Source organism: Dromaius novaehollandiae, chromosome 1, assembly GCF_036370855.1.
Source record: "Dromaius novaehollandiae isolate bDroNov1 chromosome 1, bDroNov1.hap1, whole genome shotgun sequence".
Taxonomy (NCBI): domain Eukaryota; kingdom Metazoa; phylum Chordata; class Aves; order Casuariiformes; family Dromaiidae; genus Dromaius; species Dromaius novaehollandiae.
Window position 1 is genome coordinate 29,170,936 of NC_088098.1, and position 66,453 is coordinate 29,237,388.

The 66,453-nt window shown below is 37.6% G+C and overlaps 1 protein-coding gene across 2 annotated transcripts; it reads right to left on the reverse strand.

Moving 5' to 3' along the window:
* Positions 1-29,992: 29,992 nt before the first annotated feature.
* On the reverse strand, positions 29,993-59,531 carry GXYLT1 (glucoside xylosyltransferase 1). Of its 2 annotated transcripts, XM_064507921.1 has the most exons (8): positions 59,180-59,531; positions 50,214-50,306; positions 41,984-42,158; positions 40,982-41,107; positions 39,846-40,097; positions 33,849-33,972; positions 33,349-33,521; positions 29,993-31,880 (listed from the first exon to the last, which is right to left on the reverse strand). In XM_064507921.1, exons 1-8 carry the CDS (start codon positions 59,392-59,394, stop codon positions 31,719-31,721), a joined length of 1,320 nt encoding a protein of 439 aa, XP_064363991.1. In that variant the 5' UTR covers positions 59,395-59,531; the 3' UTR covers positions 29,993-31,718. The 2 variants fall into 2 exon arrangements, with proteins under 2 accessions (XP_064363991.1, XP_064363984.1); XM_064507914.1 differs by lacking the exon at positions 50,214-50,306 and having other exon boundaries at positions 59,180-59,518.
* Between the last annotated feature and the right edge of the window lie 6,922 nt (positions 59,532-66,453).

Genomic DNA, 66,453 nt, shown 5'->3' on the forward strand with positions numbered 1-66,453 from the left:
CATGTGTGTATCTACATACAAACTAGGTGCCCAAGCTTCGAGGGTGTCACTGGAGTTTTAGTTAATACACTCCACAGAGCACGGGAAATGATTCAGCCCAGTCTAATGCGGAGGCCTTAGGGCTCAGTTCTGTTGCCTAAATGCAGGCACTCGGTGCTATTCAAGAAGCCTTGGGGTATCCCACCTGATTTTCAGCTATTGATGCTGGAAGGTGAGAGTCTCTCTGGGGTTTAGTACCATAACTGGGTAGCCCCATGTCTATGCCTGGGGCATTTCAAGAGGCACAAGAAGCCTGCATTTAGGCGAATGAATTAACTGCAAGAAGTCAAAACACTGAAATATTGTATCATAGGAAGTTCAGGAGTATATGCCATATAATATCCGTATTAACTGAATTGATTATATGACTATGAAGTCCAAACAATATCTCATCTGTAAGACATGGCACAAATTCAGAATTTGCCAAAATTAAATATGAAGGTTAAAACAGTGCAGTTAAATGTTTACAGTTGAAAATGTTGCCTGAATGTTTCCTTTTCCTATAAAGTGTTAGAGAATTTGATGTATCTGCATCTTCTGGCAGAAAATTGTTCTACCGACAAATTTTTAGGCAGCTCCTGTAGCAGGTATACTTCAGACCGGGGTGACTGATAATATTTCAGTATTTTGCAGCAGATGCTTTTTGGTTTTCTTTTATCCAAAATAATCTGGTGAATTCTTTGGGATTTACTTGAAGACTGAAAACATTTATTGGAAATTCATTTCCTAAAGTACATTTTTTTCAACTTTGAGAAAATTTGAGGTTCCTTTATGTAAATAGTGAAAAATTGCAGCAAGGCATTGCGTGGGTCATTTCTAGATCCTTTTCTAATCAACAAGAGTTTTATAACTGACTTCAATAGAAGCAAACTTAAATCTTATGAGTCAACATCTTAATTTTCCCTAGACTAAATACAAATGCAACCTTATTAAAACTGCAAAAGGAATTTAGTGAATTCTGTCAACTCACTAAGTTAAACAATAAGAAAAGTAATCAGAATAGATATATCTTTAAAAAGTAGTATTTAAGCCTACAAACCTATTTTGGGGCCTGTTTCATATAAACAAAGATTTATCAAAATTCATCAATAATATATTCACCTATGATGACTCTGAATAATGTGATGTTTAATATTCTCTAAATTTTTTAGATAACCCTTACTAGAAAGTCATTAATTATAATATTTATCTGTTACTTGAAAAAGAACACATTATAAAATGACAACTCAATTTTCCTCTTTGACATTTCAAATACAGCTAGGTCACATTAATCAATCAATAACAGGCTTATCATATACAGTGGTCAATTATACCTCAACTATCAGTGACAGTTTCCTGGCTTGCAATCTGGACACATATACTCTCATGACAACTACATTCTTTTTAGCCCTTTTGTATTTTACAACTATTGCTTAAGGCATATCATAAATGAGCAAAAAGGGCATCAGATAATCCCAATTCCATTTCTGTGCTATTAATGTATTTCCAAAGAATAAACTTTTAACAGTCCACTGAAATTCAAGAAAAGTAGGAAAAACTCTCTCTCTTTGAAGAGAAAGTTACATATAAAATGAAATCGGCAATACTGCAAACAGAACATTTGCATTTGCTGATTGCAAGGTTACAATTATAATCACAATTGTAATGAAGTCAAAATAGTTGAGCTTAGTTCTTTGGTTTTTTGCACCACAAGAACTTTTTGTTGGGTTTGTAACTATATAAACTGTATTTATTAATGATGTCTCTGTGAAACACAGCATTAATACTGTTTGCCGGGACATTATTTTAGTTGTATTCTGGGCTATCTGGAAAGACGAGAGTGAGTATCTCCCAAATGAACTTTGACAAGGTTTTAAATATCAGTACTTCTCACATTCAGACAAATCATATAAATCTTAACTTTCACATTTTTATTAGAATTGTTCTGAATGAATAATGCTGACAATCATAAATCTTATGTTAAAACATTTCTCCATAGGAAAATGCTGGTTTGTCAATGGTGAAGTTGCTTATTTCAACAAAACATCACTCTGATTTCCCTTGAACAGTATTTTCTGATAAGGAATAGTGGAACATATCAGATTTTTTCAAAGTGGAATATTTCAATTTTCTCTTTAAAAGCAATTTCCCCCTTTAGAATTTTACCATGAATTTTTAACACAATATAAAATCTGAAGAGAAATTGCGGGAGAAACAAATCCAAAATAGTTTCTAGAATTTTGTTTTTAATTTCATTCTACATTCATTTTTCACTTTACAATGTATTTGCTCAGAATGAGATTTTTTTTTTAATTGCAGAGTTTTTCATGAAACAGAACAGCTGATATTGACAAGGCCACAGGCTCAGTCTGGTGACGAAACTTCTCCCGCCCACTGAGCTGATGATCATCCTCTACAACTTCCTGATAATGTGGGATGACAGAAAGGCGTCCTCCTGACTTTCCTTATGTAGTATTTTGTCTTTTTGGGCAAAGTTCTTTTTGCTCCACCTGGCTCATAGATGGAGCATGTGAAGCACAGGCGCAAGCCCTCAGCCCCTCCAAGGACGTGCTGAGACATATTTCACATCTTCCTTCGTTAGTGCCAGCAGCGGAATATGGAAACAAGATGAGAGTAAATGTGAGTATCAAAAGTCATTCTCCAGCTTACCCACTCTTAAAACCTGTTGCATCGCCTTCCCAACACTAATTAGCTACCTTGTTTCAATTCAGAAGCAGTGGGATCTCAGAGGTGGTTGAATGACCCTGTCAGCTGCTGTTTGTTTATTCAGGATAAAAAGAAGGAAAAAAGAAGAAAAAAATGTTATATGCCTCTAACAGTTCAGTAATTGCTGTTTGCATGATTTTCAGTGTTTCTACATCATATTTTGGTTGCTGTTATACTCATCAGGACATTTAGAGGGTAATGTAGTAATAATTTATGAAATAAAGTTTGATATGCTACAGTATTCCTAGTAGTGCATTTCGTATCATATTGGCAATACAAAAATCGTAAAAAGCTGATGGTGGCAGTGGATTCCCACTGAGACATACCCTATTACAGTGGTATCCATGTCAGCTTTTTGCTTTTTAATCACAGCTTTGACATTCAGTGACTACAGTGTTTTTCTCCTAAAAAATCACATAGGTCTTCACTCAGGAGCCCAAGTCATTAAGATGACATTCATTTACGTTAGAGCCAATTCATGAAAGGAGTATATTAAGTGCATCTAAGTTCCACTTATGAAGCCTGATGTATCAACATTATTTCTGTGTGCAATCTACAAGGAAAAAGTCCTTTCTTAATTCAGAGCTTGAGCCCCAGTTGATGCTGGAATAGGACGTAAGTGTAGAATAGCAAGCAATCTAAGAACAATTTGGAGGTACATTTCCTTTGCTCTCACAAACGTTACATTATATTCCCAGTTCACAAATATACATGAAAATTACTAACAAATAAATAAATGACCTTTTAGTGTTTACTTCATTTAGTATACCTGAACCAAAGATAGGTAACATTCAGAATTTTTGAGCTATTGTTACTAAGCTAAGGGGAAAATATTGATGGGAGGGCCATGCTCATACATTGGTCAGCTGAAATAATTGGACTTGGTGAAAAATGGTCTTCCAATCCCAGGAAAATTCTCAAGAGCTCAATATTTTTTCCATCAGTTGTAAAACACTCTTGTTTAAGACACTGAGAATTTTGCCATTGCCTGAAGTGTGGTCCAAACATCAGCCACAGATCTTGCTCTCAGAGAGGAAGAAAGCTTCCAGCATAAAGCCCGATTTTGATTTTAGAAGAGCTCTGCAAGAAAGCCATCCTTGCCCTATATGCAACAAACTGCAGTACTGGGGCTTTGATAGGTAGGCAGTGCAAAATGGTACTATTGTAATAGCAGATCCATTGGCTCTGCCTTTTATCCCCCAAAATATTTTTAAAATCTAATTTTCCTGGATCTACAAAATTACTTACTGTACTGTTGAATCTTCAGTATCATTCTTACCCCATTCACAGATTTTTATTGCATTATTACTTTCCAGAGAGATCATCTTTGTTAGAGTAAACTGAAAAATCACAGGTTATGACAAAAAAAGAATTCCCATTAACAAGTCATCATCTAATCATATTAGGATCTTTGTATCCTATTATCAGCTTTCTTATGAAATATCATTTCTTAATGACAGGGATTTCACTAATACTGTGCAAACTCTGCTAACATAATTTGAAAGTTACTATCAAGTGTGTATTTATAGAATAAGGTGTCATCTTTTTCATCCTTGCACATAATTCTAGCCTGTGATTTGAGAAGATGTGAATGTTGAAAGTTAATTTCCATCAAATCAACCAAGTAAGCAGGTATAGAGCTATTGGCTTTTTGCACTGGATTAAAACATATCCCCACTGAATTCAGTGGGACTTCTCCCTCAAAGGGAGTCAGATTTCTGTTCTCTGTATCCCCAAATTTCTTTTGTGGGTGACAGAGGCAATCCACCCACTTAGCTTTTTCATCCTTTGAGGGCTATTGCATAGCTTGCATATACAGCAGGTCGTATATATTGTATTTGAGTCAGAGGTGGAGCCCCAGAGCGCCACGTGCCGCAGCGTGAGGCGTATGCAGACCCCAGGCAGGCGTGCTCTCCCTGGTGGCCTGTGCCGTGGACATGGGTGAAGCAGAAGAGCGAAGCAGAGGGGCTTGGCTTATGGCCGATGCCTGCTTCATTTCTGCCATCTCCCTCCTCCTGAGACATGCCATTTCTTTCCCTGTGCTCCCTCTGGCACCAGTCCAGGCAGATCTTACCTTAAGTTGAGTTGCCGAAGTTAGCTGTCCAGGTTCTCCAGACCACAGAAGTTATAAGCAGATGTAATACTTCACTTCATCAGCGTAAGTCTACACATCAAATCATGTGTAAAACGAGTAAGAAATGTATTACTGCCTTTTTCTTGCTTCGTGTCGATAGCTCCTTGTATCTCTAATTCTGGGACAAAATGCATGGCACAATCTGGGAATCTGTCATTTTCAAATCTGAAGATACATTTTGTAGATACAAGCTTGGTCAAAAAGTTTTCCAAGCCAGCAAAACAAAATGATTTATTTATGGTAGTCTTGGAAAGAAAAAAAAATAGATTTCAATTACTCTTTCAATGATGATCTTCATGCCACCCTTCACCCCAGCCTTAAAAAGAAAAATAAAAACATCCATGTATTTAAAAAAAACTCTTCTATTGGAATTTTTTGTGTTTGTGAATATTCACTTTGGATATATTTAAAGAAACAGTCATATACTGAACAGTAAAAGTCAAGTCACAGAAATAGACTTTGCTTTACTTTTTCTTTGGTAGACTGACTCCATGATCCTGAATGAAGGACACTATTCATTATTTTAACAGGGTATTTTTAATAAGAATTACAAATGTGGAGATACCTAGCTGAAATATCATGGACTCACACCACTTCAGAGCAAAAATTTAATATCGATGAACTATTCATAAGACAGTCTCATATTGGCAAGATGCTGAGCATAAAGGTCAGGAACTGTCCTTTCGGTTTGTGCTTGTACAGCACCTACCACATGAGCTCCATCAGAGCCTGATGTTCTTAGATCGACTGTCACATAAACAGCAATATGTTTTTATCAAGCACAATGCCACATACTGAAATAGGAAGTATGGTAAATGACAGCAAATAGATGGAAATTGTCAAAACAAGCACCTATTGTGCTTCAGTATCCTTGAAATCTTTGTTATGGAAATTCATGAAAGGGGATAAAGCAAGCACAGCAACGTCAATGGAACTCTTTACTTTGATTTCCATGAGCTCTGCATCATAGTTTTACTTGCCAATTTGCAACATCCGATAAGCCACAATACAGCCAACAGTGTTATTAGTCTGCATTAGTGAAGTTCTACTACCTGATAGGTTCTAAGCCAATTTATATAGGCTTGTCTGTTTAAGCTGTTAATACTGTTGAAGATTACTATGGTATTACTGCAGTCTGCAATATTTCAAAGCTTACAGCAGTGTTTCTCACGAAATCCTTGAGATGGATTTGACTTTTTCTACGCCACTTCTAGTCATCTGAGAGCTTTCACTTGTGAAACAAGCCAGTGAAAGCCTGGGCTAACTGTGCTAAGTGTCGGAAAATAGCATTTAGCCTGCCAAAAGAGCTAAAGCAGGAATTCAATTGTTCAACATAAAGTCAAAGAATACTTTTTTTTATTTTATACGACTTCAGGTAGTTTCTTCTACATTTTGGTTAATTAAGCTGTGAAATTATTTTCTTGGTTTAGAGGTTCTGATAGTTTCACTGAGTTCATTACTTAAATTCAGTCTGTACTTCCTTTCATGATTCACTCATTTTAGTAAAGAATTACCCATTTGAAATAAATACTGTTTCTGCATACACAGAAAGAATCCCTTAATAAATGTTAAGTCGGTCTTCTCCTTCGACTGCACAGGGAAGATAGATTACTGTTGTAAATTAACCCACAAACAGACTTTATGCTTTCATGCTCCTTAAAACAAAATCAGTGCATGGCTAAGTAAACCATCACTGAAAATATGTAACTCCAATTGCTCAGCCAGTGCAGAAAATTTTAATAATAATCCACAATATTGAAAAGTTTAGCTGACAATACCATTGTCTGTGTGTGAAGAAAGGGAAACAGAGCACCATCTGCTGTACAGCTGTGCAAATGTTTCAGAATACACAGCAGGAACAGAAAGTGCAGAAAAATACTGGTTTAAGCTATCCAGATAGGATGTATGTGAGGCCATTGTCATACGGCATCGCACGCCTGTGAGCCGGAGATGGAAGCAGACTAAAACTGGGGTGGGGGGGAGAAACACTTCAGAGGTAGCCAACAAAAGCAACAGCGAGGAAATAAAGTGAGGAGAGCTGTTTCTTTTGGAGGCTAGGCACAGCTGTGGTTTTTAAATGAACAGAGTTTGACGGTCTCAATCTTACAGGCAAAATCAAACGCCAGAGGTGATACTGCTGTTATTTTGCTGCTACTCAAAGAGCCTGTAAATCTCTCTCCAAACCAGGGCAACAGTACCAGAAGTTACAGGGCAGAAAGCGTGTTCTTGCCATCTTGCCCTCCAGCAAAGCTCTGTATGTTATTCCACTCTACTATCACTTAAAAGTGGTTCAGATTTTGTTTGGTCTGTCCATGACACTGCAGAGACTGTGGGAATTAGGAAAAAGAAATGCTAGTGACACCACAAATGCCCAGCAAGCCTGAAAGTTATCTGCCACCCAACACATCCAATGTGGGCCGCTGGTGAGTGCAAAAGTGATGGAAAGTGATTGATTTCTGTCCAAATAGCAAATAAAATTCACTTTTCAGACTACCAGCTTGCCCAAATCAAGATCAAGACCATCAACCCCAGCAGCAGATTAGGAAGAGCTACTTCTTCTAAAGGCTGAAGAGTTCAAAGCAATCAACTCAAAATGCAAATTTCATTTTTCCATCCTGAGAAGGATGAGGGACTACCAAAAACCTGATATCACAGAACATGTATCATCTCCTGAGAGCTTTAATTTATGGCCACAGAAAAGCCACTGAGGCTCATCCAGGCCACTAAACATTGGCCTATCCAAATGAGCACTAATGAACCCCCACAACAGCTCTGAGACCAAGCACTGATAGCAAAGCTGAGTCATGAGCTTAGCCAGTGCTCTTGCAGCCCTCGCATTTGCTTGAAAAGGCCCTAATGGGAATCAGAGGATGCTGGGGTTTAAAGCATGGTTGCGTACACAGTATTGCCAAAGTGGCTTTGGCTTCTTCGTTCTTAGAGAAGAATACTGCTACAAAGATGAGGCATCTATGAACAAAGGCTTGCTCGGTAAACAAATTGTAGTGAGGAACACTTTATATTAGGATTATCAGGGATTGCTGCAAAGATACACACACACACACACACACACACACAAAAAAAAAAAAACCAGCCTGCCAAAGAAAAAGGGAAGAACTATTCATTATAGCATCACAGGAGGGGCAAGAATGAAGACAACAAGACAATGCGGTGAGCCTCTCAGATGGCCAGATATTAATGAATCAGGTAAGTAATGTAAATGGAAACTGGGGAAGCAGGACTACCACACATCCTGATTTCCCCACATGTTCTGCTTTCTGCTCTGGAAACTCTCTCCAGATAGCAAAAGGAGACTTAGACTTTTTCTCCACAGTTCTTGATGTTAGGCAGCCTGGAAAAACAGAAAAGATGAACTTTGAGAAAGCATAGAAAAAAGCTTGGTAACTGATCAGTAAGGTCCCTTGGGAAAGAAATTCCAGAAGATGGTCAGGATATTATATACAAGTAGAAACTATCCTAATACAAAGACATAAAGCATAATAAGAGTCAGCTTGGTCAAATCAAGCTTCCTTCAATGATCTTAAATACAAAGAAGTGTACAGGCAGTGGAAACAGATCAAATTACTAAGGACAAAAGAATGAAAAAGAAAATCCAAAAATGCAACAACTAAATCAGAAAAATTTAAAAAAAAAATCAGAAAATAAGAAGAGTTATAAACACAGGAAAGTAGTCTATAGAAATACCACAGCCAGAAGAGAAGAAAAGCTACTGACTAGCAGTGCAGAGAAAGATAAAATGCCTAATGCTTTTTTTGTTTCAGTCTTCGTTTAGGTGGTTACCCAGGTAACACAACTAACACTAGTGCCAAAGAGCTAGTAGCTCAGGCAATATGGCAAGAACATTTAAAAAATACAAAAAAGTATTCTAGTAAAGGGTATTAAATATATGAGATGTTTTCATATGGACAGACCTGATACAATTCATCCTGTTCAACCACTTCACAGCAATCCTTCTGGATACCTACTATGTTAGCAGTGCAGGGATGTGTGCCTGAGCAGGGGCATTTGCAGCCCCTGCCCTGTGCAGGGCTGTATCCCACTTGGCTTGTGTACCACTAGCAATACACATGCCTGTGCCACCGTATGGAAATCCTTAGAATACAGGAAATATCTGAAAGAAATGCTGGAAACTTCCCTTAGGCTTCATCCTAATCACTCTCTCTGTAATCTATCTGAGGAGGCTAGTGACTAACCTGCTAACTGAGGATTTAAGCTACCTAAATATGATCTCCTGATGCATGAAAGGGAAAAAAAAAAAAAAGAAATTTTCTTAGCAGTTTCACTCTTGTAGGTTAATTGAGAGGTCCTTATGGAGGACTATGAGTTGTGCTTTTCTCTCCATCCACTTGCTAATACCCACAATCAAAACAGGATTGGAAACAGTATCTTGAAACACACAGACCACTGCATTTTAGGAAGCGCTGTTTCATCTCCAGCCCCAGAACCTAACTGCAACAAACTCAAAGCAAGCAGTCAAATTCTTGGCCAATGTATCCACACTAATGTATCCCAATTAATGCCCTCCAAACTCCATCAGAGCAGCTGAACATGATCTTCCTAGCTAAAAACCAAAGAAAGGAAACCCTCTTATATGTTGCCACAGCAGGAGTTATTGGGAATGTGCAAGGAGCAGGATAACGAGTGTCCGCATAGCTCACTCTCACTTTAGTTCGTTAATTTTACTTAGACCTTCCTAGTGCTCTGTTAGATACAAGAGATCAGATTCTTTTCTTTTATACCAGCATAAGCCAAGAGCAACTCTCCAAAACTAGAACTATGTCAATGTAAAACTGTAAATAACTGATACTAAGAAGGGAATATGGCACAAGACAGTCTATCTTTTCCTAATGACTCATTGTTTCACTGTTTTAGCTATTAAATTGACTAAATCTTTTGGATCCTGGCCTTGATAGAAATCTTCATCTCAGAAAGTCAGTGATTCTATCAGAGGTTACATCTATACTTAAAAAAATCAAAGGCCTTTATCTGTTCCTGAGAGCAATTGAAATCATATAGCTTGTATCCATATGGCTAAACCCCCCGGCCCCTGCCCCGATGGCTCTTGCCTAGTGCCTGCTGGCAGGAGTCCCTGCTCTGTGCTATCCCTGAACTCCGCCTGGGAAGTGCTGCTGGAACAGGCTAAAACTAAGCAGGGAGCACACTAACAGTGAAACAGCGTGGATGATCACAGACCTGCTAATAAAATCCTGTTTAATTTGTATAGATGCACAGCTAGTACAGCTGCAGTCAGAGGGGCCTGGATTTCAGTCCTAGCATTTTATAGCTTGAGATCAGATTTTAAATTCTAATTTACTGGGGAATTAATAAAGTGAATCTCAACATCTCATTTGTGCTTGTCTAACTGCTAACTTAGCACTTCTCCACCAAAGAAGCACACAGTACAGGTGACACTGGCTAGGACTGGTATTAGCATAGATGCCTGCAAAATGCACATTATCAGAGTTCCTAAAACAGCTGAAATTCCCTTAGGAATCATGACAGAGGGATTATGAACGGCTAGAAAACAAGAGTAGTCAGAAGCAGTTCAGTGTTTCTGCCTATAGCAGGGATAGCAGTCTTCATTGGTGTGTTGTCAGGAACTTCTTTAGTTCCTTTACTATGGAACTTCAGATGACTCACTTGCTGGCAGCAGCTCAGTACCTTAAGGCGAGGTGAGCTACACTGTGCTGGTGGTACTCACAGCTTGTCATCACTGCACTGCATCAGCTGCAGCTGGTCCAGATGGGTCACGCTTTCAAAAAATGAGCCAAAAGAGTGTTACAGTTTTAGAGAGTTTAAAAAACGCTAAGATCAAAGGTTGCAGGTCTCATAATTATCTGAAGAAAAGGTAGATCATAAATGTACAGGCTGTTCAGACATGCATCTACTGCAGTATTAGGTCTAAGCAAGTGGTAATCCATTAGAGTTAGAAAAGCACCAGAAAACTAGCATGTGATGGACCTGATCATGGCATGCCATTTGTCCACCTGCCCTGTACAAGAAGCCTTCATGCAGCACATACAGACTGATGCTCAACACCGCTGGCCTCATCTAGAGGTGCATAAGTGCAGTTCTGAGGGCAGACTCACAACCCACCTCAAACAGGGCAGCTTACTAGCTAAACAAATCGGCTGTGTGTACTATTCTGCGGTTACTGTTAAGAAAATAAAATAGGCCTATGAAAAAATGAAGAAAACCTTTGCAAATATTCTGCCTTGTACTTTATTTCATGGAAGGGAAATTTCCAGCGCTCTGCTTCCCAGAGCTGCAATGAACATGCAACCACACTGCTGGCAAGAGTCAACCAGACATTCTGCCCACTTGCACCTCACGAGTTATCTGTATTTTAGAACTAATGAACATGGAATGTTTTATACACAAGCCAACATATAAGCAAATATATAAGTTGCATCACAGCACTTCTCTGCTGAAAAGAGGCCAGGCTGAAAAGGCAGGTAATACTCTGCAACTCATTTACCTCAGCTTCAATGATCCTATTAAAAAGGCTGATTCAGCCTTTCCCTACACATAAGTGCAGTAGAAATGCTTTGGTTGTTTTCGCCAAACACTAAATCAAGTCCTGGATGGATAAGGATAGTTTATGCATTGACCAACCAGAAGAAATACAAGGCATTTCATGACTCCTACTCTTGGAGGAAAAAAGTATACTTTGTCACTGTGTTCCTCCACAGACCTCTAAGAAGTTAGAGTTCCTAACATAACTTATTTAATACTGGTCATTATCAAATCAGGTAGCTGTATTAATAACCCAAAGAGATCTACAAGTGACAGTTCAGTCTAGTTTATAAAAGCACTTGGGTAAAGCCCCAGACTATCACAGACTGGTTTGGAGGGAACCTTTTACCAGATGTAACTTATCACCATCCTAATTTGGTTGGAACTGCTTTTGTATCATGTCATTTAATTTGGACTGCACAGACTGCTGCTGTGCCAATGTAAGATACTATTTACACGACAGTAGTTCTCTTTAAGAACTGAGGCTTAACAGCTAAAACTTTATACCCCAGTAAAGAGTTATCTTCTGCCACGAAGACCTTGCAATCTAGGTTAGTGACAAATGCAGAGTAAAGGAGATAGCAAAGTATGTGAGAGTTTGCAGCCTCCCACCTTCTGAGCAAGCTGTTTGGATCACAGCAGAAAGGCTCCCAAGTGGGCAGCCAAAGGGACAGTACAGCTTTTCTGGGGGTCATGCTGGGGGCTGTTGCCAAGCATCAAGCATGCGGGGCAAGCCCATGGACATACTTGCAGGTGAAGGGGACAGATAGGTGGGGAGCGATGAGGGCATTGGAGGAGTCAGTGATGCTCTGCTCAGGAAGCCCCTGACACAGCTCGCAGGTGAGGGCCCAGATTGCGCATCACCTACTTCATTCCTTTTTTCTGCTTTTGAAGCTGCATCTCTTCTCTCCTGCTGGGATGCAGGGTCCCTCAGGCAAAAATCATCACTGTATGCCTGTAAAGTATTTGCCATAATTACACCGGTCACAGCCCCCAGTTACAATCACAGCGTACTTGTCACAGCAGACCTGGGAAGAGCAGCCTGCAGTGGAAGTGGCTTTGTCAGCAGGATGCCAAGTACATTGGAGGGACAAGGGAATATATAGTTAAAGCCAGAGAGGAAATTAAAAAGAACGTAATCTAAAATCAAGAGTAGACTAAAGGCTGATTTTAACAGTTAAGCTGTCAGTGGCTGTAGCAAAAACATCACTAGAAAATAATAGAAACAAACCCAAAGGACAGTCAGACTTCAGCTTAAAACTGAGACTCGCAACGTACAAATGAAGCAGAATATTCTCGCACCTATCTCTCCCTTTAATAAGGTACCTTCACAGTGTTCTTAAGTCAAGGGGGGAATACAAGAAAAACTGGTCTCCTTCCCCAGAGAAATGCAGCATTATGACTTTTTATGCGAGTCTGGGGTGAAAAAAATGTTGATGAAGCTTCTTTGATTTGGTTCCCTAAACAAAAGGAAAGTATCATCATTCAGTTCATCATGTGGCCTCTACCAAACATGTCACAGCATTGCAGGGATTTTCAGTCCGAGTAGCTAGTTCTTCCCTGCCAAGTCTCTGGACTTGAGTGAGATTTAAGTCACACTAACATTATATGGCTTTCTTCCCTGTTTTCAAGACATCTGACCGAATTTGGTACTAATGTAAAGTTAATAATATATTATTTTATTTACTGACATTATCATTCACTGTCTTAGAGGAACTGTTTTGTGTGGTGTTAGGTTTTGAACAGAGATCACTTTCCGACTTTTACAATTTACCATAACATCCTTTACAAATATAAAACACAGGCAAAGTTAGCATCTACTTCAAAAGACATAGGCATAAAATGTTAGTGTGAGGTGCTTGTCACTCACTAGACCTCAAAATAGATTCCATGTATAGGGCTAGAAACTTGATATTTCTCATAGCTGTTGAATTGTTATTTTCATTAGTTTACATCGCTTTACTGGAGTGATTGACCAGTTTAAATTGTATAGCATTTTACTAAAAGTTTTCAGAAAATGGCACTGTGAAAAGCAGACCCATTTGGACAAAAAGGCTTTGAGCATCAAAAACATGTTTTATTCCAAACTACAGGAATGTGTTATAATTTCTGGAAATAACAGAAACCAGTCTTATGTAAAACTAATAAGTGTTTTCTTAGAAAACTCAGTTTCATGCCAAGTAACCTCTTCTTAAAAATATATATATAGAGAGATGAAATGGAGTTCAAAGAACACAGCTTGTGGTAGTACCCTTAATACAGTAAATTTAAAAAGCAAAACAAAAAGCCTAAGATAAAAATACATTTGATGCTATTAAAGTTATACTGTTGCTCTCTCCTTCCCCTGAGATTCTGCTGAATCTAGGACTCCTAGATTACTGTAAGCAGTAATGGTCTCTTAAAATTAAGACCAAATGCGAAAGAAATGCAAAGCAGTTTGTGAACTCTTCCTGTCCCCAGAACCAATTACATTATTAAAGACTATCAAAACATTCTACATTTTAATTGGTGTTCAAGATATCACTGCATCCTGAAAGAGAGAACGCTGTTTCCTTTTCAATTAGTGCCACAGAGATATTTAAGAACAAAACAGTATGAAAACAGTGATATAGTTATTTCAGGTTTTATTGAGTAGAGTGCCACTTAATCTCCTTTGTGCATTTCGAAAAGGGTATAACATCTATTTCTTTGCCTATCCAATGTTCTGTAAAATTCACAAATGTACCCCATTGATTTTCAGTCCACAGTGTGCAGAGTGAAGAGAAACAATAACTGTATATAGAAAATATTGATTTAGAACCATTGATTCAAGGCCCCGGGGTATCAAAAGATTAGTTACTTTTAAGTAAAGTACTAAAGGTGACTTTCATCTACTTTGTTATTGACAAACACAGAGCAGATAAAACCTTTCATTCAAAGCAGCAAGATACCAAACCAGAAGCTGTTACAAAGAAAACCAGTTTCACACATAACAGAACAATAGAGAGAGACCCAAACAAGCATTTCTGGCAAACATTTTAGCAACAAAATATAATGCTACATCGGAGAAAGAAGAGAAAAACAGAACAGTAATCTCCAGATGAAAAAGGAAAGGCACAGAAGAAAACTTTGTTGAGACATGTGATCCCACTAGGATGTCTTCAAATACAGGACAAACCAGATAAATAGGACCATGGGACTGCAATTTGTCAGGCACCGCTGACTCCTCCTGACGCCAATAGGAGCTAGGGACACACAGCACCTGCCTAGGTGAGTCACCAGCAGCAAGGATTTGATGGGGCAGCTTTCCACACTAATCCCCTAAAGCCGGGGCTGGCATTCAGTACGCGCCATGCATGCCTGCAGGGGCGCCTGCTCTGCTGAGGGCCAAGGACAGGCCCCGGCAGCCTGGTCCTGCCGCACTCGCCCCTCGAGGGAGTGGGCTGCCAGCACACGGCGTGCCGGCTGCGCAGCCCACGCCTGGCACTTCCCACGGGTACAGGCTTGCTGCGCAATGCCAAAAGGTTGTCCTGCATGTAAAGGGGAGGGAAGTGGGGGGATGCTCTGGGCGGCACTACATGGATTGTGTATGTAGAAAGACTGCCTCGCACACGTGCCATAAAACTGCCGTGGACTTGCAGAAGGCACAGGCTCCACTGACACATGCAGCAGGTCCAGGTGAAAGGCTCTGCATTGCTGAAGCCAGTCCTGGGAAAAGCAAACAGCCTAAAACTAACGACAGAAAAACAAAGTTGTGTATTTAAGCTACTGCCACAATTTTCTTATAAAACTTAGGACTGAAGATAGCAAAGGAGGGCTATAGTAACTAGACTTTTTATCCTTATCCTTTAACAGCAGCATTTGCTTGTTTGGTTTTAAGGCGTCTTGCTTTTGTTAACATCTCCCTTTTATAGGCACATTCTGATGTCAGGAAGAAGGTCTCAATTTCAGCTGCCAGTCTAGGAAGTCTGTACCAAGAAAAATGATAAAAGAAAAACAGCCTGTATGGTAATCAAGTGCTTTTCATTCAAGTATAGCAACCTCACAAACATTTCACGGTCTAATGAAATAAGAGTGCTTCAAATGATGAAGAAGGAAGATAGGTTCTTTCTAAGTGAATATTCTTCATGATGCATTTTCTGTTCATATTCACATTTGCACTGTGACAAGAGTACATCCATGCTTAATCTCAGAGACTTTTTAACATCTCATTCTTCCTGCACATAGTATAATTCTCTCCCATATGGTATAAAATGGTGCGAGAACCTGTCAACATTGCTCCAAAACATGAACAATGCTTAAAAAGAATGTCAGAGAAGAAAGTGGACAGATTGCAAGGGTAACTATGCAAAATGCACTATGAAGATTGTACAGTTACTTCTAAGTAACCTTCCTCTTTACCTTCAGTGACTGTCAACATGCACATTCACACTGAGAACAATGGTCCTGTGATCAGACCCCTTGCTTGGAAAACTGGGGAAAACAAGATTGCACCTACCAGCAGCGGCTCCTTGTCTAGAAATGTCAACTGAAGGACTGCCTAAAAGGCACTCCATCTAGCAGCTGGACAAATCAGAAAGTAATGCAACATACAGAACCTGTACCAGGTTATAAACATGAATTACACAAGCGGATTTCACCTTTGCTATACCATTACAAGTCTGCATGCCATGACTGATTCAGCAGGATAGTCTTAGATACAAACTGACAACTCAAAGCTCATTCTGTGGTAGAAGCAATGGCAATTGGCTTTACAGAAGGAGGACTCCTACCTAAAGGACTTTTAATATTTAGTGCATTCAATGGCCTCTATAGGAGATGAACAGGGTTTGGGAAGAAACACAGAAGGACCATCCTTCCAGACAAATAGTACTCAAATAACACGTAGAGACTTTATCCTGAAACCTTATCCTAGAAAAATCTGACATAAATTAGCCATGAGATTATATTTAAGCTTGTTAACTCAGACCTTCCATTCAGATTCATGGTGGGACCATTCATTCAGGGATCCTTAGCTGCAAGAACAGATGCCTTTAAGAAAATGTACTACAAAAACATAGAAAAAAAACAAACCCATTTACTACAAGTAGGCAGGAAGACAAAAATGACTGCCAAATTAACTTTTACTAAGTTAGTGGAATGGTTCCAAATGTTGAGATTTTCAGTATATCCTGAACTGGTGTCATGAAGATTTCCATAGGGACAAGATCCTTGTCCACATACTAAACCAAAATTGTAGAGCCTTTTTTTTTTTTTTTTTTTTTTTTTTTTTTTTTTTTTTTAATATGTGCACCAAATGCCTTTCTTGCTATTGATGTGGGTATTTCTCATCGCAGATGAGCAAATCCACTCTAATTACCTGGACCATCCTGTTACCTTCCCCCAAAACAAAGATGCTCGAGTTTCAGGGACAAGACCTGCTCATATCCTCTGAAAGGGACTTGGTATCAAAAGGCAGAAATTATGGTGACTGCATACAAAAATGAAGCAGGTACAAGAGAAAAAATTACCTGGGTGGACAGGGCAATTAGCATAATCTTACATGCTTCCTTCTTTACCTTCTGTAACACTCTCAGGTTGAGGGGAAGTGGGCAGAGGCTTGTGTGAGAGAGTCTGACTGTCGAATCAGAAAAGTGTCTGAGAGAGATCTGAAACAGAAGACAACTCAGGCAAAAAGACCTTAATCTCCTAGTTTACAGGGAAATTGATACGAAGTTATGCCTGTATGGAAAATCATTAAATTATTGTATCATTATCCATTCATAATGTGACAGTCTAAAACATAATGCTGCCCAGTGATAGGAGGATTTGGTTCCAGCCACATGGCTTCCAGATAACTCACTGCCTGAGAGAGCACGCAGTTGCAGCTGTGGTGGATCACCTTGTGAATGCACATTTTGCAGCAGAAGACAGAACCTTCCACTCTGATCATATTTCGAGGACATTTGTATGCAAATATTAGTGACTGATCAATCAAATATCTTGGACTTTTAAGTGACTGAAGTGACCTACCTTGGAGATGTCTGTCATGTATCATATGGCAGAAACTGTAATGTAACAGCGGATTCCCCCACAATCACCCACTGGGTTGAACCACTCCTGGAAGGAACCTGACTACATACCACACTGACACCAACATTAACACATACATTCAAAGGTGAGTGAATAGAACATAACCGCATCTGGATATTATGATTGGCATAAGGAGTAAGCTGTTTACACAGTCTTATAATGTTACCACATGAGGCATAACTATTTTCCTGATTCAGGACAAACAAAAGACACGATATCTAAGAGCACTGCAACAGCCTTTGGGGAGATTGGCTCTGGACAATACTACATCCAGACTTGTAACAGTAAACTCTGAAGATTGAGATGCGACAATGTAATAACCCAGAAGTTCAAAAGTTACCTGTACAAGAAAGTCTCCTTTTCCTAATTGCCCAACGAATGGAGAAAGAGAACAGCCTCTAATAGGCAACAGGTACTGCCACATCCCTGGCGAACACGCTCAGTGGTGAACATGCAAAGGCTTTCTAAGGTGGGTACACTTCACCGAAAATTCAGTATAGGATTTTGACTTGATTTTGACAAGCCTTTTGATGTCTCTGCTATTTTCAGTAGAGCAATTCTCTAATTTTAAGCAGATCTGTTGACCAACATAAGATTAATAAGTAAAATTGGACTATTTTTACTGATTTTTGTGTCAACAGGAATTTTTCAGGATAAGGATGCCTTGAAGTTGTTAACCTCATTGTTATCTTTTTGTTTTTCATTTAAAGTTCTTTCAACAGCTCACTCAATAAAACCCTTATATGACCTTGACATTCACACTCTGTCAACACGGTGATAAAGAGAGCCAACATTTATTTTCACAATTTACTTGATAAAAGCTTCCAATTAGCCCTGGATAAGAAGACAGTAGGTGAGAGGCAGTGAACATCATTAGTTTCCAGAACGCTGAAAATGAATACAGGTCTTCAGTATGACAACTCGGCAGAGAGTTTTTAAAGCTGCTACCTGAAAGTACTTATGACACATACAGCACATGTGAACAGAAAATAACTTTTGACAATGGTTTAGGACAATCTTTCTAACCAATTTTGTGGGGTTTGATGCATTCCTTCCTAGAAACAGCGAAACAAAAACAAAACCAACAGAAAAAACACAGAAGGACTTTATACCAGTCTCTGAAGTTGGAACTTTTAATTTAAATGATGTAGTACCTACATAAAGGCCTTCTTTTCTGATCAGAAAATACTGGCAAACTGACACTGGCAATCAGAATTAGAGAGATTGACTGAGGAGCAGAAGTAAATTTAACTGTAACTCGCACATCAGCCAAAACTTTCAAACAGACAATACCCTACATGTAGCATGTAAATACTATAACAATCATATTACTCAGTTGATTCAAGTCAATTTGCTTTAAACGTTCTTAGATCACCTTGGATCTAAGAATCCACGTACAGTGGATTTTTAAGATATCAGCTGGAGAAAATAAATTTGAAATTACACTTGCATCAGAAATCCTATTACAAGAAGTATTCTTGCTCAATTGGCACACATATTACCTACTATTTAGTGATTTAATCTTAGACTAACCACAGATCAAGACTTACTGACTAAATTATTCAAGTGAGGATTTGAACAGCAGCACCTGGTATACTGTAGAAATAAAAAATATGTAATAAGTGTACTGTAAAAATAAATAATGTAATAAAAAATTAATTGAATTTTCCATTAAAAATTATGAAGGTCAAGTTATATTACTGAAGTAAGAGAAAGAATTGAGGTAGCTAAATTTTACATGGAAAGAGCAGTAATAACTATATGTAACTACAGAACAGGTTATCCAGTAAACTATACACAGACCATTAGGAATAATTACATACTTACGTATTAATGTAAGATTGCAATTGGAAGGACTGCCATGTGACAAATAGTCTTCTGCAGATCAGTTCAACGACACCAAAGACAAAAGCTAGAGCACTCCTATGGAAATGACTTTGGACCATTTTCAGGATTTTTTTTCTTTCCCTGCAACAGAAACATTTGAATGGAAAGAGCATGTATATTCCATCAAAGTTCATCTTCTGTTTATTTCTAGTAATTTGCTAAGATATTGTAGTTAAACTGTTAACTTTAAGTACAAAATAAACTGCAAGACACCAACTCTTTTCTGAAGCAGGTACTAGACTGGTCAGCAAGACTTCTTGCCAGTCTGGAGGGAATGGGCCTCATTCATATTTGCTCTCTGAAGGATTTAGTATTTAACATTTTTTATACGTTCTAAGAGCTACTTGGCCACTGCTTCTTAAGACCTAGGATATATTTCTTATTCAGCTGACCAGTTATTTTACATCCATGAAAAGTGGGTGCAGCATTTGCCAACACAGGGATCAACATTTCAGAAGTTACTTTTCTTCTTTTACACCCGTGTTCAGTCAGGATATTAAAAAAAAAAAAGAAGCTTGGGAGATAAGGTTATTTTTCCACTGTATATTTGTATTGACTGCCATACAGTTGTACAAGCACTTTTTTGGCATAAACCTTAAAGAGGGTGAGGTTGTTTGTTTTTAATACTGTATCACAGTTTCTCTGAACCTCACTGTGTGATCTTAAAGGGCATAAAGGACAGGGGCATCTCGTCTTTGTAACAACAAGATGGACTCCAATAAGTCTGCAACCCATTAGCTCTAAGGTGATGTTCCGGCTTCTGCGCTTACTTGTATGAACTGATTTGAAATGACCATCTATCAGACAAAACTTCTTTTCTCCCCTCATTCACATCTCTCTCCCACACGCTGACTAGACTGGACCTGAAATCTGTCACTTCTCTTGGGTGAAGTCTCCTATGCCAAGTACAATGGTTAGTCTGCTTCATAGCAGTCTCTGCGACAATAAGGCCAAAGATTAGAAGGTAAGGCTTTATCTCCTTGAACAGGTGATGAAAGTATCACCAGACCTGGGAGGTGAAAAAATGCAGAAAATAAGAACAGACAAGTCATCTTTGTCCAGCACCCCACCTGCAGAGAGCAAACAAGCATCTTAGAGTAGCACAAAGATGGTGCCAAGAAAAGTTTCAGCAAGATAATAAATAACAAAAGGAAAAAAAGTTGAAATAACTAAATGACATAGGAGTTACTACAATGTTCATATTGCGAAATTGGTAAGTATTGCAGCTGGGGGAAAAGAAAAATCTTACAGCTGACAGAAGTAGGGACTAAAAACATAATGTTACTATTCCTGGAATACATTAAGAACAAAAGAAATGAAATCTATTTCATTACCAATAACAACATTGTTAACAATGCAAAAACATTCAATTAAGTTTTCTGTATTCAGAATAAAATATGTTTGCATCACATGAGAACGCTGAAATGCTTTCTAGCCCCTTAGCAATAGAGAAGGAAGTTAAACAATATTGATCAGGTATAAATATTTCAAAATAAGCAGATTCAGACAATTTACAGTAAGGAACCATAAAAGAACTCCTGTTATTAATAGTTCTAATTAATCTTAGCATTCCCAGGAAATTCCAAAAGATAAAGTATTTTAGTTTCATTCAAAATGGGAGGTAGGATGACTAAATTACTTGTAGTCAGACTACTATTAGATTATCACCACAGAAAAATGATTTTAAAAGCTGCAAAACAGTTAACTGGAATAGAGTTAAATGAAAATACTACCATCAGAAGTAGCCAATATGGTTTTCAGGAAAATAAATCTTGTCAAACAATTCTGATTTTTGTACCGCAGGTTATTTTGTTCCTTGAAATTATGCTATGCAGAGGAAAAAAAAGAAAGAAACATCAAAATCTTGTAAGATTAACTGGCAGCCCTCAATAAATAGACTTGGAAAGTATGATCTAAAAGTTATTTCTAGTGACACTATAAAGGAATTAATATTGTGCCTAACACTAAAGAATGTTCATCAGTGATTTGGAAGTAAATATAAAATCATAGCTGATCAAATTGGCAGATGACAATACTTGGCAAGATGATATGCTGGTAACAGCATCAGTTCCACAGATGAATGTAGATTACGTTGGTCAACTGACAAGACTGAGTTCGTTTTAACAAAGCCAAATGCCACCGTATCTAAGAATGTAGACTTTATCCCAGGAATGGAAAGCAAGTTAACACAAGCACTCAACATACAAATTCAGGAAGGACTAGGGAGATGATTTTACCTCTTTATAAAAAAAAGTTACTAATTCCTTCACTCTCCTGAAACCCAACAGATAATTCTGGTGCTCATATTTTAAAGACTGCAGGAAATTGATGAAGGCACAAAAAAGAGTCACAAAAACTGAATGACAGAAATGTTTTAGTGAGAGAGTTCATGAGCTCAATGTTTGACAAAAGACTACTGAGAAGTGATTTAATTTCAATGTATAAGTACCTGCATGAGAAGAAACTGCAGGGTATAAAAGAGCTCTTTAACCTAGCGGAGAGAGGCATAAAAAGAATCAATGGCTGGAAGCTAATGCCAGACAAATTCAGATGAGAAGTGAGGCACACATTTGTAACCGTGAGAGTGATTAACCATTGGAACAAACTGGCAAAGGAAAGTATTTTCACTCTTCATGCCTTCAGACCAAGACTCGACGTTTTTCTGGAAGACATGATTTAGCTGAACACAAGTTATGCTTTAGTCAAACAAATTATTTGGTTCAGTACAAAGGTAAATTTAATGGCTTGTGATTTATGAGAGATCAGACTAGATGAACTAATATATACCCCAAGGCTACACTCTTGTAATCGATTTATCAGTGTTTTATGTTGTCATCCATTGCTATAGTATCTGAGCACTTTTATATTAAATCAATAGCAATAATGAAACCCCTGGTGGACCTCAAGAAGCTTCTGGAACTTTTGCTTTTAGGAGTAAACCTGTAATTAGGGAAGGACTTTTAAGGTTTTGTAGAGGAGGTCAGAAGGACTGTATTTATCTTTCTTGTTATAAACTGTATATTAGTATATATTTGCTTTACCTAGAGTACATTCCAAAGTAATTGCATTTTTATAATACTTAACACTAGTTTTTATTATACATTATGTTTTAGAACATGTTGTCCCCAAAATATTGTATTTTGCAAGAAGGTAGAACTCAGCTTCAGGTTCTGGGACTGATAAAAATATAAAAGCCTTTTTAATGGAAGTTCTTCAGACACATGTACATTAACAAAGAAGCTTCCAATTAACTTAGACACCGTTCAAGGTCTAAAATACCAAAAAAGAACAAATTTTCTAGAAGCTTCATTTTTTATAGCACTAACAAACTGTTAAAGGTTTATTCTTCAAGGTAAATCAATTGTCATTAATTACACCTCATCCATCTAGTCAAAGACCAAGGCAGGCAAACAAGATTACTGCAGAAATAAGATACGGATCTAGTTTTTAAGCAATATCCTAGCATTATGTATTTTGCTCAGTTTTATTCATTGTTTTTATGGAATGATGAAAAGGTACTTCTCAAAAGTCTTTTATGGGCTGTTGGCAGCTGTCGAATTTTCATATTGAACAATTTTATGTACTTCGCACACACTATTGCATTCCATAATCTCTACAAAACTTTGTTTTGGGGTTTTTTAAGTCATAAGTCAATTTTTTTCTTTGGTTGTACATGCACAGAAAGTGAAAGAAGAGTTGACCGAAGATCACTTTTTCCTCAGAAGCTGTACAGCACCTGTAAGAACAGAATAAAGACCAAGCACCTCAATGCAAACCAGTTGCCTTGACACTTACCTTTTGTTCATGCTATTCTCTGAAGCCCTGTTGAGCCTGTCTGCCTCAGGCAAGCAGAATGACTCAGATCATTTCTGTTTAATTGTAAATGCCCCATTGGCCAAGCTTTCTTCCTGAAGGATGCCGCTAGTAAAAAGCTTTTATCCACACAGAAAAACAAAAAAGAATTAAATCTTGTAGTAGTCTACACAAAACTGAAAGGAAAACAAAAGTTTTTTTCCCAGAGCTACAGCAAAGAAATGCATGGCACAGCTTAGGACCTACTCTGGGTAAATAATATACTTCTATGCTCAGATATGTGCTTATCCACTAGCACTGTGGAAAAAGTGGCATACCACTCCAGGACACACTTCTGGCGTGGAATGGTACAAAATTAGCTTATTACACTAAAACACCTAGTTCTGAAAGTGCTTATGTGGCAGCAGAAGGAATGTTAGCTAATGGGCATGTGAACTACCAAGATCTGAAATGATCGTTAGAACACACGGAGTGCACTAACTCATTGAAGAGACAGCAACAAGGATAGTGGAATACCCTCCTAGAGGGGCAGTGGAGAAAAAAAGGCAAGAGCAGCAAACAGGAAAGCTGAATGCCCATGACAGGTAATGAAACACAAAAACATCAAGTCTACCTACTTGAAGAAAAAAATCTGATCATAATACACACACAATACACATGACGCACACACCTTGGATAGCTAAAGTGGTTTCTATTTTCTTGGGTTTTAGATCTGCAATCCCAATTCTAATACTAATCATGGTATAAAAATGTAAAACACCACAATAAAACAAAACATGAGGGAACATTTTTAAATGAAAAAATATAAATATCAGGGACCTGTCAGGAACCACACTAAACTAAAATCACACTTCTGAAGTTTCACAGTACCTAAGAGGCAAGCAGAGGTCTCCAGGCACCAGCTATTCAGTGAGACACAGCAGGTTAGCATTGCAAGGTTAGCATTACAAGTTAAAACATCAGTTTAATTAAAAAATTAAACTTCCTCATCTCAAATTAGGAGTAAAAACTGATTATATTGCTTTCATATTCTTGGAAGCCTAAAAAAATATGTCCTTAATACTTGTGAATTTAACCACAAAGATCTGCAATTTAGGATAACTTCTACATCCACTTTTGTATTTTAAAATGATTCTTATGGATATTACAAATCAATTTAATGCGAACTGCTCTAGTAGAATGTGTACATGAATGACTGGCAGAACATTAAGATTCATAAGATATGGATATAAAAGAAAATCTGTTGTACCCAGTTTATAATTTTATGAATGAGGATATGACGTTAAATGAGGATGAAGAATGAGACAGTGATCTCCTACAATATGAAGGTAGTGAAAATGCATTAGGCCACTCGTCTCAGTTGGTTTAATAATTTTATTAATATAAATTAACTAATAAAAGGTTAAGAATAAGCAAAAGCATTTTTAGAAATGAGTGTCTGGTGCTAGAAATAAGTGAGGAAAGAAGACAGAGCAATCCAGCAGCACTTCCCCCTCAAGTTGTGAGGAAATAGGTTCCATATTTGTATTCTATAACCTTATAAAAGTCTGAGGCACCAAAGGGATCACTGGCAAACAAACTTCACAGTCATTGTCCTAGCAAAATTCTGCTTTGTTTCAGGAGGAGGCTTATTAAAGCAAATTCCCAAATTTTTGCTTTACTCCTAAGAGACAAAGAAATTGATTAACCAACCTTTGGTTAACATCCTCCATAGAAAATTAGTCCCTTTCTCCAAAACTGAGGGGGGAACAAAACAGTATATATGTAGCACAAAGAGAAGAAAGAGGAATTGGAGTGATTATTAGTCATTATTAGTGCAACAAGTACCCTCAAAGGCAGTGCAGATCTATTCGTAAGTCCTTAAGACTGAAGACTTAAGTCTGATCATCATCTCACAGGCTTCTGATGGACTTTTTCTGGGAACATATACTTATATGCCTGTACACAAACATATCTTAAGGCCTGGAAGTCTTACAATAGCAAGAAATACTAACTACATAAATCTTAATGAGCCCTGCTCTTGAAGACCTATTTTAATAATCAATGTGTGGAAACTGTCTGACTGGAAACAGTCTGTGAATAAGGCCTTGTCTGGTGAAAACATGTTCCTAAAAGAAGCTGTTAACATTCCAGGAAAAGGTGTGAAGCTTCATCTCCTCTGGCTTTGAGCAAGGTGCAGAAAGACAAACAAACGAAAAGCATCATGTAGAATTCTAAAGATACCAGGGGCAGGACCATACAATGAGATCTGACTAACTGCATCTTTTCCCCTCCCCCATTAGCATCCACTAGACAACTACTAAAAAACAATCTCTCTTAATGGACAGCAGTAGGATAGTTATTACAGGTCTGAAAGAGTTTAGATAGGGAGATACAGAGGACCCACAGTAATGACTTCCTATTGTAAAAGAGGAACTCCTTCCCTTGGAGTTCAAAGGCAACAAGGGAACAGTTTTTAAGAGATCCATAAGAGATCTTCAGTCCATATAAGTAGCTGACACAGAAGTAGTCAAGACTTGACTGAACCAAGAATGCTAACCAACTCTTACACATACCAGATCAGAAATTAGACTCAAGGACAGAATGCTGTTTCAACACTGTTGATTATTTTTCAGATATCTGCAATTCTCTATTCTTACCAGGATCAAACTGCTGTGAAAAATCTTGCATTCTTTGTTATATCACGCACTATTTTATCCCTAAGGGTCTGACTGGAAACTAAAACGTGCAGAGAAATGAAACTGAAGATAAACATCTGAAAGTATAAACTTAGACAAACTGGTGCCCTGGTTTCTACACCTAAGGCAGCATCCAGATATGGATGTGTATGTAAACCCCAAATCTAGAAGAATCACAGTCACTCCTTTGATTTAAAAAAATTGCACTAAATTAGATGAGGTAGTTAGACAACAGCTGAGTGTCCATCATAAGAGAGGACAGGGACCTCATCAGTTGATTCAGGCAAGAACTTACCAGATGATTACTCAAGGAACATAACAGCTGTACTAGATGCTGAAAACTTCCTCCTATCCTAATATCCTGTTTTGGGCAGTGGACAGTATTAGGTTCTTATGTAAAGGGTATAAGAACAAGACAAGCACACAGTAATATCTTCCCAGCACAGCCTATCAGTTTCGCAGTAGCCTAGTGTTCAGGGACTTTTTCAGGCGAATTTAGGAGACCTGAAGCTCTTCGCCTCACTTCAGGTTAAGCTGAAGGAGAGAAGAATTATATTAACCCAACTAAAAGTACAGAATTCATTGGAGCAATAATAAGCTTTGAATGGTAAGAACTTGTATTTCATCAGAAAAACTCCAAGCTACAGTAGGCACCACAAGTCTCTGCAAAAAGATTCTTACATTATCTCCCCTAATATTTATAAGCATTCAAATGGAAGAAGAGCGTAGTCATTACCTACCTAAGAGCAGTGGAGTGAAAGCGAGGAGGAAAGAAGCCACGTAAAAGTTTGAGGACAAGTATTCAGGAAGATGCACATTCATGTAAGTGGAAATGAGGATTCTCTAAGGAACTGAATACAGTGGTACACAAAGTAACAGTAAAATGGAAAAAGACAATTGCAATTATCCAAGAGAAGAATTTCTGATTACTTAATATTCTCTTCAAGAACCTTGAAAATTTAATAGGCCAAAAGGGGCTTAGAAAGCATTGGAGAACCATACCTCGTAAGTTTTACGATAACCTGGGAGGAAAAGCTGTTCTTACATAGATCCATTAACTGGTTAAGAGACAGAGATTTTGAGAACTACTTAAAATGAGGTTTTCTCCTCACTTCCTGAAGTAGCTCAAATTCACCATTAGCTCTGCAAATATCTTTCAGTTTTAAAGCAGAGCATTAGTTCCTAAGAGTCTACTAGGACTACAAAGCAACTGTGAAGCAACCTGTATTTATATAGAAAGTTACCATGCCTAACTCCAGATTTGGCAGTTAAATACAGAAAATAAGTTGTAAACATTTCTCTGTAGAGCTAAGGTTAGACCAAACAATATATTTTTCTTTAAGAGTTTTTTTTGCGTATACATCAGTATTTCATTTTTTTAATCGAATATGCTAGGTTCATGCTTTGGCAATTTGGACAAATAGCTTAGCCGCTATTTGTGCAAAACTTTATAGGATTTTCTTTTAAAATTATTCTCACCTAATGTTTGACCCCTCCCCCCCCAGCAAATTAGTGAAATCTAAAGATAAATTGGATATAACTGAACAAAGAAGCAGAACAACAGAAGATATCCAGAGAGATTAGAAACATGGAGAGAATATATCAGGTTCCTTTCTAAAAATACAACACAGCACATCGAGTGTTTTTAGGCACAGAAAGAAGTGACTAGACTGGCAGCAACAGACAAAGCTTAAGACGGATCCAAGACCTGTACCAAGATCTATGGTGAAAAGAAAGCTCTTCCCATTAACTTGTACTTCTACATTCTACAAAAGAAATTACTTTTTTTCTGGTAAAGAAAAAGCCATACCCTCACAGTTTAGTTTAGTTTTCTGCAACTTATTTTAATACACAAAATAACTGTAACTATTCCAAGTTCTGTCCTTTTACAGACCAGTGCAGTGGGCAGGAAAGCTATGATGGTTATGATAATCACATTAAATGCTACAGCACAGAAAGTGAAAATAATCACTATTTAAAATGGACAATTTGTTAAAAACAAAATAACTGGAGGCATGAATAGCCTGTACATTAGTTTACTTTACACAAGAGTATACCATTTAACTGGGTCAAACAAAATATAGTACTGTGTAATTAACAAGCAGATATTGTCAAACTACTTGATAGTTGAAAATCTTTTAACTTGAAACAGAACTAGAGAATGAAAAAGTACTTACACAAGACTGCTATGTAACAGAAACTCTAGATATGCCCATGTCTTTGCAGACATTTTTATAAACCAGGAGAGAGAAAGCAGAAATCTAATTTTCCTACAGATAAGCAAAAAAAAGTGAAAGAGAGATTTTACCCCTTAATTTCAACACATTTTAATCCACCACACAATAAATAATAGCAAATAAACAGCCCTGGTTCATTCCTATGTACCCTCAAAATAAGAGATCCCAGTAATGCCCATATGAATATTTCATTACACCTTCATTTTTACCTTCTACATATTCTGTTTCTAAACAATTAAAGTAGTCCCTTTCTACCAATACACTGCAGTCTGGTTATTTCCTTTTCCATGCTGTCTAGATCGGAAGTGTAATTTAGGAGGAGGAAGAGAAGGAAGACTGGATTCTTCTCAATCATCCTGTTACAGAAAATGCACAGACTGAAGTGTAGGAAGTCTGTGTGGTTGGAGCACGTCTAGTACAGATGGAATCTTTGTACAAATTTAACAAAAATACTGGCACTTAAGTTTTCCAGAAAGCAATCTGCCAGAGGCTTATAACTTGACCAAATTTGGGTCAAAACCAGCTAAAGATAACTCCACATTGCTTTGAACTGTTTAAAGCAGAAAAAGGAAAAACTAAATATTTCTCTCTTAAACCTCTTTTCTGAATCCTTTTGAATTTAAATCAAATAATTATCAAGAACATTTAATGGAGGTGGGCATCAAGGACGTCTTCAGTCCAACTAAATTTTGTCAAAACTACAAATAACTTGAAAAACATTTCCATAAGGCTTATACAGCCTTATATATAGCCATAGCTACAAGTTCCATATGTCAAGATGTTCCAATCTCATTTAGGCATAGTTGGTCTTTCATACTACCTATAAAGAAGGATGGAATTTCATACAAATGAGGTAATACATCTTCAAATAAATCTCTTCTACCAGCAGACTGATCCCTTTAAACAGAGATAAGATAATGGTGTCATGATACAGAGATAAATCAAGCATGATGAAGACAGATTTATCTTAATTCAACCTAAATGTACATTTTTCCGAGGCTTACATTTTTCTGTGAATCTTCATATTTTTATTAACATTAAAAAAATTTATAATAAGTAAGAAAAAAAAAGGATTTCTATAGTTCCATAATTTGTCAGTCCTATTTGGTTGGTTACTTACTATGGCTGCAGAAAAACAATATTTTTAAAATTTGAGAGCAATAAAAAGATTTGCATGCTAACACATATTTCTATATATGCATATAAACTTACAAACAGGTATTGAAATGCTTGAGAGTGTAACTGGTTTCTATTACATTACTAGTTTTCCAGTCTTCTCACTGTTTCCAAATGCTTTCTTTGTAAATTAGTGGGGCAAGGGGAGGTTTATGGGCAGATCAGCTTTCTAAATTTAAAACTTAGGGATTACAGAACTGAAAATTTTTTTTGAGACACACAAATATTCTGGAAAGTTGTTAATGGACGCATTCACTACCAAGCACTTGCTGCTTTTTAAACTTTTCTAAAAGTACAAGCGTTACTTGGTAAGCAGAGTGTTGAGGGTGAGATGCTTAAGTTCATAATACCAAACAGTAACAAAAACTATGGCATAAAGCTGTATATCCTGCTATTTATAGTATGCTAAATGCATGTGTCTTGAAATAAGCATGATTCACTGAGAAGTTTCTATAAGTTTCAATATTAACCTTTTTTGTTCTAGTCCAACACAAAAACTGAAACTTAAGTTGAAAGGTTGCTGCTAACATGCACATTCCATATATTTTTTTCTAAAATTGCTTGTTAAATTTTAAGCAAGATCTTCACATGCATAAAACATACTGAAAATAGATTCAAAAATGAATGTTTCTGCAAAACAAATACAGAAAAAAAGGCCAAAGGAAAGAATTTGTAAATACAAACACACAGCATAAGAAAAAAAAAGAAGAAAAAAGAAAAAAGCTGAAGACAATGGATACAAAATCAGTATTTATGTAAAAAAATAATGCATTGCAAGTTATAAATCAGTCAATAACAGTATTCACCTTCACAGAGATTTCTAGATTTTCAGACTCAGAAAGATTACATAACAAGGAAAAGAAACCATAGCTACATGCGAGATGGACTGTCTTCCATTTTCTATCCCAGACATTTACATCCTGAGCCAGCAGGGTCTGGGAACAGCATATAAGCTCCATTTACAATGTAGTGTGTTTCTGTACTGCTAAAGCATTCACCTAGCTCACATGGACCTAAGATTCATTGGAGACGGGCAGCCTTTGACAAAGAAATGGCCACAAAAATTAATTTTCTAAGATGGGGTTGGGATGAAGGTGCAAGTCAGTGAGAGCATCTTCAATGATACACAGGAACTTCTCTGCAATCCAAAAAACCACTTTATGAAGACTTCATTTCAGTTAGGTTATCCAAGTTCAGTTCAAGTATACTTGTATAGTATAGAACTGAACAAGTTCAAGTATACAAGTATACCACATAAGTTTAAATAGTATTTTACTGTTACACTAGAACTCAGCATTTTTCTTCATGTGTTTCTCTCAGAAATGTCTATTACATAACAGAACATGTTTTTTCATTAATAAAACTACAGAAGAGCCTAATCCTTATCTGTTGTAAATCGCTATTAGCCTATTGACATTAATGAAATCATGCATTTCAGGATCTGGTCCAAGACAAATTTAAAGCCATGTTATTAAAAATACATAGTAATAGGATATACCCTCTAAGAAATCCATCCATTATACAGTCTCATGAAGTATCAGCACTCTTCTTACAGCTTTTCACTTCCAGGTATTAAATATTCCATAATAATCATTACATAATAATTCTTAGTAATGAAATAAAAAAGAGACAGCTTTCCATCATATTTTTTCTACTTCCAAAAATGTCCTGTAAAGCTACAAAACCATATAATTTTAAAAAAGTATTGTAAGAAAAACAACTTCATCTTGCATTTTTGTTAAAAGCCAAAAACCCTCAACTCAGCTATATCATTTGGGCTCAATGACCTTGAAACAAATGCTGTATATTAAAACAAAGTCTCAGTATCTACAGACAGGAAAAACTAGTATCACATACTAGTCATTCATTTCTCTGAAAGTCTTACTTATAATGTGCAGTTTACATCTAAGATAAGTGAAATAAGATTGTCAAAATAGTATTTCAGCATGTGAAAGATGAACATATAAAGGCACATATAGATTGTCAATATCACATTTCTTTGAAAACAGAGTATTTTCTGCACTTGTAAACAACTTTGTGCTCACACTTTTAAAGTGAGGTTAGTGCTGCTGACTCAATTATTGCTACATTCACAGTTTAACAGAATTTTAGATAATATGAGGCACACTCCCTAAATACAGCCATCTTCATTTCTCCCTCGTTCATTTGATCATTAAAGATAACTGAAATATGCAGACTAAAACTACTGACCACAAAAGCCAGTAATATCTAAACTCATCAGATCCAAGATAAGCATTAGCAGTGATTAAACTTCAAAAGAGCAAAAAAGTCACCTTTGCAGAAAAAGTTCCTATTCTTCATAACAATATTTTCTTCATCTTTATGTACACTAGTAAACTTTAATCTGGCACATTAAGAGCCAATTCAAGCCATAGTAGGTCTTCTGCACCTTTCAAACAGTATGTAAATTCAGTCTCTTCTTTTAACAGCTTGGAGTAAGAATCACCTTCCCTTTGATCTTCTATCATACAAATCTCTTATGCTTTTTCTTAGCTGCTTTATGAACACTTTGTATACTCTTCCACAGTACGTATGCATTGTTTTCTGTAATTCCAGTTCTAGGGGCTGTAACAGGGAATGAACCAGGTCATCTCCAAATGAATACTGTAAAGAAGAAAAGAAAAAGATTAAAGATTAGATGTTTTTAAGAATTCACAGAAAGTTTCTGAATATAGAATCTAAAAGTCATCTCTACACTACAGAAATATTCTCAAATCTTTCAATAAGCCTAACAGATGAACTTTTTTTTTTTTTTTTTTTTTGGTGGGGGGGGGGCCCTAAGCAAATGAACACATCCAGACAGGCAAGGAAGAAATTAAAAATTAACGTATTAAATTAAAAATTTACAGATCAAAGTGATTTCCAGTTTTGTTTAGTGACCAGTTATTTTCCTGAACGAAACATAACTTTCAAAGAGTACAATTCTTACCAAATTATAATGAAATAACAGTAAGTAGTACTACTGAAAGCAGGAAGTTTCATTAAACTGAATGATGGTCAAATACATACTATGTTTAACATGGACATGAAATAAAGAAGTCATTAATTCAGCACTGCAATAGTTTTCATAAACAAATTATAGTCTAAAACAGCATTTCAAAGTAATGTAATTTTGTTCATCTTATTACCACTGGATCAGCAATGTTTTATACACTCTCCCTGGCATATTCATAAACCAAATGGGATCATAAATAAAAGGAAACAATTTTTTCTTCTGTTTTTGACAACGCTCAAAGGAAACAAAGAAACCGTATTTTTATGGAAACACATTCACTTTCTGTGCAATGTATTCTCAGACCCCCAAAAGTACATTTCTTCATTTTTATATCTATATGACAACACGCAATAAAGCACCATTAAAATATACTATTGATTTTTGAAGTTTATACACACACAATAGCCTGCTACATTAAAATGCACATCAGTACTAAATTTTACAGCTCTTCAGCGAGTACACTGATGTAGTGATAAATAGTTTATTAGAAGACTTATTTGCAGAATGAAAAGAAGTCATTGTGCTTAGTATTTAAAGGAACAGCCACATATTGATACACTGAATCTCCAACAGAGATCAAAATACAGTGTCAAAAATTGTTTTCTAGCATCCAAATCTAGCTACAATAAAATGTTAAAAAGTTGCAGGGAGTATATACAGTCTTTGATCTGAAGAAGGTTTCTTTCTGCATTTTAAAATCTCCAGCAAAATGAAATTTCAGCTGCTGATCTCCACATGCTAATACAAATATAGTTTATTAGATACATTTACTAAAGGAAAGGGGATAAAGATTTTTAAATAGATATGACAGTTACAGGCAACATTTTAGAACCCTTATCTAGATATGGTCTGTATAATGCTTCGAAAGATTTTAACCACAAAAGGAATAAACTGGACTTCTACTCAAACAGCAAACAACCTAAATCAGTGAAATGCTTAGAATTACTTAGAGGAAAAAGAAATTACTTCAATTGCAATCAAAGTGAGTATGAGCAAAATCTACAAAATACGTGCAGCAGTGTAGATAAAAACACATACCAAATAACCTCGTACAGAGAAAATGCTGAACACACTTACATTTTTTATTGCTTCATATACAGCCCTAAAAGTCGGTTGTTTATCATCATGGTAAACACCTCTGTTTCCGTGGAGAATAAATATACCTTCTTCTTCAGCTTCCTTACAATTGCTTCCATAAATGCAGTGGTCAGGTCGATAATTCCATTGGCAGGGAAAGACATAAAGACTTTCTGTTCAGAAAATCATAAAAAGTCTGGATTAAATATCAAAATTATTTTAGGAAATACATTAATTTTTCTCTTTTCTCTTTTTTAAGACTACTTCATATACTTACGTACAGTTGTTTTGAAACCTAACAACTAATTATACTTAGTAAGCTTTAATGGTGTCTCTCAAAAACCCAAAGTAAACCATGTTTTTTAAAAAAGGGAAAAAAATGAAAAGTCTTGAACACTTTGATCGAAAAGTCTGTGGAAAGGAATACTTTTTCTGAATTTTAGAACATGATAGAAAAGACTGATTTTGTCGTGTTAGAGTCAGAATCAATGTGAATTTACCTGGATTGTGAAAAAACATAATGTTCAATAGATCCTGATCACCCCATGTTATGTTTAACTTGTACTTCTTCAGCAGTGGCATTAGAATTTCTCCCCACTGTAACCGGACTGTTGTCATATCATTCTATTAAACAAAACAAAGCAAAACATACACACATTCATGATATTTATACCTATAAAGGAGAAGCCCTACAGAATCACAGTAATTTGCTTTTCAAAGCCACAAATCTCCAACATCTATAAGAATTTTTGTTTTAAAGAGATGATCACATCTAACAGAAATAGTTATAGACATCTCCAATATGCTTTACTTCTCATTTAAATATTGTCTTAGGGTAAGCAAAATCATAAGTATCCCCTATTTAACTGCCAAATACTTTTGTCTTCAAGATTTCCCTCAAAAACATCTTAAACCAAGAGTTCTAAGAAATAGCAAGTCTTCTTCCTTTTTTTTTTTTTTAAATACAGCAGTAGAATATAACACAAAAACTATTTTTAATAGATGTGTGCAATTAGTTGGGCACCATTTAAAACACCACTCTTCAGATTTCACACTTCATGCAATTTCTCTGACAGCACACACAGTTTTGAACCACAGGTTTGAAAACTAACTTTACACATTCAAAACAGATTAATATAAAATTAATTATTGAATGGTTCCCAACACATACGGCTATAAAAGATTAGCTACAAAGTAACGTATAAAAATATAGAACTCTGGAAAGGTTTTCAAAAGATTTTCAGCAAGTCAAACTAATTTAAGTTACTCAACCTTAACTTCTGCAAAAAAGGCATAATTTTTCACTAGCAAAGGGTAGTAAAGACTATAATGCAACAACTGTTTCTTGTTCCCCAAATTTCTGTTTTAGCTAAAGTCACAGTCTTGTGCTTCAAACTTCATGGGAAAAGGAAAAGGAAGTTCTTCCAACAGTCGGACCGAGGAGGTGTTTCTCAGAGTAAGCGGGCCTGCATCTAACTCAACCGTACCACAAATATGTTATCATCTGCAGTAAAACAAGTTGCATATTCTAAGGCTAATTTCCTATCTTTACACTACACTTATGCTCAGCTAGAACAGAAAAGGAATGAGGCTGCTCACTCAGTACCTTCTATTTCAGTTGGGAGAATGAGGATGGAATAACAATGAGACTAGATGAAGAAAATTCCTGAAAGAGTATAGACAAGTCTTGATTCTTTTTAACCAAGTTGGCAAAAAAACAAAATTAGAACTTCAATACAGTTTGGGATCTGTCTACAGAAACACCATATTAAGAAACAGAAGGGATTACCTGAGGTACCATATTCAGTTTTAGAATCTTAGTATCAAAGACTTTCCAAGTTTTCCAAGAAATTAGAAAGCACAAAAATTAGTTTTCAAGACTTTCCTGAAATCATTTCAGCCATCAAACATGAATGGCTTTCAGAAACAAAGACTAAAAAAGAAATACAGAACACTGACCTCAGATTTAAATTTAGACTCAATGCTTCAAATTAAAAAACAAATTAAATTAGCTCACTGTTACCAGGATAATCATAAGAGAGCATAAAGTAGTAAGAAAATCTTTAGAACAACCCATAAAGATATTATTTTAAATTGTTAGAGCCATCAATTCATATAATTTTCATTTAACCCATGCAGTTTTAATAGCAGTGAAATGCAGAGTATATTCCAGAGAGATATAAAGTGGATAACAGCATACAATCACATTGCCAGATGTCTAGAAGCAATACTACATGACAAATAGTGCTATTAGATTTAAGAATTAGAAATTCTAATATTTCAATAACCTTTGCATAAATAGATAAGAGTAATGTATTAATTTATTAATACTGATGTATAATAAAACCAGTGTAGGAATCACACCAAGCAAGGGAAATTATTCAAATAGTTATATAACCTTCTTGTGCCAGATTCTAATCTAACTCACAGTGAGGTTAAACAGAATGTGTACAGTGTTTGAATTCAACTAGAATTGAGGACACAAAAGCTCTTCAAAAGTTACTCAAGTAAACATGAAAAATACTATGACAGCTACATAACAGCTCTGATGTTTCCAGAAGATAAAACTCATCTTCAATATCCAACAAATTATGAAGAAGGTTGAAGAGTTTTAAGGAAAAAAAAAAAAAAAACAGCAGTGGGCATTTTTGTGGTATTCTGAGATGCCACGAAGCAGATACAGGCAGGCTGTATGAACCCTCAAAGTCCCACCTTTTTCAAATGGAGAGGAATAAACCTTAAGAAAGAACAAAATTATGCATAAAGATATTCGTTTAAATGCTTTTATTATTATGTTTTGCTTTAATTAGTTTGCTCAGTACTGACTTCTGTCCCAGGGGACTTCTGCCTTGCCAGGCCTGAGGTCAGACCTACAACAGCTCTCATGTTTAAACTGTACCACCTAGTACTGTCTCCCTCTTAATTCTTGTAAGAAAATACAATGTTGAGGGAAAATATTCAAATAAATCTTACAACAATATCCAAAGAAACTGCAGCTGCCGTTCCACAAACAACTGAGCCACTTTTAAATTTTCTTAATACCAAATGAGAGAAAGTTGTCTTCCCTTCCTTCTGGTTACATGATGCAATCTTGTTCTTGTGTTAACAACGTAGTGCTAACACTTGAGAGATTTTTTTCTGTGAGCTGATTTACTTCATTAACCCAACAGAAAGCTTTCTTTTTCTCTTCTGTTATCAAACTTAACTGGATCACAAAAGGATTCAACAAACACCAGAGGTGAGTACAAAGTAAATAGCAAAAGCAGGGGAAAGCAGCAGGTAAGAGACAGGGATCTCCCTTTTAGAAGAAGTAGCTTTTGCAGGCTCACCATATTTCTTGGAAGTACAGCCTTAAGCAATCCTGAATGGTCACAAAAATTATGTATAATGGCGTAGGTCTTTTAACCTCCCTGAATTTTGGTCTTTTCCGTCTTCAGCATACCTATGAACCTCTCCTTTGCCCACACTATCTGGAAGAGTTGTTACTGTTTGGGGCTTTTCTTCCTTTTCTTGGGTTCATTCCTTTTCACAGCTTCCTAAGTCTCAAGCCTTGTAACTTAAATTTCTTTATGAATTTTGCTAGAATTTATTGTTCTCTATTCAGTCTCGCTGGTCTACAATATTTTCTTTAATCACCATCTCTGTGGTATCTGCTAAGTCTCTTCCAGTTTAAAAGCATCTATATGTAATAAACACATAAAAAAAAAAAGTAACCTGCTGTTACTTCTTCTACCTCCTAAACATTCTGCTTTGTTTTACATTCCCATTTTCTAGTTGTTGCTTAAACTAGAATAGAGGTAGGCACTATCCATCAGAAGTTTCTTTACCAATTCTACTCTTATCTTCAACTAGACATGTATAATGCATACACTCTACTACTATATTCTTTGTATATATATTATATATATATACACACACACCTGTGTATACATACCCACACATTCTCATAAAACACATAAAAATGATAAATAAGACAATAGGACTAAGAGGAACAACTTCTACTAGGCACCATAGCCAAGTGGCTAGGAAGCTTGCCTAAAAGGAAGAGACCTGGCAGTCCTGAGAACATTGAGTTTTGAATAAATAACTGGATAAAAACAAACTTAATCCTGGAGCAGTACGTGGAACTACAGGTTTTTCACTGCCCAGAAGGGTATTATAGCCATCGTCAAGTGGTCTGTTTTATTTATTCATCTTCTGGTCCCTTCTGACTCTTACAAATCAATGTGACAACAGAGGATAGATGCTTAACACCCTCAAGCATATTAGCCTCTAATTTGGGCCTGGAGAAGCTATAAAAGAGAAAGGAGCTATAGATTCAAGTCCATGAGAGTGGAGAAGAGCCCTGCTTCAGAGTTTTCACCTTTTAGACAAGTGCTCTAGCTACTAGTTAGTTACGCAAAGATGCAGAGATCTATCATCTTATAATAAAGTGTTTAGGACTACCAAAACCTAATACTGTCAGTGTATGATGGATACCTCCAAAGTCTGTAAGCACAGCCATTGCTAAATTCCAGATTACAACAAAGTTAAGCAAAATTCCTCCCTCTAGTAGCTAATATCTAATTCTGGAGCTACCTATGCTTACAAGGCATGTGAGGTTTAATTTTCACAGGTAAATACAAGTTGCGTCTAGATCAGCCCCAGCCTGAGCAGGCACACAATTCTCCTCAACACAGAAGGAAGTTCAGTGGCCCACACAGCCAAAGAAACTGGAGATTATAAGCATACTGAGGTTTGCCAGTGGGATCCCCAGAAAGGGATATAAATTTGTACCTTGTTTTAAACATAAACCAGCCTGGCTAAACAACTGAGGTCTTATAAATCATAGATATTCATCTCTGTAATAAAGAGCAATTATAAAAAAGTTCATCCGCCATAAGGCTGGTTTTGGTTCATCAACTTCACAGATTTCATTGCATAATAAATACAAAGCCTGGGAACAACAGGAATATGGAGCTGATATCCTCAGGACCTGGAAAACATTCCAGTCCTCTGCTAGCAGGGGAGAGCTGCAGGATTCCATTTTGAACTTCTAAATATTCATGAACAGTTTCATCTACCTAAATTTACATATAGAGTCTTAAATTTTAGGAAACCATCAGTCTTAAGTGTTAAAGAGAAAGGCACTTTTTGTTATCCTCTACAGAACCAGTTACTTTGAGAGACATTTTTAGTATCCTACATAATTTGTGTACTTTTGAAAGTTTTAACTCCAATTTTAAGACAAATGCATAAAGTTTCCATTAAATTGGTAACTTAAGAAGTACTGAGAGGCCCAACCAGAACTCAGAGCATGAATAAGAGACCATCCTTATCTCGGAGTTTACCATACTGAAAATACTTCAATATACAGAAGGGCATTTTCAGAGGTGTAAGATGCATGCCATTTTCAGTCCCCTATTTTTTCCTCTTATAAGTATATTGCTTTTCAATCTTTTCCTTTCCCTAGATGCTACAACCAGGAAAACAAGCAAATAATAAAATGGACAATACAAGATTTCACTGATGATATATACACAAAAGTTTTCTTGGATAAATTAAATTTTGTAACTATTATAGCTTTACAATTCAACTGCAAGGGAGAAAATCCATTCTCCATTTTCTTAAATTCTTTGTACTTCCATAACAAAAATGTAATATTCTTGCAATAACATCAATGCCAAATATGTCCGAAACTTGAAGAAGGGTAACATTTACTGAAAGTTCACGTTGTCCTTCTTATGGGTGCCCTTTACAATAGTTTTCGACCACACAATCATTCTTCCCTGAACGAAGCACCTCTTTCAGTGTTTATTTTCTAACGTGTAAAGTACAGAGAGAAGTACTTTTTTTTCCGCCTATCATAATCATGTAATATTGCTTTCACAGTTTTCTTTCAAGCACATAGGAAAAGCTTCTCATCTGTGAAGCAGTGACTATTTCTGTTGCTGCATACTTTGCTTAAGAAGTAATTTCATAACAAAGTTCTTTCTCTACAGAAACTATGACAATGAAGTAAATCAAAAGATACCTAAGTTGATAAGCACCTGGTTACATTTTAAAAGATCAAAATTTAGAAACAGTATAGTTACAATAACTTACTAAATGTTTTAGCACCACCTCCTGGTCATGTAACTATATACACACATTTTAAAGTCTTATTTTACAGTATTTATAAATTATTTTCCAAGATCTCTAATGTTAAGTGAAAACAATAAAATATCTACTGACAAATGTAACTTACAGCAACAGACTGTATCAAGTCACAGGATCTTCCAGAATTCAGAAAAGAAACAATCAAGCAGACTTAAGAGGCAAGTATTTCATGTTTATAATGAATGATATTTAAAAAAAAAAAAGTTAGCTACCAGTCTAAACAGAGCTTATTTTTAGAGCTTTATTCCAATTACAAGAGCAAGAGATATTTTGAAAATTATTGTTCTACGGGAATTTGAAACATGACTAGAATTAAAAGAGCTAAAAACACTGAAAATGGAATGGAATAAAATACATACCTTGAAATACTTTCTTCTGATACGTGTCATATTCATTAACATGACTCCAGAATTTATTCCAGTAACTCCATAAAACGGATGTCTAGCAAAGCGATTATACCACCCGATACGAGGTTCTTCATGTTCTGGTGCCATTGCAGCAATTTGACTGGAGTTGAACTTTCTCAGAAAAGACCAAATATCATCAACAGGTCTCAAAAATAGGATGTCAGTATCAACATACAATAGTGAATCCACATTTTTGAGGATTAGCTGTGAGGGAAAGAAGTTTAAAACCAAACTTTTAAACAGTTTTATTGAGCTTCTTTTCATAATACAGGAGTTATTTGTGGGAAAAATTAACTGCCATTCCACTCCCTTCCATAATAAAGTTTAATATATTTTTGTCACATGCAAATAAATTCACTTCAGACTGACAACTTGCAGTTAAAAATTTGTCACCACTCCCTCTTCTCTCATTTTGGACAATTTTTGTAGAGTGAAACAGAGGTTTTATGTAGGACAGTAACACAAAGGCACTCAGTCCATATTTTATATCCTGGGGTCCTTGGGAGCAGGTTGTGGGCCAGGTGAAACAGTAAAAGGAGTTGCTCCCTCACTGGTTCCTGCTGCTCCCTCGCTTCCCTATGCCTCTGGTCAAACGATGGGAGAAGTGTAAGGGAGCCACAGAAGAGAGAGTATTTGGCAGATGGCTGCCACTGCTACAATTCGCCTAGCCTGAAGTACAATTTCTGAGGAGTCATATCAGCAAAGAAAAGGCTGCATGAAACACACTGGCTACAATAGCCTACTACTTTTTCCATTTTCCTGTGATATTTCTCAGACCTGTGCAAGCATGAAGCTTTCCAAAAAAATGAAGAGATGGGATGTGACAAACTTTTCTTACCTCTGAGAGGATGACATGAACCTACTAGAGGTCACAAGCAAGTGTGAAAAGGAATTTTATTCCTTAGTGTATTACTGTCACAGAAGAATAAGGTTAAATTTGGAGTGTTTTTGGAGGATGTCACTTTAGTGAGAGAAGTGACTTTAAGGAGTAGTAGTTTTTCATTAAAAACAAAGAAGTTAGATTAACAAAGAGGGCTTGATAACTCCTAAACAGATTTATGTATTGTCCTATTAGAGATTAAACTTACTGGTAAGAATAGCCTTTGTGAAGCACATGGCTTAAACAGTTTCTTCCATTCTGCTGCACTCTCAGTTGGAAATGTTATTGGATATAAAGTATAATTAACTTTTCCTTCATAGGGGAAGTCATCAAGCTAGGTGAGAAAAAAAAGACATCAAAAAAATTACTTGAGTTCAATTCTATAATAAAAAAGAAACCATTTCCAATTCACATTGATGACTGAACACAACTGCAACTCCTCTCTCCCAAAAGAGAAATGCTTCCCAAGCTACAAAAAAAACCTGTCAAATATTCAAAATGCTTAAACAGAAAGTGGCATCTGCAGGCCAATATGATGAAAACATGATGAAAACACAATAAGATATACAAAAGTAAAAACAAATAAAAAGTAAATACATCAAAAGTAAAACATTTACTTTTTCCTCTTAGCTAGCTTCCATCAATTAAGTCTTTCTCAACTAAAATAACCTTATCCAACTTTGCCATAATTACTTAAAGTGTGCCATTTCAAGCGCAAAAATAGTAAAACCCTTCACAGGTATGTATCAGTATATTTCTAATAACATCACTCTGGTCATAATGTTATTTTAGCAACTTTCAGTTAATGAATATAAGACATAACCACATCTACCATCTTCAGGGACTAATGTTTCATTTTGTTTGGACAATATAAGGCTGACTCATACTGTAAGCACAGGGATATAAAAGGACAGACTTTATTTTCTCTCAAAAAACTGATTTTAAATAAGTTCTCAAGAAGATAATTGGTTTCTGTTCTGAACATCAAGTCTGTAGTAACAGATGCAAGGTGACAAATCAGGAAGGTTAGGAAAAACCGTTAAAAATCCCCATCCAGCGTTACATCTTTTGATCTGCACATTAACTTATTTTTAGACCTTTGCATTTTTGCCACTATATCCAACAACTATCACTCATGTTAGCAGAAACAGTGTTATATGTTACTCCAACTGTACTACAAATCAATTAACTACATGGTTTGGGTACTTACTATGTCTTTGAAACTCTTGTGCAATTGGTCCTCAGCAAAAATATGAAACTGGAGTGGTTTGATGCTGAAAATAATGGCTGATCTCAACATAGTAACAGTCTCTTCCAGTCTTTCACCACAGGCAACCACTGCTAGATGCATTTTCTCAGAAGGATGTGTTTTCATATAATCATATCTAACACAAAAATATTTTTTCAATTGACATTTTTCCTAGCACGGGTTTAAACAAAAGCACTATTTACTGAAGCATGTAATCTAACAAAATATCCTTTATCTTAATTAAATCAGCAAATGAAAACTCAAACAGAACATACAAAACTGCAGTGTTACACTTCATTTGTAGGTTTAAGTTTAAACTGAACTACCCTTATTTCCACTCCACACACCACCCCAGCCCATGAGGGAGAAAAAGGGATGGAAGATCTGTACAGAAACTAGACACGACAAATACAAACATTTATTTCATTAGCAAACTTACTCTCCAGTATTAGCAAGGAATCCATCAAAATAGCTACATTAAAAGAAAGATCATGTAAAGTTACATCATCAAAATGTGAAAGGATGATAGCACATTAAACCTGTGCATGAATTACTAGTTCATTTTCTCCCATTCTTCATGGAGTATCCCTTACTCAGTTCAGGGATGAGGAAACATATGATAAATATAGCAGTAGTAGTATAGTAGATAAGTAAGTTAAACTCAACAACAAAAGTGAGACATCCCCTACTCTAACAGGGTCCTGTTAAAGAATGTTTTTGAGTGATCTAGGTATATTTTGTCCATTTTTTGCTCCAGTAAGCCATTAGGTCCAACCCACGCTTCAGGGCTTCTGCTATGCACAGGCAAATGACAAAGATTTCTCCTCTCCTTCCTTCCCGCAGGTGTATAACTTGGCTTGGGAGATGGGAAAGTAGCAGCTTAAAAGGTGGGAAAGGTTGTCCTAGTGCTCCCAGTGGTTCTGAAAAAAATCTCTCGGGTACCCTGACCATGTGTGCTGCTCACATCCTTGGGGCTAAATCACTACAAGATTTGGGGATTGAGAAGTCATTTCTCCCTCAAGTCAGCTGTCCATAGTTATGGTGAAAAATATGTGGTATTTATTATACAGAGTACATTTAAAAGCTATTTCATTATTTTAACACAATAGGCTAAAATTAATCATCAGGTAAATTGTATTATCTTGGCACAAACACTTTGGACATATTAAATCTAAAACTGTTTTTGCATGGATTTCATATCCAACTAGCAAGAAAAGTTTCAAAGGTATTAAACAGAGATCAACCCGAAGTCAACCAAGTCAGCTTTTAAAACAGTTACATAGTCTACACTCAAGCTATCTGCATATGACTAAAGGGGAGGGTGACTATTAGCATCTGAAAGCTTTAAATTACAGCCTTCCAAGTTACACAGATATAAAATTCTCTTAAGTTAGAAAAGACTTTCCCTAAAGTAGTAACAGCAGAGAAACACTTGGTAAACATACTACCCATTCTTAGAAACTCGCCAAAGAGAGATACACTTCAAAACAAAAACTAACAGATGTGATTCCTAGTACATAATCTCTACTCAATTTATTATTATTAAAACATGTTTAAAGATGAAGTTGGCTACAAATTTTCCTTTAAATTGACAAAAGATACTATGTGACTATATGTTTTTTGTTAAAGGCACAAAAAAGCCAGCACATATAATTTTGAATTCCACAAAGTTAAATATAAGCAAAGATATCTCAGTGAAACTGCTGAAGTTTGAGGCCAGAAATAGTAGCTGCATTTGAAAAATATTCTGAGCTTTCAAATAGATCAAGTGCCTCAGAACTAACAAAACCCACAGATTTTAAGATTGACTTAAGACTGACTGCACACTTTAGTTAAAGCTTTATGACCGTTTGAGGCATTAACGACAACCACATGGAAGACCGACCTCTCAGGTACGACTCAGATTAAGACATCTAAATGAAGGTGCTGACATGTGAGATTGTGTCCAAGCTCTCATTATAGCCAATGGAGATCCAGTGAATAGGCAATGGAGCCTAAACAGCAATTCATCTTACTTCAAAGCAAACACCTAGGGTTTGATTCAATTGATTTACATGGACATGGTGCTATTTCACACGCCCTAGAATATCCCACCTGATCTCCAGATGCCAGTCCAAAAGGACAAGGGTGTCTCAAAGATCATGTTATATCTAATAGTCCTATGTACATGTTTAGGATACCCTAATTCTCAAATGCACAAGCCACTTACATTTCAGTAACTTAATGGCTGGTCACCTGGACCATTCCCTACACTTTCAATAAGAATGACAGTTTAAGACCTGCTTGGCACAGCCATCTATATGCATACATCTACATTCAGATGATTTAATCCACAGACTGAATCCTATTAGAAATGCTGAGCAAACCTGAACTAATTTTTCAGATTTAACAGAAAAAAAATACAAAATAGAACGGTAACTGAGGCATGCCATTCACACCTTTATACATAAATAAAGCTAATCTAACCTACTATGAAGTAGGCAGATGATATAAAGAAGCAAAGCAAGCTGAATGTGATCAGGGTAGCTGAGACCCACAAATGATTACACTGCTGCATTCTGAACAAGCTGCAAGCAGCAGATTAGCCTCATCACTAATCCACTGAAAAGGGTATTACAATAATTAAGCCCTGAGGTCATGAGAGCCTACAGTGATATTGCAAGTTCCTGTGATAAATAAGGACACAACCTACATAAAATGCATAGCTGAAAGCCAAGTTCCTGAACCACATGTAACATATGGCTTTCCATGAATAAGGTATAATAAGAAATTATGTCAAAACAGCTCTAAAACACAACACTGAAATTCAAAGACTGTATTCAATTATTTCTATGTCCAGTGACATCAGCAAACAAAAGATTTCTAGCCGAAGTACCAAAAACAATCTGATCATATTATAATGCCTTTACAGTCACTTTGTGCACACGCAGTCTCTGTTCTTTGAGTCCATGGACTTTGTGAGTTCAATTTTTTTATTCTGTGCTTAAACAAATAAATTTTTGAAAGGTAAAAAACTTTAGAAAAAAACAATAAACCCAACTGGATTTCAATTTTGAGGACACGGGCAAACAGCTAGACACAGATCCATAAGTCCACGATACAAAGCTTTATCCCTGGAGCAGATGGGGTTTTTTTTACCAGTAGATGGGCCCTTGGACAGAAGAGGCAATAGTTCTCTATGGGAACCATCTACTAAGAAAGCGATGAGATACGTGAGGTGAGACATATGGCAGCAGGGAGACTCTAGAATTGTGGGTTTCACTCCAGACTGTGTGAAAAAACATCCTTTAGTGATTTTAAGCTGCATCTGACTATCCTGCACACAGACGACCAGCAATCACAACCTTTTTTTTTTTTTTTTTTTTTTATAATCAGACCTCAATACTGCTCCTCTCTCTTCCCTCCACTTTCATCTGGAAATCACTGCCCCACCTCCATCCAGGGCCACTGCTTATAACTCTTGGAATAATCTTCCACCACCAGCATCATTTCATGACTTTTTCCTCCTCCTGCCGCTAGCAGCAGCATGAAGAGGTTGTTAGCTTGACCTCTGCTCTGTCTCACCTTTGGAATTAGTGTGCCCCACCAGCAAAGCGTGTTACCTATGCCATGACTCCTGTCTCATTCCCCTCTTCTAACTACGCATGACTTTGGGCCTGCCTTGATTTCCCTTCAAAATTATCTGCCCTCAACTGCTACCTTCTCTACTTCTCCCTCCTGACTGCAGCCTTCTGTAACCCTTTCTTCTCCCTTCTTCTCTCCATTACTCTCCACTGCAGTCAGCCATGCAACTACCTCACCAGAAGACAGTATAAGGAAAATTTTGCTCATTGAGGCAGCCACCTCATAATGCCATAGGTTGGGTAACATCTAATGAAAAAATATTATTCAGATGATATAGATTTATTAGCCATTCAGTAATGGAGCTGACACTGAATAAAATAGAATTATTTTAGGAAAATTCTTACTTGTTGAATCTTGTTGAAATTGAATTCACAAGGATATAGGAAACCTCACAGTTCTAGTATCAGAGCAATCCCCTTGTTGAATTTCAAATCTAGGTTCTGAAAAATGTAAGTTTTTTGAAGTGACACTTCAAAATGTTTTTTCTAGTATTTTGGGAGATACTCTCAAAAAAATGTCCAGAGGCAACATGAAAAATTTCAAAATACAAATACAGATTTTTATATGCACATTTTTAATTCCTAGCAGCCTGATGTATTGGTGTAGAAGAACTTTGCGAAGAAGCTGGAAAGAGCACCAACAGAAAGATACAAACCATGCATTTTAGGAAGACTTTTTGATGGACTAGTAAGAAAAACTTGGGATTCCTAATTTCAAAAGAAAAAAAGAAATCTCTGATTAATTAAAGTGGAAGCCCTAGTTTCTAGGGAAAAAAATCTCTGATAATTAAAATGGAAGAGTGAAAGTGAAAAATGCACCTCTAGCCCAATACTGAGCAGGAAGCCGTGACAGCATTTGGAGTGTTGGACATTTAAGGACAAAAATAGAGAACTTTATTTGAGGATTCCAATTTGAAATCAGAGGTAGGAACAGTAAAAATAATAAAAAAAAATCTCGAGAGCACGCCAAAGATACTCCCACCAGTTTAGGAAACACATTAAAAAACATTCCACTTTGACACTATGAGAGCAAAAATACATACTTTAAAACATGGTGCAAGCCTGGCAATTAAGTATTTCTGTGCTGAAGTGTATATATTCTGTACTGATTAATTCTGTTGTGTGGTTAACAACCTCTAACAGAGGAATATAGGTGGATTTGCTCACTGCATCTGCTACAACAAGATTTTTCTGAGACTGTCTGTCAAAACACTACATTATGTTTAAAGAGGTATAGCATGATGGACTGCATATTAAATTAGCATTTCTACGTTAATTACACTTACGAAGTAATAACTTGCTAGTAAGCTACAAAGTTATGCTTTGACTGGCTGTACCTTTCTGGAATCTTCACTGTATCTCATCCTAACTTCCTGGAAAAGATTTACATATATCTCAAGTTTAAATACCCACCAGCTCCACTGGAATCTTAGCTCTGCTCCAAAAAGTACTGCACTCAGGGTCTATTGCATCTGTTTCAGACAGGGCTGCTTTATTCTTTGTACATGTAACACATTAAGGGCACAATTCAAAGGGTACTAAACCTTCAGCAACAACCAGACATAACTAATCCTGTATACAACTCCATCTAATTTGTGATTCTTAAGCCTGTCCTAGTCCCAGCCTGCTTTACTGAGGTCACAGTAGAACAGTTTCTTCTGCTGTATGTACACACTGCCTTGTTCAGAGCTCCAAGCCTTCCAGAGCAGCAGAAATACTACAGCGTCCACTGTGACCTGGGTATCATTTAAAGAGACATGAATGAAACTAAAAAAAAAAAAGGAGAATAAAATTACTTTCAATCACATCCAAATATAGGGGCACTGGTATTATGGTAAGCCATGAAGGAACTATAGTCAGCCTTAATTCTGCCTTAAAATTTTATGCAGTAGAGTTCCTTTTACCGCTTGTTGATCTACTGCTAAGAACTGTTGTTACTAGGAAAAACATGCCTAGGGATTATCAGGACGCTCCCTAAAAAACTTTACTGGCAGTCAAGCTGTCCTCTCTTATCTCCTTAACATAGCTTGGAAAGCCAAGGAAGGAAAGATTAGAATCCAGATATTGAGAGCACAGAAAAATACGTATGGCTGAAACAATAAATTCACATCAGTAAATGATGTTCTTTCAAAAATTTAGTCTGGTCCATCGAGGACACTTTTAATAAAACTGTAGGAGCTTTGAACAATTTAAAGTATTTGTCGGCTGCTGAGAAAGTCACCATCATCCTAACTTGCACCACTAGCTTTTACATATGACATCTACTATATTAGATAATGGTAATATTACAATATAAGAACTTTTTAATAGGTCACAAAAAAAGTTTTTTTAAATTTTTCTGCCTCAAAAAATGGCTTCCCTACACTGGTTCTGATATCGAACAACAGTCCAGCTCCTTTTGGGTCACTTCTTTGTATCATCTAGAAAACCAGCATCAACCATGCAATATGGAACCTCCTAAAGAAGGCTGCTTATTAAAGTCTCTCAGTCCTTCTTCAGCTTCATTTAACTAACTTTCCTTGATATTATAACCAAATAACTCAGGATGCCTGGCTCAGCTGTGTTGAAAGCTGTTTACACTTATGATAAGAACAAACAGAAGCCTATTGCAAATTTGTTTTCTTCTTTGGTATAAAAAGCTAACCACATTATCAGTGGAAGTATTTTCCTCCTCCAAGTCTTCTGACAATTAGCATAGAAAATGCAAATCATATTGGTTAGAACAACCAGGGCAAACATTTTCATATAATCCTCTATTACTTCAAATCTGGCTATGTTAAACTATACCATGATACATCTCAGAAAAACAAATGGTAGGTATATAAATAGAAAATGGATGCCTTACTTATCACTTTTTTTTTTTTTTAATCAATCTAATATTAAAGAGCCTGACTCAGTAGCCTTTAGTCACCAGAAGAGAAGCAAACCAGCAGAGCAAAAAAACCTGCACAGGTTAAAAAGCACTGTTAAACACCTGTTAAATCAGTCCAGTGTTTATAAAAAGTAGGACTGAGGTATCTACAGAAGTTATCTGGATTTAAAAGAGAGGAAAATGTATTTTTTCCCAGCTTCTTAACCTTTTACTGAAGCACTGAATTAAAATTAGGTCACAAGGAACTGCAAGGTACTCTTCCACTGCTGGCCCCCAAGCTCCCATTACTTACCTTAAGCCTGGTGGGAAATCCAGAAGGGAAGTTTTCCACCATTTTAGTGAGTTACATAGTCTCATGGAGGGTTTATGTACATCACCATAGGCAACAGGGTCAGGAGACAATGAGATCCTCTCCTCTTTCAGCAACAGACAGCTGTTAAACTGGCTCAGATGCCCACAGATGAAACTTAAAATCACATCCTGTCCTTCAGCTAAGCACAGGCAGAGCACCTATCCCCTCTACCGCAAAAGCACCGACACTTGGTTTATCCCACAGTGAGTTGGTTGATGAAGCTAAATTCCCCAAAGCTAATCTTTAGCAGCAAAAAAGCATGAATTTGTGTCCATTCAAGTAGCTAAATCAGCTGAAGGGAACGTCAGATAAAACCCCGTGCCAAAAGGGGAAGAAGCACAGGCTATCAAGTGCAGGAAGAAAGACATAGCAGTCCCAATTTACAGTTCACTAACAGTCTACATCAACCTAAGCCTACTCTTCAAATGCCTTCTCTGCAATTAGAGAGCTCAAGGACACTTGAAAGCACACAAGCAGAGAGGTGTATGGGACAGCTCAAAAGTCCTTTTCCCATGGTCATCATTTTCAATAAAATTAAGTGTTGTAACACTCACCTTTTTATTTATTTTTTTGCTTTGCTTTCCCTAGAAATAGCCAAGTTTCAGACAAAGAAGAAATTACCATATCAAAAGATGGCTTAATCAAATTTTAAATATAAGAAAAATTAACTTACAATATTAGTTATATACCAAAAAGAACTATGTTCGTTATGGAACACATCTAGTTCAAAGCTTCTTGTTTTCTGACAAGCTGATTTCATAATCTGACAACCTAATGCATCTGAACTGCACCAAAACATTTAAATTTCTTGTTAAAGATGCAACTTTAAGGACACGTTATGTATCTTAATGTACTGTAGCTTAAAGCACATTTGAAAATAATTGTTTCAGCACTTTTAGATGGAATACTCTCTTGAAATCCTATAAAATAAAGGATCTTCAATAAAAAAATTAAAGATTTAACTACTAAGTATACCTGCCAGTTTTTATTTTAAGTTACATCACAGGTGTTACTGTACAACAAGTTTTATTTATCAAAAATAGTGACTCATCAACAACTTTTCATTATATTAAGATGACTTCTTACCAAGGTTAGGAAATCTCTATTTAAGGAAATAATACTACAAAGAATAGATTTTTCTCTGTTACAACACTTTGAGACTAACATGTTCAAAAGCATAGGACAGAAAGTGCAGCTGAGGATAACTGTATTATAAGCACAAAAAAATGCATGTGAAGCAATCAAAGTATTTTGCTTTGTCAGCTTGCTAAATAGCCAAATATACTTATTAGCTGCACCTGTCTGCAACTGAATAATGAAGTGCTATTTAACATCAGAGCCTACCTAAAAGCAGCTTCCCAAAAGCAGTTCATTCCACAAACATCAGAGGGCAGCATCCAATAGGAATTCCAGAAAGATACAGACAAATTCTTACACCTAACAGGATAAGACAGAAATAACCTATATAAATGTTACTGATTTTATGGCAAGGTTAAACGGATTATTTTCTAGCTCAAACGTAACTAAAATAGTTAATTACCTGGCAGAAGACTGCCTACTTAATAGAGCTTGGATAACCCACGGTTCATTAAGACAATGATAAACTAGTTGAAAATATACACAAAAGAGGTATTAGGTGCCAAGTAGGAGGAATTATTTTAAGGAAGGAATGGTCCCCATCCTGACTTTAACCCTTCCTCTCCATCCCACATTTTCAGAAAGAAAAACAAAGTGGCTAGGATTTTTATGAGGGTCATCCTATGCTCTCTACTTAGTATGAGCCCATAGGTAATGAAATGAAAGGCAACACTTTTTTTGCTAAAAAGAACTTTCATCTTTGCAATACCTGTGTCTATTTCAAGCACAGGAATAGCCATTTTGTTTTCAAAGAAACATTGTCCATTTAAACACAGTCCCTATTCACCCATGACTCTTTATTCCATACAAACCTGCAAAAATGATTTTTAAGGAAAAAGGCGTTTCAGTGGCAAGGAATTCTATTGTTTCGCAACAAAATGCAATACAGAAATAATCACATCTGATGAGTCTTCCTTCTCCATATTAATGACAAAACAAATAATCTCTTGATTTGTGCTACACTAACACCTGAAAGAGCAGGTTTTACTGGTCCACCACAAAATTTTATGCAGCAGTAATAGAGGAAATATTTTAAAGAGCAATAGAAGTGTATATTCAAAGGTTCTGGTGAGGAAACCAACATCAAGATTTAAAATCTTAAATGAGGAGGTGGAATATTTCAAAGCAAGGAGTATATGCTAGAGTGACTTCTTATGTTCCATATTCATGTCCTGGCAGCATGATGCCAATAGTGTTTACCCTCCTTTGAAAGTTAGTATCTGTAAATGGAAGACACGGGCAAGAAGGAAAACCACACAGAAGTTTAATAATAAGAACATATTTAAGGACTACAGCACAGAAAACTGTACTGGAAATTAGGTCTGCAAGTTTGAAATCAATCAGCACCATTTTGGTAACGTCATCTGAAATTTATACAAGCCAATGTTTTGTGAATACCAGATTTAATAAATTAATGTAGTATCAGAAATGGTAAGCTGTATAATTTCTTCTTTTCTTAAGACTGACACTTGGGGAAAATGACCTGATAAGAACACAAGGCATTTCACAAAACCTCATTAAGCATTGGGAGGGGGCAGTCCTCTGGTAGAGAATCTGGGAAATCCTCCTATGTTGTAGATACACATGTAAGCAAAAGTATTAGTGAAATAATTCTATCTTGTGACATAAGAATGGTCTCCACAAATATCCATGTATTGAAAAAGGTAATGTGGATTTTGATTGTTATATTTGTACTTCTCTGGGGAAAATAAACAGTATGAACCACAAGTTCTCTCTGCCAGATTCTTTCTTGCATTAATCTTTGTGGCTTTTAAAGTTTCTAAAGAATCTCAAGGCACATTAAGAACTTTGCTTATCTGAAGAACAATCTTTACGACCCCATTGTGTACCTTTTTGAAGTAACTGTCTCTCACTAGTCTTAGGGCAAACCAATAGACTGTCTCTGAAAGAGAGTCTTCTACTTTGGAAGATTATTTATTAGACAGGGGTTTCCTCTTCCAGCTGTCATGACAGCTGTATTTTTCTTAGCTGCCTTAAGCTACTATCTTATCCAGGCTAGCCTGGCAACAGGCAAGTTTAAATTAATGCTGAAATAAGTGATTTCTCGACTTTCTCCACATTAGGCCTTTCCCATATCCCTTTTAGCAATGTGGCAGGGTTGTCAGCCTTAGATTTGGTTCATAAATTTCCTTTGTTTCAAACAAAAATTGTTACTGTATTAAGATACACATGTATAACACTGGCAGATAATTTACCTAACACTAGACTAAGACTTTTTCCTGCAAATCAAAGTTTCTCTCAATTGATCATATACTACAACATTCCATAAGGCTTTCATATAGAAAGGAATAAAAGACTAGAATCAAGAGATGACATTATCTTACTGTTATTCACAGTAATATAATTTTAAAAGCAATTCATCAAGATTTTATTTACTTGAAAGCTAGTAGAATAAACTGGAAAAAAAGCTTAGAAGACAAATAAGGTGTCACAAGTGATTTACAAAGCTAGTGAGATGCATTCTCTCTTCATCAAAACAGGCTGAGCAATTATTACCTGAAAGAGCACTAGTCAGGCAGGAATAGTCACCTTCAGCATTAAGGTGGGTATTTTGGTCCTAAATATATTAGGCAATTAAAAGCTGATCTTTATAAACACAAAGATTAAAAAAAAAAAAAAAAAAAAAAAAAGAACAATGACAGACAATGACAGTGGAAGAAATCCAGCAATCTAATCAGGGCCTATGGAACACCCTGACCGGGCCCCTCCCAGACCTATCACAGGAGAGCAATCAGCTCACAGCGGGAGACCAGCCAGACAAGTCAGCAGCAGAGGCTCTCTGAATCACCTTATCGGGTGCGCAGGGCTCATTATGGGTCTCTGGGGAAGAGTATTTTAAAACCATGTAAAACTTATTAAAGTAAGGAGTTTGGGGAAGGAAGATAGTAAGGATGTTTAGGAGAAGGACCAAGGTGAGTCGGGGAGAAACAAGCATGGGAAAATAGAGGAAGAAGGGGATAAAAGAGGCTGGTCACATGTGAACAGGTTGCTGGTCAGTACAACTGGCCTCATCAGCACAGTCTCCTTATTAAACTCAATTTCTATTTTTCCTGAGTGAAGGAGTACTCTGTACGCCTATGTGCATGTCAAGGCGTAAGTGCCAACACCTGGAAAATGGGCCATGGATGATAGGGGCCCACAAGCCTGAGGTGCCAGCAACTGCAGAGACCTGAGAGTGTTCATATTGTGTATGGGCATATATGTTGATGTGTGTAATCACTAGCAAATACCAAACCAGACTAGCCAGTAAGGAGGACAAGAGGCTTGGGAGCCAGCTGTCAGAGAGGCCCAGTCTGGGCCAGACTTTGCAGATATCAGAGGGTCTACGTTAGCTGCTGAAAGAACCAGGAGGTCCAAACCAGCTACCAGATTGACTGGGGGGGGGGGGGGGGGTGTCCCTCAGTTGGCTATTAGAATGATCAGGGGTCCAAACCAGCCATTGGAGACAGACTGGTGTTTGAGAGCTAGCTAGTCTTAAGACCTTAGGCCTGGACCAGCTATCAGAGAGACCCATTTGCATGTGTGTGAGGCAACTCGGGAGACCAAACTATCCAGTGGCCAGCAACTGGGGATCATCTAGTGTCAGTTACTGGAGAGATCCACAGTGGGTCTGTGTGTGAGCATGTGCAAGCAGGTCAGAGTACCAGCAACTGGAGCTGGGCTGCAAGCCTTGCAGGTTTGCACGCGCAGGTGCCAGCAGCTGGGGAGTACAGTGGATCTCAAGGCCAGGTATTGGATAGACTGAGTGTCTAAGGCCAGTTACAAGGGGGATCTACACTGTATGTATTTTTACTAAAAGGCTTTTATTCTGACCAGCCAGAGAGAGAAACAGGATCAGGCTGCTTGTGTTTGTGGTTGCATAAGTGCTGTGTTTCCTGTGTTGATCTGTGTGGCCAACCATATCAATATATATGTATGCACGTACTGTGGGCATGTGCGCCTACTGGGAACACATTTGCAGCCTCACCACTGGCTGGGCCTGGGGACACAGAGCTGCAGCAGCCTCATCTTTACCAGACTGCTGGATTCAGCAACTCCTAACACCAACCATTGTCAAAAATATAAAAACAAAGAAATACAAAAAATACAAAACTCTAAAAACACTGGGATCAAAGACAAGCATTCTCAAAGATTCACTTGCCAGTTCAAGGTACTTCTTTAGACAACCAGCCAATTAATCATCTTTAACAGGTAATTTAGCTTTAGCACAACTGGTTACTAAAAGCTTTAGTCTTACAGACATAGCAAAGGTGTCTAAGTTATGACAGGAAAAGAAGGATTCAGGGCAATCTTAAATTCATGTGCAAAATACTTACCAATGCAAGAGTCACATTCACTAAGACTAAGGCCCTGAGTTCAAACAAGTCAAGTTTTAGCCTTAAGAAGCCCCCAAAATAAGTGGTAAAAATGTCTTTTTGTTAAGCACAGTGGTGGGCTTACAATAAATGGAGATCACAGCTTTCATCAAGTATACTTTTCAGGACAGATGGCATATTTTATACTGCTATAACTACACAGCAAATTTAACAGTTTATCCAAATGGCCAGGGTTGCAATCAACTAATTTGAGGCATGACTAATGCATTCCTGTCAGTATTGAATTAATGACATAAGTCTAATCAACTGCAAGAACTGCCTGAGTTCTTTTGGTGGCTCTCCTGCAGTACATCCTACAACATGCAGCAAAACAGGAAGTCTGCATTTTTCAGTTCCCTCCTGCTCATATTGCTGGGAGTCAAAAGTTGAGAAGATAAGGGCTGCTCAATTCAACTCCCAGTTATATTGAGAAGTTCTGATTCTCCTGAAGAATTTTTCCTGAATATCTGCAGCAATATCATGAATTTGTTTGAATGTATTTTGTCAGAAAAGAAACAGCTTTATTAGACAGGAAACAGCAGATTCCAAGTTTAAGGTTAGATGTTAGATGTCAGACACAGAACAATCAATATTTTTCCAGGTAAAGAGTTAGTGTTTCATTAATTTACAACTTTGCTATATAAAACAAAATTTGTTAGTCATCTTAACTTCTTGACAAATTCAGTAGATTTTTAAAAAATGACATTTCCTTTAAAAGTTTTTCTCACATTTTGAAACGTTTAGAAGTTTCTAGGCCAATTTCTTAAGGCACAAGAATAGCTCAGAAGCATTCTGGTGAAAGTGCTGGTTAGGTTCTGACACAGAAAAATAGCTGCATACAGTGCAAGGAAAGAAAAAACTCTATTACAACCATTCTACCCTGTTGTCTGAGCTTGTGGGTATACTTCCTACACTATTCCATGCACTATAACCCACTTAACTCTCTCTTTGGCAAGATGGTTAAAAAGCAAGAGACAGATAGAGGCAGTGTTACACATAAGAAAACAGTGTATTTGGCTACAAGAACGTGATGAAAACCTATAGCGTAATGGAAAACTGTCTTACTTCAATGAGATCAAATTCATTGACCTCACTGAATTCATGCAACCAACTACAGACCAATTACTGCTGTTTCACAGACCTTCCATTAGGATAGCACTTTTTTGGGACACTATATGCTTAGCTGCTGTGGCAATATCAATAAAGTGAAGATTCACTTCTCACAAGCAGTTATGGTCCTTGAACTCACTGATCTGAAAGTATGCGGAGAAAGACAAACTCAAGGACACTCCACAGACAGTAAATTTTAATGCTAATAAATGACCTACGTGTGGCAAATATGAGTTTATCCACCTTACTGTTTTTTCATCCATACATAACCTTCTTCCTCTTCCCCATCCATAAGTCACACTAGCAGAGGGGAAAGAAGGCTGACTACATATATTGGCTTTTAATTGAATTGTCTCTTCTGGAAGTAGACAATGGGATATTTTCTTTTTTCCACTTCGGATCTGTTTTTCAGTTAGATACTATATATGACCATATTTACTACCCATTACTTCTTTCCTCACTGGAATGAATAATTCAAAGGACTAATTTCAGTGTTAATCTTTCTTTGCAGCTAAAATCCAATCTCAGAATTAACTATGAAATTCTTGAAATGCTTTACAGGTATTGATATCAAGTTTCAATACACAAGCTTTGAGTTTCTAGTCATCTTGTTCCTCAGGCTATGGTAGCATTTGAAACAAACAACTCCTTACCAAAGCAATTACCCAACGACCTCCTCTGAATTACTATGTTTATTGAAAGATCTTGCCTCAACCTGTAATTCTGGTTTCAACATGGTACTTCCTTTTTAATTAAAAGATTTTCTATTTAAAAGCATCATCACTATTGCAAAATTATTCCAGGTATGCTATTCTGAAGCTTTACTCAAAGCCTGCAGTATTCAGGTTTGCACACTTCTGAAAACTACCAGAAATCTTTACCTTTATCTTTTTTTCATCTATAAAGGAGTCCCTTCTGCCTTACATCATGTACCAATCTAAGCCAATCAGGGGAGAAAATCCCTCATGACTAAAGAGGAAATCATTGCTGAGTGTGTAAGTGCCTTCAGCTGGCAGTTAAAATTCAAAATATAGTTTAGCAAAGCAATCGATCAGTGAAAACAGACAAAGCAGCTCACTACCAAAAATTACTATTAATGCATATGAAATGTTAAACTACAAGGATTAAAAGATTATCTGAACACAATTTACTCTATAAAGCTATCAGTACTTTAGGATGTTATATGATCACAAGATAGAGTCAGAAGAGGGCATAAAACAGCCACGTAGCTATCATGCTTAAACTCCACTAAAGAAACAACTGAAGTCTAAAAACTGAAACACACTGATACATTGCTAAATATCCACTATTGAGAGAACCTAACTCATGATTTAATACTTAATCTTAACTGAAATATGCATCTAAATGAACATTCAGTAGGTCATTTCTTAGCTGTCACAGTATTAGAATTTTTCCTTCAATAAAAAACTCTAAGGGACTGCTCTAAGGGGCCAACTTGCACCACATTTTTTGCACATGCTGTTTGTACAAACGATGTACAAGACTTCAATAATTTATGGTAGAAAGATGTTCATCCTGACCTTTCCATGTAACAGCAGTTTATATGCAATTTATGTCAGACAGACCCCGATTTTGCAGAGATGAAACTCTATATGCCTATGAATTCTATATGGAACTTAGGCCTTCGGAAAAAAATTTTCTTTGTAAAGCTTTTCCACATTGCCACACAGGGTGGATCTGTATCTCACTGCATTTTAATGCAGCAAGAAGCTTCTTGCACCTTGTGGTGTTTTCCCCCTGCATCAGTACCTTGACTTAAGTGTAGCTTTTAAAGTAAACTTTGTTCTTCTTTTGCAAACCAGAAGCATAATGCACATGCAAGTAATTTCACTACAAATTATTCATATTTTCATCTTTTACCTGACAGAAAGTTTTCTTCTTGTATACTAATTTTTCATTAAACAAGTGTTAGATACCTATGAAAATTTCGCCACATTTCCCCAATTTATTACATCAATGAAATACTACATAAAACTGTTAATATGAATTCATTTTTTCCAGTTACCATGTTATTTAGAAGTGGTAATTGGAAAAAAGTTACCACTTCTACTTCAAAAGTAGATACCAACTTTTCATGATGAATTTTTAATCATGAATTGGAAGTGAGAAGGAAAAATCCTCATGTTTTTCCAAGTCATAATCTGTATGAATTTAAACTAAAACAAAAGCATGGAAAGAAAGAAAACGTGCTCTGAAGAAGTTATGCCAGTAAGAAGTTGAGTTTCACATTTCAGCTGACCCCACGCCTAGCAACTCAGAATGCTGTTTCACATCATTTTAAGACGATTAAATCAGAGCTTCCGATAACGCCCTTCTCCATAACTCCTTTGCACCAGCACCATGACTTTTGTAATTACATGATGAGCCAATTCAGAGAGCTGAGCTAGTCAAAAACTAGATAGTTTTCAGGCAAAGTAGCACCCTAGACCAACTCACTTTTGTGATCAGAGGAATACAAGCTGTGTAAGTGCGGGGAGGGGGAACGGGGTGTGTGTGGCATCGGGAGAGAGTGACATGCACAGAATCATCAGTTTATGCTGCTGTGGAATTTAAACGCAGAGCTAAATGTAGGCTGATCCTGAAAGGCCTGGTTCTAATCTCTCCTCCAGTTTTTAGCAACAGATTTCTTGTCAGCCCCTCTTTTCCTGGCAGCCACAAGATGAACAGGATCGTGAAACTAATTTAAATAAAAACTACTATTTTTCCATTTTGTAATCTCACACACCACTTGTCTGCACAAAATTGCTGCGGACAGCTATACTGAGTATGAGCAACTCAGATTTACACCACTTGAAATTAACTGTGGAAATGAACTGCTTACACCCAGTATTTTCTCACAATTCACTGTGAGAAGACTTTCCTAAAGTTTCCCATAATAAATAATGTTTGCTCAAACACTTAACGTTGTGTTTGATAAAATTGTCAATCTCAGCTTCAGAACTAAGTAAGGCCTGGAAAGCACCTTAAAGAAAAAAATGAATCCTCCAGTCCATTTTACCCTACTGCAACAAGAAAAAAATAAACAAACAAAACACTGTCCAGAACACAGAACAAGCATACAATCTCAAGTCAGCTCCAGAAGCTGTACGACTGTTTCCTAAGGCTTTAACTTTTGTTCTGTCTCGCACTGTACACCAGCGCACACCGAAGAAGGCCCGCACCCGGCACAGCCCCCCTGAAGCACAGCCGCTCTCAGGGCGCTCCCCGGGGGGCATCTCCGCCGAGCAGGCACCGACTTCGGCCTCACCAGCGGCTCCCACCAGCCGGCCTTCAACACCACTTCCGACTTTTTGTTTGTTTTTATGTGTTTTAATAACTTTAATCTCTTTGAGGGTGCCGTTCCCCCGGTAACCCACCCAAGAGCCGCCAAAGCGGTCCGAGAGGGGAACACGGAGCACCACCCCCCCCCCATCCACACGCTTCCTCCCCGCGCGGGCAGCAGTTTCCCGGCCGAGGACAGAGGCGCCGGCCGCGGGGGACGAGGGCGGGCACGGGGACCCGCCCCGCCGGCCGGCGGCCCGCGCGCTGCCCGGCCGCCGCCTGCCCCCGGGCCCAGCCCGCAGGAACGCGGGGGAAGCACCGCCCGCCCCCGGCGCCTTCCCCGCGCCGCGCCGCGCCGGCGCCTCCCCCGCCCGGCTCCGTCCTCCGCCGCTGCGCGCCCCCTACCTGGCCGCCGCCGGGGCCTCCGCCTCGCCTCGGCCCGTCGCCCTGCCGCGGCCTGCGTGCCGCCTCCCGCCGGGCGCGGCGGGGTCTCGGGCCTGCAGCTCCCCGCCGCCGCCGGGCTCCTGCTCCAGCGAGAGGGCCAGCTGGCTGAAGCCGTAGAGCAGCGAGCACACGCCGCAGCCCAGGCACAGCAGCGCCACCCGCACGAACCGCCGCATCCTCCTCCTCCTCCTCCCGCGCCGGCCCCGGCGGCAGCGCCAGGCGGCGGCCGGGGCCCAACCGGCAGCGCGAGCCCGAACGGACGCGGCGGCGGCGCGAGGGGCGGGGCGGGGCGGGGCGCGGCGCGAGGGGGGGGCGGGGCGAGCCCTGAGGGAGCCAGGTGCCGCGGGCGGGGCGCGCGGCCGAGGGCGGGCAAGGGCCGAGGGGCGGGTAATAGCCGGGAAGCCGGGCCGCAAAGGGCGGTGGGCGCAGCAGCCGCCGGTTCAGTGAGGCGGCGCGGTCCCGCAGCGGAGAAGCGGCTGCAAATCCGTGTTTAACGGCTCAAACAATTAACAGCCGAAGGCCGCCTCCCACCCTGCAGCCGCTGTGAAAAACCCGGGGGACTGGCAAAGAAAAGGAGATCCACGAGGGGGGGTTTAGGGCTGCCGCTGTCCCTGCTCCCCTCCCGCGGGGGCCGGTGAGGGGCGAAGGGTGTCCGGCTGTCCTTGGGAGACCCGGAAGGGATCTGACTGCCCTGTTTGCCTTTGCTGTGGCTGTCGTGACTAGTCCGAGCTTACCGCCTGTTCAGGCCGAGAAAAAGCACGTCCCAAAGAAGGAAAGAAATGGCTCAGGCAGATGCCACCGCCTGTCTTTGCAAACCGGCCCCAGGAAACCACACGCATAGCACATAGGTTCCTAGCCCACCTTGTCTTCATTAAGAGTTAAGGTCCAGTGAAAAACACTTTTTTTCACATTCATTACAAGGTCAAGCTTTCTGCTACAGTATCTGACTTCTGCACATAAAAGCTTCACAATTTCCCCTTCACCGCAGTATTCCCTCATGCCTTTTAGGCTATTTGGGTTACAAATATATCCTTTCTCCTCATGAAGATGCAATCTGAGCATGCAAATTGTCTTGGACTCTAGCCCCTGCCCTGTCACTGGCATTGGCGCTCATGCGAGTGCACAGCGTGCTGGTCCCGGGAACTGATCCAGGCTGCTTTTTTTTTTTTTTTTTTTTCTCCTCCCCCGCGATTCTTGGATTGCTGATTCTTGGCAGGTTAAACTCAGTGAACTCTCTGGTTGTGTGAGCACCTCTGCCAGCGTAAGGGTGAGGGTGGGAATGTGTAGCTGGGGGATGTGGAGCTGTGGCAGCCCCCATTATAGGCCAGCGTAAAGTGCCATGGAACTGGAGCTTAAGGAATTGCTTATGATCACTAGCAAAGACAGGGTTATCTTGGATCATTCAGTCAGGTTTCTGGTAGACCAAAAAATAGGACTGGGAAGTGACACCCCATGGAAGAAGAAATAATAGGTGTGTCTCCTGCTGGACACTGGGAGTGTTGGTGGGGTTTCAGCTGGACCCAGTGCATGATGCTGTCACAGTCATCCTCTCTGGCCCAGTCAGCTGAAGGAAGGCCTAACAGTCTAACCCACTATCGCCAATTTGAAGGTTTTTAAATTATCACTAAGTACTTCTCCTTCAGGTCCCTATATTAGTTGAGAAAAAAACACCTAAATATTTGAAAATAAATAAAGGTGTGGTTCCTTTGTTCTGCCCTCTTTTTAGTCCTTTACTGTGTATTTGACTAACATTTTCTTCTGTAGTCTAGAAATATCCTCTTTTAAAATGAGAGGTGACAGACCCACTTAATCATTTGAATTTAGGGGCCTGAGTTTTAAGAAAAATGATAGTAAGATTTACGATAAAGATAAAAGAATTTCTTATATTGTCAGTTATAGATGCTGGAGTCTGAGGGTATCTGTCATATGTGAATGTCCATAAAACCTCAGCCGTAGCTTGCTGCTTCCTTTGGCTCTGTTTAAAAGAAGGGGGGGAAGTAGAATGATGACAAATGGCAATCCTAGTAGCTGGAAGAGAAGTAATGTCCGAACATGTCCTGCCCGCTCTCACCTGTTTCCCCCAAACAAAAACAACCACCTGTTCCCCTCAAAAACGAGAACAAAAAGGGGCCCTGTGAAAAGATTGGATGCTCAGCTACATTTAGGACATAGATATCATTTTAAGAGATCCTACTAGGAAAATAGGGACTGAGAAAAGAACAGTTCAGATCTAACAAAATTAAGGAACTGGGGGGAAGAAGAGCAATGATGAGAATTCAGGGCCGAAGATGACAAGGTAGAGAAGGGACCTCATGAAGAAGAGACTTGTTGGGAGACTTGGATCAAATGGCAAAGGATTTGTAAAAAGGGATCTCTAAAAAGAATCAGTTTAATGCAGCCGGGGAAATTTATGTACTGAGATCCATCTACTGTCATGCTGTCATGCATCATGGAAAGAATTGGCTCTGAGTGTACTGCTGAAAATTTTAGCTGGGTTTTGTATTCCTCCTGTTTTCTATACCTTCATGCTTTCTATCACAATGGATGAACTCTGCCGTTCTGTCAGCTTTCCTGAAATTGTGTTTGTGCTCAAAACCTGGCTGAGAGCTCTTATTGCCTATCTGCTTCCTGACCTGTGTCATAAATTCACTCACTGTCCCATATCACAATCCCTTGCATATACTGTCAACTCCATATGGTAGGTAATAAGTCACATCTCCCATGGGCAAGTGAAGCCCTGGCTTCTTGCCCTTATTGCTGAGGGGAGCTTTAAGACAAGAGATCTAATTATGCCTAAGAAACAAGAAGAGTGCATACTGATACTACATTTTACAGACTGATTGTATAAAGTTAGTTAAAGAAGAAATAAGTGCGAAGAGAGATGAGAGAAGGGGTAAAAAAAAAATCCTTTTGGATTATCAATCATACCATTTCCCAAATAGGAATTCGTAGGATTCTTTTTATTCACTGCTGTCCAATAACGCCTGCATAATGAATGAGTGATGATGTATGTGCCGTGGTTTAAAAATATAACTGAGCCAAGGTCAGAGGGAAGTTAGTATCTTTTGTTAGCCTGACACAATTGTGGAGGGAAAAAAAGATAAACTTTCATGTATATAAACCTTTCTCCACACTGCAAAACTAGTTCATTTTATCCAGCTGTATCAGTTGGTCTGATAAAAGGTAAAATGCCTTTCACTACAAATTCTGCCTTGTGAATAACAAAGATGAGCAAAAATGACTGAAATGTCATACTGAGGTTTTATCACTGAGGAAGGACGATATCAGAAGGTATTTAATTAGCTAATTCAGCCTCTTAAATTCTTTAAAAGGGAATAATTAAATATATTTATTATTCACTATGAAAAATTAATGAGCTGTATATAACATTTTATGCTGTAACATTTGCTAGTCCTAAGTAAAATGTTAAAACATGCAGGGGCACAATCAGACATAAGGTTCTCTCCTTTTGTTACCAAATTTAAATCTTGAAATGCTTTTCCTGACAATGGATTTAAAAGTTACTTAGCCATGGTAATTTTTGTATCTTTAGGGTTCACTTCAATTTACTATATTCAGAAAATAACTGAAATTCAGAATACAGTAAGCTTAGCAAACTACAGATGTTAAATAAGTATATAGAACAATCAATTTTTTTTAAAGAATACCTCTTTTTAAAGAAAACCTCTTACACTTCTGTATGTTCAAAGGCCATTGGAACAGTTACTGTATGCCAGACAATTGAAACAAAATTCTAACTACTCTTTAGATAAATAGATAAATTAGATCAACATTAAAATAGATATTTGCAATTATGGAGGGGGGTTATCTGATTCAATAGAGAAAAAGAGAGAAATCAGTTTCCACTCAAACTTTCTGCTAATTAAATAATCCATTTAAGCAGACGCATTTGTGTAATTTTTTCTGGTTCTGTTCTCTCAGGAAGTTAAACCATTAGTTAAGTCTGCAAAGCAATAAGATTTCGTGCTGACAGATTTGTGCTAATGCTGCCAAGCATGCAGAATAGTTAAGGGTTTTTCAAAGGCAAAGATGCTTTCTTTGATGTTGACGTGCCCTTTCGTACATCCTCCAGCATCAACACTTTGCTATGATAGATTGTAAGGTTGGGCAAGCAAGGGGAAACTGAATGTGTTTTACTGCCATGTGTTGTGCATATGGTATCATCAGACTTCTTGGTGCAATGTCCCTTTTCTTTTGTTGCCAGACAGCATTTTTCTTTCTTCCAAATTCATTTTTAAGACAAGAACTTAGTTTTGTACAGCTGCCTTCCACTCTTACTGTATCTACTCTTCACATCCTCCTACATCAGCCCCCAACCTTAAAAGGCAATAAAAAATTCTCAAAATCAATTTACGGTCATTACCAAAACATTGCTGCCTTCACCTGTTCCTTCTTTTCTTAGCTGTCATTATTTTCTATTGTAGTGTTTGCTTAACTTATTCAGACTATAAGCAGGAGCTTACACTATTTTGCAATTACTTATGGTATTAGCAATATACATATTTAGGGACAAACGTACACAAAATTAAGATACATTGTAAGCAGTTGGCAAAGTGGTGTGACATTTTCCTATTTTTTTCCAATTTGAATAAATTATTTTTTCATTAGTAGGACAATTCACTTTAAAATTTATTTACAGGCCCTCTGGGAACAATTAGAAGTTATTAAATAGTAAAGAGTCAAAATATTTGTATCACTCCTTAAGGAAACTCAACTTTCATGTACTAAATTAATAAAAATGCAGCTATATATGTAGACTGGTACAATTGTTACTGTTTTAATATATTAAAAAAGAAGAAAGAATACTTCATAGAAGTTTAAAGAGAATTTTCTTTTTATCTCTTTTTCTGTAATCATGTGTCAAAGTCATTTTTTCCTGTAAAGACTTCTAAAAAGGGAACTCCAAAACATCAGTCCAAAGGGAATCCTCAGTATTGGGCTTTTGTTTCTTTGCCTCATCTAAAATTCTCCAAGGATGATTTCTGCCACAGCTATTAGTGTTTAAAGTCCTCCTGGAAGGAGTCAAATCAAACTTACCAGCTTATGTAAATACATACCATGTATGAAAACAATAAGGCAAGCAGGCTTGGATTTTTTTTTTAATTATTTTTATTAACTATACTCAATTTTTTAACTCCTCAGCTTGTCCTGCCATGTTTTGCTACAGCATCAAGTGCTTTGAGTTCCTTGCCATTCGGCATCATTTGTATTCCCATACTGGAATAAATATTTACTAACAGGAATTGTACACAATAAGAACTTTGCATGATGGCTTGAAATTTCAATTTTTAATGTGAAGTACATTACCTTGCAGGATTATGTTCAGATTAGTTGTTTTCAGCCTTTTCCATTTTACAGTAGCAGTGCAGTCCCTAGGTAGTGAATCTAAGACTACTGGTAATAAGTATGCTCATCCTAGTTACTTTTTTGACAACCCTCAGAAGCATCACATTAGCCTATGAGATCCTCAGACCACAGAACCACTGCTTTTTTATTTAGTTTACTTTTTCATATTTGATGTAAATATACCTAATACATTTATGTATTTATTAATTTATTATTCCCAAATGGGGGGGCGGGGAGGGAGGCTTGCATGGTTAGGAGGGTGAAAGTGCATCTAGCAAACAGCTAAAGTGAAAAAATGTTAGATGATGACAGCCAGCTGCTCTTTCAAGAGGAAACAGGTTTAAGAGAGTTGCCAGAGACTCTGAAAGTCATGCAACAGAGCAAGCCTGATACATCAGAGGCAGCGAGCCAGGTAGCCAGTTGCCTCCATTTAGGAAAAAGCAGCATAACCTGGAATGGAAAAGATGACAGAAGGCTGTTCAGTAGACAGAGGTTTTTGGAAAGCAGTCAGTTACTGAAAGCAGGTAAAGATTTGATTTACTTTGTCAATTTTTGGCCAAGCCAGCTTATTATTTTACTGTTATTGCTACTCTGCTTTTGCTCCCTTCTCCTCTTTTTCATGTACAGTTTAAAGTTGTAAAGAAATGAAGAGACATGTAAGTATAGAGAAATTAAATCCTAATGTTGCTCTTTCCATATCAGACTCTCATGGGGGACCCATAAGGACCCTATTCTCTAGGGGTTGTTTTATTTCCCAAATTAATAATCCAAAACCACATTATATCAGTCAAAACTACTAGCAGTTTAAAGCATTTAATGCTTGAACTATCAGGAAGAAAGAACACAACTTCAATACTTCCTTTTGTATCTACTTCCCCTTTTAAAACTTTGAATAGAAAAGCCGTGTAACAGACAAAAGCCAAAGGTACATCTTTAGACTTTGTCATTAGTTTTAGTCATGCCTTAATTTCATATAGGGAATTATGGGGAACAGTCAGCTTGCCTTTTACAGCTCTGTGCCACTATTTGAGTGCAGACATTATACTAATTTATCTAAGGTGTCATTAGAATTATACTGTCAAACCATTCCATCGCACAAGTGGTAGCAGAGTCTGTGAGTGGATAGGATACTGTGTTGCACTGAGAGAGCACAGAACTTAAAGACTGAGACATCTAAGTATCTTCAAGTGCTACTGACTCATGATTGCACTAATAAGTTACCCAACTTTCACTCATCCCTTATGTGTAATTTCAGAAAGATTTTTTTTATGTTTTTTACTAGTTTCTTTCAGGTTAAGAAAGGGTAAAATAAAAATAGGACACAGCACTAAGCTAGCTCCAGGCACCATGCACATAAAGGAATGCTGTGATCTGCAATGGCTGCCAAAACATTTGTGTGGAATTTAAGAAATCTTTTTTGATCTTCAGAGCCATAATTGTGTAGCAGACTTGCTAAACAGTTAGCAAAGAAATGAATAGAAGGGTGATAGAAGGACCTTAGAACTTGCTCTCCTCTTTTGAATTTCTTCTATTCTTTCAAACGTAGACAAGTAAGTAAATGAAACTAGAGTCCTTTAATTAGTGACAGTAACCCCCTTCTGGTATCTGATGCCAATTTAATCTCAAAAGCATTGAAGTTCATTGTCCCTCACGAAAGTCATTAGCTCTGCTAGCACCAAGCTTGGTATTCATGTCAACAGCTTGCTACCACTTGCTGCCTGCCCTTCGGGATCGATGCCCAACACTCACAGGGTGACATTATGAGCATTCTGTATCCGAGGATGTATTGGCCTCATGCGCTGCCCCCTTCGAGTTTATTTATTTATGGCCAACACTTCAGTCACCCGCTACACAAATGGGAAACTCTG

Coding starts and splice junctions, on each gene's coding strand:
- GXYLT1 (XM_064507921.1), bottom strand. CDS start 59,394: ATGCGGCGGTTCGTGCGGGTGGCGCTGCTGTGCCTGGGCTGCGGCGTG. Junction 50,307..59,179: donor GAGGCCCCGGCGGCGGCCAG/GTAGGGGGCGCG, acceptor TTATCCTGTTAG/GTGTAAGAATTTGTCTGTAT. Junction 41,108..41,983: donor ACAAGAGTTTCAAAGACATA/GTAAGTACCCAA, acceptor TTTCTCACCTAG/CTTGATGACTTCCCCTATGA.